General features: G+C 41.1%; 1 long non-coding RNA gene and 1 pseudogene across 1 annotated transcript; both read left to right on the top strand.

Annotated features, from left to right (window-relative positions):
- Nucleotides 1–33799: 33799 nt before the first annotated feature.
- On the top strand, nucleotides 33800–40526 carry LOC125307536. Its single transcript, XR_007195738.1, has 3 exons — nucleotides 33800–33950; nucleotides 39515–39619; nucleotides 39846–40526. It is a non-coding gene; the product is annotated as an uncharacterized LOC125307536 (long non-coding RNA).
- A 210-nt stretch (nucleotides 40527–40736) lies between these two features.
- Nucleotides 40737–45770, top strand: LOC125307592 (annotated as a pseudogene).
- The last annotated feature ends 26319 nt before the right edge of the window (nucleotides 45771–72089 follow it).

The raw sequence follows: 72089 nt of genomic DNA, 5'->3' as shown, positions 1-72089 counted from the left end.
AGGTTTCTGTTGGTGAGGACCGTTTAAGTTCCTGGAGGTGAAGGGATTTCTGCCCCTTTGACATTTCTGCCCCTTTGGCATGATGCCGTTTTCTGCAATGGCCGGTGATAACAGATATGGAGGAACGGCACATTTTGCCTTTGTCGGTGGCTGTGCTCGGTGAACTTGCACAGGTAAACTTGCTTGTCTTGACCGTGTCTGTCTTACACGAGGCTGGCTGAAACGAGGGCTGCCGCTTATGATGCCGCTTCAGCAGCTGCCACTATTTTTATTCTGCTAGGAATTGCATGCAGCTGTCCTCCTGTCTCACTAATGATGCATCAGCGTAGACCGCCCTCTGACGTTCGCACAGCTTAGATTGTTCAAAAGGGTGTTAATTACTGTCAACTGAAAGTCCGCCACACACCGACCGAAACTCACAGTTTCAAGTAGCCTCCTCCCTCAGCTGTTCCCAACGCCCAGAGTCCAATTCTAACAATTGGAGAGGATTTGGCCAGTAGTAGCCTATGTGTTCTTGCTTTCTCTCTCCCAACTCACTGCAGTTGTTGTCTGATTACCTGAGAGGTGCTCCGATATTATAAGGAGCTAGTCACGTCTGATCCCGCCCTCTGACGTTCGCACAGCTTAGATTGTTCAAAAGGGTGTTAATTACTGTCAACTGAAAGTCCGCTCGCTCACACCGACCGAAACTCACAGTTTCAAGTAGCCTCCTCCCTCAGCTGTTCCCGAATTCAGAAAGGTTTTGGCACTAATACCTCTTCTGATGAATTTTCTGCTGGAAAAGTTGTATTTTATTTTTATAATCGTTGTTCAGTGAATACATTTAACCGTCAGTTTGTTAGTTAACAGCAATCTCGTTGGTGCAAATAGCATACATTATTTGTACCAGGGTGACAATAGTCTTTGCCCATCAATACTTACATCAATACAACACAAGGGTGTGCACACATTGCTATACACCAGGGTGCGAAAATCATCCACTTCTAATTATACACTGGTACAAATAGCATACTTTGATATTTTTACTGGGGTGAAAATAGCCTTTGCCGATACATTATTTCAAGGGGAAAAAAAACATAATTAAAAATGATATGCAATTATGATTTAACCACGTGCTGACAACATGACAATATTATACTGAAAACCAGACTGATTTTCAAAAGACGATATGAATATGAGTTCAAACATGTAAAATGATCAAATACTTTTGCATTCAACCTATAACTTGACACAAAACCTGTAGGGTATTTTGGGCCCATCTAGTTTCCATGATTTGTGCATAGTTGTATAGATAGATAGATGGATAGATAGATAGATACTTTATTCATCTCAAGGGAAATGTTAATAATTTAAACATTTTAGCTAGCTGGCTGAGTTTGTGTAATTTCCTAAAGTGGAAAGAGATTTTGTTCAGGTCTTAGCAGATTTCCTTTCACGAAATTCACGACTGTAACAAAACAGTCCTCCGAACTGCAACTCTCTCTTGCCCTCGAACTAGTCCATCTTCCTGTTTTTTTTGGTGCACTGTAAAAAATAGTGGTGCACGACCTGGCCAAAATCCTGGCGTGCCAGCGAGATCACATTGTCGCGCTACAGGTCGGGAACGTCAAGTATGTAACACGCATTAGTCACCCACCTCCACCCTTGAAGTCCAACTTCCAAAGTACTGTAGTGGAAGAGTTGATTAGACTCTTTTTCATTCTTTTTAACTACCTGAAAGTGCACGACTGCTGAGTCCCAATGGTTGCACCTTGTGGTGGACTTCATGTGTGTGTGTCATACTGGGCTTTGGACTTATTGTGATGCTAGCCACTTCAGTAAGCAAAGTCCGGCGGCGCTTCATTAGAGTACCTGTGGAGGCTCCATTGTCTCCTGAACACCACACATTTGAATCACTAAAATTACCCAAATGCAGACACATGAATATAATTTTTTTTTTTTTTTTTTTTTCGCTTGACACATAGTCTTCTTTTAACCTAAGCTGTTTGACTTTCAAGTAGCGGCTGTCTGCAGAGTATTGGTAGAAAGCAGCCATCCTTTTGCCTTTCCTCGTGCTCGGCGAGATCTGGTTTATCCTGTAAATCCCTTTGTGGAGAGACATGAATATGGAGAGAGTATGCGGGCTGTGCATAATCGGGAGAATATGCCTCTCCTCTGGTGTCCCTATTTCATCATAAAAACACATACATGCCCCCCACACACACACACACACACAACAGCACTGCGTGACTGTGTTCAACTCGATCTTCCTGTCACCGGGAATGTGGCTGCATGTTCCTCAGAGTATTATCTATGGGTTTCAGTTCCCACTGCAGATTTTCATCATATCACAGGTGGTGGATTTCAAGAGTGCTAATATGTACCATGTGCTAAGGCAGAGCCACTGCTTCACACACCAGTAATGGCTACAAGGGAAATCCAATAAACATGGAGTAGGTGTGAGTAACTCTAACTATTCAACTCGGTTGCGTATTGCAAACGAGACACTAACATCCTAAAGTCCGCCTTAACAGTCCACTCATTTAAAAGTCAAACACTATGTTTTTTTTATTTTTTTTTTGTCAAAGCCTACCACAGAAAATCTGTCTACAGTAGGGCAAAGGCTCCCAGAAGGGGAGGGGGGCCAGGCAGTGTTGGGGTGTTGATCTCACCCTGCCAACCATTAGCGGGGCCCAACAAATCATGGGACGCTAGCCAGGGCAGCAAAACGCAAGCTGAGAGCAACTCCACCAAGTTGTAAATCCCCCTCATTAGCTATTAGTCGGCTGTATCTGTGCTTTAAAAACGGTCAGAACAGTAAAGAGGGCAGAGGCGCCGAGTGAAATGAACATGAGGGGATCATCGCTGGCCATCAGAGGCGCCGAGTGAAATGAACATGAGTGGATCATCGCTGGCCATCAGAGGCGCCGAGTGAAATGAACATGAGGGGATCATCGCTGGCCATCAGAGGCGCCGAGTGAAATGAACATGAGGGGATCATCGCTGGCCATCAGAGGCGCCGAGTGAAATGAACATGAGGGGATCATCGCTGGCCATCAGAGGCGCCGAGTGAAATGAACATGAGGGGATCATCGCTGGCCATCAGAGGCGCCGAGTGAAATGAACATGAGTGGATCATCGCTGGCCATCAGAGGCGCCGAGTGAAATGAACATGAGTGGATCATCGCTGTCCATCAGAGGCTTTTCGGAAACACATGTTCATTTCATGATAATCCTTTTGGTTGCTCATTTATTTTCCAAGGGAAAAAAAACACACAGAAGTCTATCTAGTGGTCCACTTGAGCTAGGCAATTGAGTTGAATTATTTGCTACTCAGGCACACTTTTAAACCATTTGGTTGTAAACACTGGAATAGTCCACAGGCATATTCAGCATCATATTAGTTCAGTTTATAACACAATTTTGATTATCACCACGGTACACTAAGTAGTTCTGAGAAAAACTTCCTGAATCAATGAAGGCCAAAAACCAAACAAACTTGTTGTCCAAAGAAAAGAGAAACTCACACACACTGTAGCCTCAAGAAATGACATGAAATGGAGGACAGCTGGCGCCCATAGCTAGGGAACAGAAAGACAGCACTGCCCATTGGAATGCAGATTTCCAACCAGTGGGACTCTCCCCCAGCCTACCCCCCATTCTTTCAGTCTCCTCTAGTCTCTTTTACCCTCAACGCGTCTGCCAAAGGCAAGCGTCTTCAATTGTAGCATGAGCTAATGACCTTTTTGTGTGTGTGAGTGTGTGTATCTTGTGCCGCTAAAGCACTTGTTTGCGCTCGTGTGCGGCTCTGCTGACTTTGATAAACAGTCTCTCTCTCTGTCTCTGTCTCTCTTTCTGTCTCTCTCAACCTCCTTGCATGTGGGAGCCATTTCAAGGTTGTAATCATTGGCCTGCTTCTTCTTCTGCCTCTTCTTTTTCCCCCTCGCTGCCCCTATTAAGAGCCATAGCAGCGGGCTGTTGACATGTATTGTGTGGCACTCCAAATGCAGACAGTGATTATGCAGAGATTGCCTGCTCTGAATACAATTCAGGCCTCAAGCCTCTTCCACCATCGCCTATGATTCTCTCTCTCCCTCTCTCTCTCCCTCCCTCTCTCTCTCCCTCTCTCTCTCCCTCCCTCCATCCCTCCTTCCATCGCACTCTCCACAGTCCAATAGTTCCATCTGCTGTTATACATTAGAGAGCTACCTCATCATTTCACAGAGTTCTTGCCAAATTTTCAGGATGCTCCCCACACGAGAAACACTTCATTACTCTATGAGATGATTAAATGTTTTGGCAGCACTGCCATGACACATTTGTCAGGGTTGCCAACTCTCACGCATCTGGCGTGACACTCACGCTTTCAGCACCAATCTCACGCTCTCACGCACACGCAAGAAATGTCACGTCAAATCCATTCTTTTTTTTTTTGCAATCCGTTCATTTTTTGTTGATGACTAGACTAGACCACAGCATTGTTTCTAAATGACAGGATACGAGTTTAAGGCATACATATGTCTAGACCAACAGCAGGTAGGTCTAATATCCGCCTACAACGTTCTCAGCACAGTTTTCTCTGATTGTTGATTCGCTGACTAGGCTATTTTAATCCGGTCCGCGACACCTTCACGGAACACGCTGCTATAGACATGAGGCAGGCCGACACAAAGTGTGGCCTATGGAGTAAAACTTGTGTCACCTTAAACCGAATTTGAATATGAATTTGAGCAATTGTATTGGAAAAACGAATTTGAATAGTATATGTTGAAACTGAATTCATTAGATTGGAACTGAATCCCAGCCAACTTGAAATTGAATATAATATGTTGAAATTGAACTCATTTGCTCTGATACATAGATTATCCTGACTGAAAATTTCGCTCTTGGAATTTTCACATTCAGTTCTCACAATTCAGTTTCAAAACGTGAAATTCAATTTCAGTCTACCGAGACAAAAACAGCTGGTAGCTAAGGAAGCGCAATCGAGTGCAGAGCTATTGTGATCGCGTGACTAGTGCCGAGCGTGAAGCAAAGAGCATAGTGTGGGCACCTGGTTTGCACGGTTATTAGATCTGCACGATTCATCTTACCTACCGTTTGTAATTTTAAACAAATAAAACATTTGTTGCAGTATTATTTCAAACGTCTAGCTTGTCAATCCTTGAAATACAGAACTAGCCTAGGCTACCCAGCCATCAAACATCGATGTAGCCTACTTACCTACCGTTTTTGTAATTTTAAACAAATAAAAAATGTTTTGCAGTATTACATCTAAAACTTCTAGCCTGTCAACTACCCAGCTAGCAATCAAACATCGATGTACTATCTTACCTACCGTTTTTTGTAATTTTAAACAAATAGGCTAAAACATTTTTTGCAGTATTACATTTCAAACTTCCAGCCTGTCAGTCCTTGAAATACAGAATTACCCAGCTAGCCATCAAACATCAATGTACTGTCTACCAATTGCAGTAGGCTACTAATGCAAACTTCTAGCCTGTCATTCTTTAAAATGTCATGGGCATAACTTTCTCTCATTTTCGTGTTTCCTACTCAACTACTGATCTATTTCTTATCCTGGACTGCCACCTACTGGATAGAAAAGGCAACAACCTAGTATGGGAATACAAATCTACATGTTTGAATGACCACAAAGGACAAATCATTACCCTTTTCTTACGTTTAAAGCCACTCTTGTAATACTATGATGTGTAGGCTACCTTTATTTGCTTCCAATTACATATGGTTATGGTTACGCTATTGTCCAAAGCAACATACAAATACAAAACAATATAATACTTAAAATTTAACAGGGAACAAATTAAGATGTTGGTCAGACTATAATAAAGAGAATAGCAATAATAAACAACCATGTCAATCAATAGCCTAATGACACAAACAATGAGAAAAAAGGGAAAATAGCAATAATAAACAATAATTTACATTCAGTCAATAATATAATAAAAATAACAATAGCATGATAAGATTATGGAGAATATCAATAATAAACAACAATGTCAAATTAATTAACAGCCTAAATGAAAATAAAACAATACTATATAAACCATAAGTTTTAATGAACTAAGTGCATGTTGAACAGATATGTCTTTAGACCCCTGTTAAAAGACCCAAAACTATCACGGGAACAGAGCACTGGGCAACTCATTCCACCAACATGGAACCAATGAGGAAAAGTCTTGAATTTGACCTATGACTGGTCGACAAAACAGACGCTCTTCAGAAGGCCGCAGTGGGCAGTTGGGGATGTACGTCTTGATCATTGAATTAAAATAACAAGGAGCAGATCCGGTCAGTGTCCTATAGGCCAAAGTGAGAGGTTTAAATGTAATTCTACTATAGGGAGCCAATGGAGAGTAACTAGGAGAGGAGTTACATATGTCCTCTTTGGCCGATTAAAGACCAGGCATGCTGCAGCATTCTGAATCAGCTGTAACAATCTTACTACACAAGCAGGTAAGCCAGCTAATAGTAAATTACAATAGTCCAGCTTGGAGATGACCATGGCCTGAACAAGAAGTTGTGTGGAATCCTGTGTCAGATAAGGTCTGATCTTCCTTATGTTGCAAAGGATAAACCTACATGATTTTGCAATTGCATCATATCTAATATCAGCTGATTACACACATAAACTGTAAAATTTAGATTGCCCATACATTTGGAAATCCATTTGGAAATCCATCACCACCAATGGCAAACAAATAAATTCCAGAGAAAGCAACAGTGGACATGTTTATTAGTGTGTAAAGTGTTTTACAATATGTGTTTCATGTATATTCATATAGAGAAATCAAGTTTCGGTGTCCATGTCTGGTCGATGCCAGTCCAAAGGTCCATTGTCCTCAGTCTATCTCACTGTCCACTGTTCACTGAGGCCTGTCAACCTATGAAAATAAAACCAACAAACAATCAGTGTTTAGCTTAAAGGTCTACTGTGAGTCTCTCGTTAATAGTTTATTCATCTCTGCGCAAAGAAGTCTTATAAGCATCAGGCAATCAGGATACAGAGACAAGTCTGTGCACCTAAGAGACAATCAGTTGTTTCTCACACACACATTCATACCTTGCATCGTATACATCATAATATATCATTACACCTTCTCTGCACACACACATGACTTGGTCAATACAATGAGTTATTAAGAACCAAGGACATTTCTATCGTCATACAACACATGATTTGCAATCTACACACAAATGACTGAAACAGAAGTATCAAGACAACACACGGTTAAAGTATTACTAGTTAGGTTGTTGTAATATACTGTGTCTATTTCTCAATAAATTTTACAAAATCTGCATGGAGTCGATGAAGAAGCATAAATCAGCCTGTAGAAATACTGTTAAACTAGGGTCTCTTGAGTCTTGATCATATTATCGAAAAACATACAGTTTGAAACTATTAGAAGCTAGCTACCACTTGCTAACAAAGTTGTCGCAATCCAGTTGCCTAGCAACATCACGGCACGGCAGCATTGCCCAAAAAATGGCCCCACGTAGCATCAGCTAACAGACAACACAACTATGAAAAAAGCTTAACTAGGGGGACAACACAACAATGAAAAAAGCTTAACTAGGGGGACCCAGAGCCTAGTATATCTCTATATACGGCTCTGGGGGGACATATCCAGTTTTTGCTCCATGAATGATACAGTTTAACCAGAGATTGTAACGTGTTCTTACATGCCTAAAAGGCACAATGATATGACAATGACCAATCATATTGTTCTATCAAAGAGTAACGTTATAGTAGCCTAACTGGTTCTGAACTACAAGCTATAGAAAAAACTTTAACTTAGTCGATGAAACTATGCTGGCTAGCCAGCCAGCGTTAGCATATAATGTACATTATATTCACGTACATAAAAAGTAACGTTAACAGACATGCCATATGATATCAACTTACTTGGAGGTTTTCAGATGTGCCAGTCGCCATCTCTTCTTTCTCTGTTCGACACTGTAAGGAGGTTCAGGCACTGATCTATAAAGATCAGTGGGTTCAGGAGACAGCTCGCTAAGAGGATGCTATGCTCTTTGCTTCGCGCTCGGCACTAGTCACGCGATCACAATAGCTCTGCACTCGATTGCTCTTCCTTAGCTACCAGCTGTTTTTGTCTCGGTAGACTGAAATTGAATTTCACGTTTTGAAACTGAATTGTGAGAACTGAATGTGAAAATTCCAAGAGCGAAATTTTCAGTCAGGATAATTTATGTATCAGAGCAATTTCAAAATATTATATTCAATTTCAAGTTGACTGGGATTCAGTTCCAATCTAATATATTCAGTTTCAACATATACTATTCAAATTCGTTTTTCCAATACAATTGCTCAAATTCATATTCAAATTCATATTTTAAGGTGACACAAGTTTTACTCCATAGTGGTCGCCCATTCTTCTCTAGGAACTACTCGCGAAGTAGCCTCACAGACATCACATGAAATAACTTTTTCTCATCTTTTATAAGGTGCTATAGCCGCTGTTTGCTGCGATAAACGGTTCGCGAGAAAATTTAACTTTCAAGAAATAATCATATTAGGCTACTATAGCTCTGCGTTCATTTCAATTCATATAGGTGGAATATCTCACAAACTTTTCGTTCCACACATGACAAACCATAAACCAGAATAAACAGCAGACCTTACCGAACACAAAGGTGTAATGCAATCCCCTGTACAATAAGCCGTTCCAGAGTCATCCGGTTTTGAAATTGTAGCAAATTTCTATATGGTCTCCAATTTTGGGCTTTAAGTGTCTTAAAACTGAGCTGTGCTTAAATACCTACATATGTGTAAATATTAAAATAGAGTTTGTGATGTAGCGATAATGATTTGTTTTCACAAAATGCTAAGCATGCATGTATTTAAGTGTCTTAAAAAAGTGTGCTTATATTGGTCAATGCATAATTTCATAACAGGTCAAATAGAAAATAAATGTTAAATGTTAAATATAACCTAGACATAATATTAAAATCAGATGATGTTGGCTAGTATAGAGTTAGATAAAGTTGGATGGCTTCAGAACTCACACCAGTGGATTGGGTCTTAAAGGAGCCACACCACTTTTATGACACTATAGCTGTTCTGTTGACCTTTAGATTTGTTGCTACTGGGCATGAAGGGCAGGCCAATTATGAGTTCTGTCCAACATTGATGGTAGGTTTAGAAAAAAAGTCAGCACATTTTAATCATATCGCAATAATACCAATAACCGTGATCATTTTGGTCATGATTTTTCATCAAATGTTCATACTGTATCTCTAGTGGCTGGTAGACTTTGGAATCCACCAGCCACAATGGTAGGTGGAAAAAAATATTTTAGGCTATTTCCATCCCTGATACATACGTACACTCATACACACATTCATAAGTCTCAATCTGTCCATTTCTTTCCACAAAACTCGCCAGAAGTCATCATTTAAGGGGTTATTTTTCATTTTTTTCTACTGAGCTACTACCTTTTTCAGGTGGGCAGGGGGGCCCTTTTCATGTCTGTGCCCAGGGGCCCAGTGGCTCATAATCCTTCCATGCCACGGGGTTAAAACACTGGTCTTGTTTTCAAGTGCAATCAATAATTTAATTGTACATTTTGAAGAAACTTTTCCATTCTATTATTTTTTTTTTTAGGTTTAGGGAAAAATTTAACGCACACGCACTATGACTTCACAAAATCTCACTCCAGCCAAACACCCAAAGTTGGCAACTCTGCATTTGTGTCGTTTCTCTTGGTTGGCTTCATAGACTCTCAGAGGTCCACCATGTTTTTTCAGCCCAGGGTCTTTGGTGAGAGAGAAGGTGTCCCTTTCATCCAACGCGATGTGATTATCATGACGGAGTGGAGCCATGTCATGACCCTGTATTTATCACACCGCGCCACCGTCAGGTCAGTGTGTCCTACACAGAGGTCATCTTCTCTCGGTCCTCATGGTCTTCTTTTCAGTTTGTCTTGTGTGTAAATCTAGACTCAGCACATCTACCTGTATAATACAAAAGAGCAGTTTAATGTGACTAATGAGTCAACTGATCCAAGCAGCAGCAAGCACTCATCTTTCTGAGAAATTGCATGTTTGCTTATCAATGCAGTCTTACTCTTGCAACCTCAAAATGTTACACAGAATAACATTGTATTTTATTGAGGTTTCAAATTTACAATGATGCTGAAGATTATGAAGATTATGATTTTAACTTGAATTTAGCAAAATGACCGTTTTACTGCATGCTTTTTTAATGCTAAAAGTGTTACATATACACAATATATTATCCAGAGAAAACAATCTAGAGATGGCAATGCTATGGTCAAGAAGGTTGAAATCCATTGTCCTTCAATATCAGATATGTGCAAGTTATTCCTTCAATACACACAGAAAGCTAATATTGCTATAATAGACAAAGGATAGCATTAGGGTCCTCTTTACTTGTTTGTCAATGAAGGCCTATCAATGTATGCCTATGATTCCCTTTTTGGGAAATGTACCTCTTTCCCCTCCTGCAAAAAAAAAATGTACCTCTTTCCCCTTCTGCTTCAGCAACAGAGGATCCGTACTCCTTATGTCAAGCTTTTAGAAATGTCTGTGTTAAGTGAGCGGCATTGCCTACTGGCAACAATATAGCATCAAGATGACAAATGAAAATAGAAGGAAATATGGGAACTAAATGTGGCATAACAGTGTCAGCATTTTTATATTTTTTAACATCTTTATAACTACAAGCACCAATTACTTTGCGTACACTCTTTGAGACACTGACAAAAAAAAAAGCTTTTAATAATCCATATTATTTCCATGTGTGTCATGATGATGTTCCTGTTGCTCAGATTAGAAACAGTGCAGTTATCTTGCAGTCAGAGCTTATGTTCCCTGTTTTATATTGGTACAGATGAGATGTGATACTTCTTTACTGTGACTCCAAGCATTATTTCTATGATCATACGTTTAACAGGTAATATACCTCTATTCACCAAAAGGCTCCTTTAAATTCCATCCTCTTCTGTTTGACCCAGGGGACACAAAGTCAACACTCAGCCATGCTCTGTGAGCTGTTGGTCCCTTTGACAGTGTATATTTCCCTTGATCAAGATTAAAGGAATCCGTGTGAAGGTACCTAGCGCTCCCGAGAATGTCAGCCTCGTTCAGGATCAAACATTCGCCAGCCGCAGTCCCACAACCCCCCTTAACACAGTAGCAAGCCTAAACCCTCTCCTCAAGATCAACATGGAGGTTCTCTCCAAGGTTAATGAGCATGAGGCCTACAAGTGTCCTAAGGGAAAGGGGTGGGATTGAGGAGGACCATGTTAGATTCCTCCAACACACGTCAGGATTACAGAAGCTTTGGATTCACTCAAACAACATATGGGGAGTTCAATTTGACATGCTGTTTGCATGACACAGTTATGGCAACGCTGTTCTACATATTTTTACATTGAGTTTCTTAGAGATCTACATTGCATTTAGTGTTGTTCCTTCAACAGATGGCTTTCCTCCAAAGTGTCTATCAAAATAAACAAGGTGTGCATTTATGTCTGTTTACTGTATATGGTCTCGCACCACCAAACATCTGATTTAAGTGCTATTAGCACCTTGTTACAGGGACTCACAAATGAGAAACAAGGATGTGGTTTAATGCAATAAAGGTGTTTCAACAGCTATGGTACAGTATGTGCATTTGCACTGATGTCTTTTTTGTTGTATCATATTTTTCTACTAACAAACTCTAACTCAAAGTGAACAAATGCAGACACCTGGCACCAAGAAACGTGTAGCAAGTCAGTTGATCTATAAATAATCTATAAGAATAATGCTAGGATTTATGTTTTTCATGATGATCTTTTCCTGATCCGTGTGAAATGATTGGGCATTGGGGCTCGCAAGTAAACTGTCAGTTCCGTGTAAAAAATATTAATTTAAAATACTGTATACAACAGGTTTCTTTTTTTTCTTTTAACCTTGTTGATCCATCATGTATGGCCAATTCACAGCCTATATTACTGAACAATCTGTAGAACATCACCAGTTTTTCAACAGATATAAGGCTGGGTGTGGATCAGGAAGCATTGTGTATTTAGTGTGACATGAAGGGGAAATAGATGAAAAAGAACTAAGATGACTGTCTTACATATAAATACTCCGTGCGGTTTAGCCTGTGCATGCTTGGCACACAAAATGAGATGTTTGGTGGATTAGGTATTCTAAGCAAGGCTAATCCATGGATTTGCATTGTTACTCCCGATATTATAACAATATTCCCATCAGAGGGAGACGACAGCCACATTTCAAGATGACATACTAAATGTGCTGAAAGCAGAAATGCAGTGAGATGTAGGCAATCTGAATACACAAACCGAAGGACAACACATGCATGCATAATGAAAAACAAAAAACAAAACAAATCTTGCTCCTTGAAAATTGGCCAACATTTTATATCCAAATCCCATTACTGGGCATTTAGGTTGACAGCACAGTGCGGTAAGAGAGAATAAAGTCAGCCATAATGCAATCTGTTCCGGAGGTTTGATGTCCGGCGTAGGTCAGGAGTTCATGTTAGCATCTGGATCAAAAAATGGCTTGGCGCCCTTCGCTGTTTTCATCGCCTCGTTCCTGTCAGGAACTAGCTGTACCTGAGGAATACATATAACACCACCGCCAGTCATTGTCCACCACTTTGGCTTTCAAGCAGCACCCCGCCATGCCAGGCACAATTGTTTGAGTTCAAAGGCCACTTTCAAAGGCACCAGTCTCCTGGGTCGACAGGCCTTGACCACAGCCTCTCCTGTCATATGTAATTAAGAGCAAGCCGACCAGACAAGTCCACTCCATAGTAGCGGTCCACAACCCCATTACTAAAGAGGGGGAGCGTAACCCCTCCATCTGCTGCGCTTGCTGAGGGATGTCACCACCTGTCCTCTCCAGGGTGAACCGGGCCTAGTGTTTCTCATCCCCAGCTTCGCCTCCCTCACGCTCTCTCCACCGCCTCGCGGTCCAGTTCTCTGTGGCACCGTGGAAATCAAATGAAACGACATGAAAACAATTGGACTCCATGGGCGAGGTGGACAAGCCATCGAATGTTCAAAGGGATTCGGAGCCACTCCAAACTGTGCAGAAAGTCAGTTCTAAACTGATGAGGCACAGTGACATTATGCAGATGTTCTGCCGTTCCAAACAAAATTACTGTAACCCCCAAAAGCTCAGAGCATTTCAAACAGATCATCCATTCCAAATGAAGAATGCAGCAGTGCAGTACAGCACACAATTTCCCAATGGCTCGACCAAACAGCAATAATTCTTATACCCACACATGGTCACTGGCAGTAAGTCAGATCACCCAGTGAAACGTAAGGGCACCCAAGGCCACCTCCCATTACCCAGCCACACAATGGAAGTAACAGGTAGGCAGGTATACATCAAAATGATATCCGTATGCATGACTAACAAGTCACATGACTTCTTTATAATGGCTCTGTGCCTGACAAGTTCCCACAGATTAGACCCTGGAGCTGCCATAGAACTGAAGCAGGCCGAGACAGCTGGCCTTCTCCTCACTCCGGCAGTGGTAGTTATAGAAATCCCTCGCTCCCTGGCAAATAGCTCTCTTTTCTGATTGAATTGCATTGAATATGGCCTCTAGCATCAGGGTCCTTGATTCAAATAGCTGACCCAGAAGCATTGTTCTCCTGCAGCATATGCATTTTAATGGAAGGATGACATGGCATCTTATTCTATTCTTTACCAAAGCACTCACAGAGTTCTGTGACCTTCTTTAATGATTGTGTATGTGCTTTAATAACATGACAAGGTGACGCCATGTTAACTACACTCACAGTGAAATATGTGACGATAATACAGGGGAAATATATTTTTCACAGTCCTCTCAGAGACAATGTTTGATGCATGATGTGATTTTGACACGAAAGTCTAATGGATGTAGAAACATGAAAATATTCTAATTATTATACAAAAATACATTTACCATCAGAGACCGCCAAATTAGGTTATGTATTTCTTGTATTCACCAATCGACCACAATGTGAAAACAGGTTAAAGAGATTTCAGGATGAAAGATTTCATCCTGCTGTATCTGCTGATGACAGAGAGTTGAGTTAACCCACACCCCTTCCCCTTTGGTTATCTATTAATAATCATCACAGATAATAGGGTGTTAATCATTTATATTCCTTTTTAGTTCTTCAGAGAATTGTCAGAGAAATGGTATATGTCTCAATCTAATTAATTCAAAATAAAAGTGGGAGGATGACTGCCTAGTGAGAACTAGAGTGTGTGTGTGTGGAGGGGGAGGGGGGCATAAAGAGAAGGATCGACACGAAGATGACACAAATATATTTTGCCTTTAAGCACTGCAGCTGCATTGCAATCTGAGTATTCCACAGTGTAAAGTGTGTGTGGGGGGCTTGTTTAGCAGATCTAGCCAACTCTCACCCCGTCTAAGGAACATGCAGGCACACAATTAGAAGAGCTGCTGTGAAGATACCATATTGTTTCATTAGCTGCATCCCACATGCAGCTTCTTCATTGTAAACCAAAATAGTTCACTGTCAACACTTCTAACTAACCCGGCAACTTTGGCACCAGAAATGGGATGAAAACAATCTCAGATGGGGCAAAGTTCCTCTTTTGTTTTGCTTTTGATTCAGCCTGCAGAGGCTACAGTGTTTCTCGCATGAGATCGGCCTTAAGGATTACTTACCGCACATCCTCCTACATCTCCTCAGCTGTCCGAGGCAGAGCACGGCATCATTTCCTGTCTCCTCCGTCCACACGCGAAGGTGGATTGTCACCAGAAACCCATTAACATGCCAAAGAGGATGCAGGATGCCACGTTTTTCTCTGATGGAAGCAAATTTCAGACGGGGAAATTACTCTTCGGGAAGCAAAGTGGCCATCACGCGGCGCCGCATAGCGAGAGGAGAATAGGCAGAGGGGCCTAGCCGAGAGTGACAGATTGCAGAAATGGCCCATGATTGACAGGCTGATTGAACGCAGGGGCACCCTGTGGATCCAGAGGCAAGGGCTGACTCCATGACTGGCCTGACATGGTGTGTTGCTATTTTTAATGCACCCGGCAGCTGTTGCAAAAGGAATTTCAGTACTTTATAGTTAGAGCCGACGAAGGACCTCTGCACTGCACATGGCAATACATAAAGCTAAATAGTTCACTTCAGTACTAGGTGTGTTACATCCTTCATGTTCATGACTGGTGTTATGGTTGTGATAGTGTCATTTCTGTCTTATGCACATCCCTTTACACATCAGACAGGAAATATATGTTTTTTTCTGAGTTTGTCTTTTGTTGCATAATAAACGTCATATAACAGCCTTTGAGTATACCCCAATATATCATAATATTTCATTTGGCCTCCACCGCTTCCAGTGCTTTTGCATATGGGGACACTTCAGTGCTTTATGGCAATGTGGCTTTTAATGTCATGATGAGACTTGACACACATAATGTTTAGTTGCAGTTGCTGATGAGAAAAGATGACACTTCCCTCCAGCAAAATTGTTGACACTGACGACTGCACGGCACACTTGCTGTGTAATCATGATAAATAAGTAGTTTATGGCTTTATTCAACTGCAAAAATAAAATAGAAATAAAATGCCGGCATCATCTTGATATTCTTTCAAACTAACAGCTCCGATCCCTGGTCTGAGATTCACTGACCCGACACCCTGTCTTTTATGTTCAACATTTCTGGATTATCACTTCTTATTTGATCGTTTCCTGGGTAGTTTCACAAAGAAAATGGTAAAGACCCTATAGTCTTTGTATACTGTTGGTTCCATGAAAATGTCATTATTAGTTGAAATGAACAGAGCTGGGGGAGTACTGAGCACAGTGTCAGTACCTACACTCTGTATGCATTTCATAGCATGGTCCTTTGACAGTGCCATTACTGCTGTTCTGATTTTAGGATAATAGCCTCATAAATGTCAAGCGTTTTATCCTACAATGCTGATGGATAGAAAGGCCTCTCTGTATCCTTGTGCCTGACCCCTCCCCCCACACACACACACACACACACACCTCAAATGGATATTTTTGATTCAAAAGCTGCTAGCCTCAGATAAACTATGCAAATGATACAGTTTGTGGATCATGATCACCCATGGCAGTCAAATGGAGAAACACATTGTCTGTGTTCTTATAACAGGTGTGAGTGTGTGTTTGGTGGGGGTGATGTCTGTGTTCTTATAACAGGTGTGAGTGTGTGTTTGGGGGTAATGTCTGTGTTCTTATAACAGGTGTGAGTGTGTGTTTGGTGGGGGTAATGTTGTTTTCTGTTCATTTTATTCCTCTTGATTTCAGGCATGCATAAGCTGATATCTCTGCTTCAGACTGGTCTTTTTAGAGGAACCTTAAGCACTTACGCAGACCTCTGATTTGACCTTTTCCCTTTGTTTATCTGTGACCTTGACAGGTTTGCCTGTGTGACTGATTCTCAGAGGCATCCTGCAAATGTTATGAGGCCATAGCACTCTGATCTGTGTGAATGCCTCTACACTCTTCAGTGACCCCTCCTGTTACAGTCTCCTGATTACTGGTAGTGGTATATTATTGGGAAATTACCACAGGTAACTTAAATATTCTTATTCTTACTAGGTGTTAGGTGATTTATTCTGTGTAAATCCTTAATAAGCAACTAGGCCTACAGTAGTTGGTCTTGATCTAAGGTTATTGATCAATATAGAAACACTATAGCCTTCTAATTCAATATCTTAATATAATATTCTGTCACAATAAAGCATGTGTTCAGACAGCGTATTAGGAGGCAATAAACTATATTTTGATCCATATTATATACAAATTATTACAAACACTGTACCAGTAACTGTACATCAAAACCAACTATGTGCTTATTAAGGATCTGCTAAGAATGAAATACCCATTGTGTAAGAATAGGAAATCATTCAAAAAAGACCTAATTAATATGTAATGATGCTTACAGTAATACAGACCTTGTTGAGCGCTAATACCTACTAGTATTGTATTAATGGTTAATATGTGTTCCCTTTGATTTAGATTTCATAATGATTTTTTAGCTCCACTTTCAACTTCCACAACTTCTACCAAAGATATTGAAAAAAAAAAGTTATTCACAGTTACCTTTCAAATGTGTCATATGTCAGAGTGGGTATGCTTTCTAAAGGCTTTTTACGATGTCAACCTTGAATCAGGTCACAATAAAATCTTTCATAAATGACAGAGTGCATGATCCATGTGTGACTGTCAGATGACAGATCCTTTATTTAATGTCATGGAAATCGAATTCATGTTGGGTGGAAAGAACAATCTGTTCCTCTTGAGGTGAAGCTGAAATGCTCACTCACTGTGTGTTCTCAATGTACTCATCTTCATCTCCGGCTGTCAGAGGTTTATGAGTCCATTTATTTACAAACACATTCACTGCAAGAGTGCATGGGAAACTAGGAGATTTCTCAATACATTTTCATTGTCATCATAATCATTATCACAAAGCACCTTGTGTGAATACATCAAGTATGAAGCACAAGCCACTCTTTTACTGGATTGTAAATGTAAGAATATATAAGTAACTGTGGGAATGGAGTGCAACAATATTTCCCAGTATATTAAATATTTAGCAAAGTGTAGACTTTGCATTGACTGTATCTAGCTTCATCAGGCTCATTAGTGTGCTTGGTTCACACGAACATTATCACCCAGAGAGAATAAATACTCTTTTCTAATTGGCTGGTGGGGTGGCTATTAATTCTGAATAACGGGACACCTATGAAGTAGATCTGGTAAAAAAGTTTAAACACCGTTCCATATCAATGCTTATGAATGGTAACTACAACAACCACAGTAGGATGACGGTTGAGCCTGGAAGCTTCTTCTCTACTTTTGTGTTGTGAACATTAGCTTCTTTTCTGAAAAGGAAAGAATATACAGTCTGTAAAAACAACTCTACATAATTATTTCAACACTTTAACTGATCTGGGGCCCAGATGCCTCCACTGTGTTTTTGATACCATGAAACTTTGAAATATGAAAAATTGAATTGTTATATTCTGTTAAACACAGGCTATGCTTGGTGAGCAAACAAAAAGGTTAGGCAACAGTCATCTCACTTCCTTTCAGAAGGCACGTATTGCAGCTTGGCAAAGTCAAAGAAACATGGATATTGAAGACACTCGCTAAGACGCTAAAGTTTTAGTTTTTTATTTATTTAGTCTGTTTAGTCGAACGGAAATATTGCTAATTCAGAAACAAAAAGTGGAAAAAATGGTTACTGTTGCAAAAATCCAAACCCAGGTGGGTGGAAATGGGGAAAATCCTTTATTTGTATACAGGAATATTACAGACCACATAACCAACACCAACGCATATTGGCTATAGCATATATGTGACTCCTTCATTTGTGATCATTTCTCCATTTGTTTTTCTTACTGTCCATTTTCCCTTCCATAAGTATCAATGGATACAGGGATCCATGAACCTTTCAGTTTAGAAATGCTGCAAATTTCATGTAATTCTGCAATGGCCTTATTTAATCTCTAGAGCCCATGATATCTACTTGACTGGGCTGAGCCTGGCACCTGTCAATGGGGTCCAGTATCTGAAAATGGCTTGCCAATGAAGACATCAAACTGGCTGAAGTCTTAATTAGTTTTGCCCCAATAGACAAAATGTATTTTACATGAATAGTGTTTGCCACTGACTCCTAATTTAGTGTCATCCTATATTACATCCTATATATCCTGTATACATATATGCATCCCAAAAATGTGCATTGTGTATTTCAACAGCTTGATCATTTCTTTGATTCCTGGACATCAACTGGCTGACTTGGACTATTTTGTTAATCAGTCAGTGTCTTCAGACACTTTCATTTAAAGCATAATTAAAATAACTTATTTTAGGTAAAACAAACAAGCACAAGTTTGGAAAAAAGGCTGCAAGTTGCCAAACAACAATCTTTTTGATCAGTAAAATACCTTAAGGAAGCTTTTTTACAAAAAATAGGGATGTGAGTGTGTGTGTGTGTGTGTGTGTGTATGTGTGTGTATGTGTGAGCGTGCATAGTATGTCTGGGTCTGTGCATTCATTATAGCTAACTACAAAGCTTCCAAATGCAAATACAGCTCTAACAGTGCTCACACACAGCCCTCACACCCATATGTGTAGTGATCTTGGACTTTGGACTGCTTTGTTGAAGTTTTAATATCAGCATTGCTGCTGCAAGGTATCACCTGTCCCAAAATGGCTGGATTGTTTCAACCTTGATTCACTTTTATGCTTCCCCCTGTGGTATAACCAGAGGGTGCTTTAGAAAGTTCAGCTTCTCAGCGGATTTGAGACTACACCTCTGAACATGATGAAGGTAGAATGAGGTTCAGGGAATGTCCACAGAGGAAAGACAGCCTTGATATCTTTTAGACCAGCATGTACAAAAACATTTGAATAAGCAGTGCACTGGGCTAGTGATGACAGGATTTAAACAGTGATGTCGGGTTTGGTCTTATATGGTGGTTGCATCATGTCTGCATAGATATCTTTTGCATTTTAATGCTACCTGAACGTTCTTTTTGCACAAACACACCACCCCCTACACAAATATACCGACAAACCATTTGAGCAAAATGTTGAGTTGAGCTTCATCAATTTCAAAATCAGATAGACAGTGATAGAATATTGTACTGATTGTCATTCTTTGGGTACCTTTCAGAGGATTAAGTTCATGTTGTTTCAAGGACTTATTTTCAAGGACTTATGGTATTAGTGCCATTGCCCTCTTTCTTCAGAATTCAAATACATATCATTGTGCTTTTTCAACAAGGCTCTTTAGAGAGCTGACCTGATGACCCATTGTTGTTCTTAAATATGAGGTATGGTTGATATTTAGAAGCCATTTGCACTTTTCAAAATCAATTGTTTTTTACAAGCACTGTGAATTGTGAATTGCCGATTGATTACACATATGAGAGGAAGCACTGAAATTATATATATATATATATATATAGAGAGAGAGAGAGAGAGAGAGAGATACCAATGGTGAAGAGAGATGTGAATAGAAATGAAAAGAGGAGAGAGAAAAAGATGAAAATAGAGGGAGAGTTATTAAGAGTTGAACAGGGACCGAGAGAGAAAGCAACAGAGAGACAGCTGCAACGGTCATTTCTGGTGAGGTTAATGGCCGCTGATGTCACTGCCAAGCTTCAAGCCTCGCGTGGCTGCCTCCGTCTCTCCCATGTCTCTGGCCCTCTGCTCCTGAAAGTGTCCCAGCATGGCTGAAGCTCCCCATGCACGCCTCTCCCAGGCTCAGAGCAAGCGCTCGTGAGGGGAGGAGAGCGCCAGGGCCAGGGCACCTCCAGCCTATTCCAACAGTCTTATTCATTTTCTTATGGGAAACCAGAGAGAGGAGTGAGAGGGGAGCTGTTGCTATGACAAAGCTTTTTAATCAAGTGGCACACAATGAAGCACTCACTGGAGACTGAAGCCCAGGCATATTTGATTAGTTTCATAGACGGGAAGGAATTGTATATTTCACAGCGTATAGGTTCTCTCATTCTTGGCTAAAAATTCCTGAAAGGTCTACTGGTCGGTAAAAAAGTAAAAACTAATATACATAAATGTACTGTATATACAACTAGGGAACAAAAGTTTGACTGAGAAAATATGCTGCCATGCAATCTCATGGTCTCATTATCCTTGTAACATGTTGTGCACATAATACCATTAGATATTCCCTGTGTGTGTGTGTGTGTGCGTGTGTCTTGTAACATGTTGTGCTCACAATACCATTAGAGATTCCCTGTGTGTGTGTGTGTGTGTGTGTGTGTGTGTGCATGTGTCTTGTAACATGTTGTGCACACAATACCATTAGAGATTCCCTGTAACTGGCCATGAAAGCTGCCACATCTTGTCTAGTACATGCAGATTCGTTTTTCTATTAAAATACCCATTAAAATGACCAAACCATCCCTAATATGACAGATGTAGTTATTTCCTCAACTTATCAAGGAGAAGCAGCGTTAGTTATCGCCCATCGTCTCAGCAATACCCTCTCCATCACTGTTCATTACGGGAGAGGGAGGAGAAATGGCAGAGAGGAGATGGGCTTGGGGTTTTCACATGGACCCTTCCCCTGATTACCATGGCTCTCATTCAATCCTGGTGCAAAACCTTTCCTCTCTGATGAATGGGCCGGCTGCTCAAGTTTGTTTAATTGATAGCTTTTCCCCCATTTTATTCTCTCTTTCAAAAGTTCAATTACACTCATACAAAGTAATCCATCATTGAAATGAAGCTGACCGCAGAAACAAATTAAATGTGCCAATTTGAATTAGCAAAGTTCACACAGTTGAGGACGACGTGTTAGCCATGGGAAAGATGACTTAAAACAAGGGAATGTCCAACGCAGATGCAAGTAAACTGGTGATTGGAATTTGCACAAACAAAATCACATCAGCTAAATAAAAACACATTGAGAAATTCCATCACTTTGACTCCAGTAAAAAAAGAAAATAGCATTAGAATATTATTTAATGAAGAATAGGAAGATGGCAATAACCTATAATTGAAGTATAACTCATAGTAAGACATTAGACTTTACTAAATATTATTATATTAATATTCATGGAATGAAACGTGAGTATATTGACTGTAAAAAATATATTCAATATTCTCGGTCCATAATATTCAGATTTTAATTTAATATTCTCACGTTTGGTTCCATATACTCAGACTTTCATTCAATATTCTCACGTTTGGTTCCATATATTCAGATTTTAATTTAATATTCTCACGTTTGGTTCCATATTAAAATTTTTCATGTGACGTATTCTAGGTTCTATAGCTTTGTTTACATCCAGCTGGTAGGCAAGGGACAAGTTGAACCCATTGAACATCGTTGTCTGCAGCTGCCTCTCGGTAGGCTACATCTCTGTATTTCAGCAATGTCAACATTTCAGGCATCAATAAAGGTGATGATGAAACGTTATCCCATTGATCAATATTTGATAGCCTGTCACAGGAACGTTGTTTCGCTAAAATCGCCCTGATTTGGTGCATTGATCTGTATCGATAACGTTATGGGAGAACCTGCATATAGCCTAATGGTAGCCTAACTTTTTTTCTCTGTTCAAAACTCGGTTTACACGAAGACAATAGCCTTTCTTAGAAGCTGTGACATTTGACCAGTAAGGAACATGTCTTCCTTCTGAAAGCTGACACAAAATCTAACAATATTTGATCATTTAACTTCAACTGAACAGAGACAGGTCTTGGTAGGCAGACTCAGCAGACGTTAAAACGGTAGCCTACTGTTATAGCCAGAGTCAGTCAGCATCATGTAACAATAATGGCGTTAGTCATGAATCCTGTAACATATTATATCATATAACAGCGATGGCTTATTCGAAGACGATCTGCATGGATATATAACCACCCAGAATAACTCAGAATGTGAGTGATAAAGTTCATTAATTGTATGAAACTTTTTATTAGTTATCCATTACAGCATCGCCTATATTAGGCTGTTATGCTAGCTCAGCCTTTAAATATGTTGTTATTTTGGTCATGTGGACTTGATTAAACGGGTAAAGATAATTCATAAACTGCTTATTTCTTACATGACTGAAGCAGTAGCCTAGGTTCAACAGTGGTTGAGGTTGCTGTGTTAAGTTGTGTGTGATCGCTAAACAATTAGGATCAAATCAGTTTATTTTGACATACGGGAGTTAGCCTGACCTTAGCCTATAGCACATAAGCCTATTCTGTTTTCATTTATTAGCATTTGTTGTGATTATATAATCAAATGACACTCATGATAACTTGAAATAGAAGGACAGAAGATAGGTGATTGATGTCCACAAGCACGAATTTCACGAGACAAATTAGAACAAACTGTTCCGGTAAAAATAATCTTGCCGGTAAAAATAATCTTGCCATGTTTAAAATGCTGCACTTTTTCCCTTCATAGCCTATCTCTGGCAATTCATTTTTGGATGACTGTAGATAGGAGTATTTTAGCCTACGTCTTTGTAGACAGTAGGCTACACCATTAGGCTATCTTGAGAATAAAAGACTTCACAGCTGCTAACGATCATCCTCCACAACCACGAGGATAGGTAGGCTAAACGGTCGTTCGTCGCCTTTTTGCTTCTTATTGTAAAACCAACTGTTAGGGCCTACACAAGTGGTCGGCATCCCGGTCAATATTTGATATTAAAATTTAAATTTTGAAGCTATTTGTAACTATGTGTAGCCTATGCAACCCGACTGTTGCAGGCTTGCCTACCACTCTCTGCAGTGCCTTGCCTACCATTCTTGCCTACCACTCCAGTTGTAAACAAACGGTCACATGACATTATGATGTAGGTGCAAAACCTTAATACTCAGACTTTCATTCATTATACAACAATTGGGTTCTATGGAACTATTTATTTGTTTCTGATTGGCTGAGAGACGTTCCATGAGTTGGAATATCCCTGGACATTTCAACTCAGACTCAGCACAGCTAATAATAAATCACTCCGCGACACAATGCGAAGATTTGACACCCAGCTCTCCACTATTTCAAGCAATGGTTTACTCCTTAGCAAACCATAACGAAACAGTGCTTCACCACATCTGTGGATTAAGCCACACAGTCAACTCAATGTAAGTAAGATAAACGAGGATGCTAATTGTTCTCAGCATTTCCAGCATTGTGTAGGGCCTATAATATGATTGTCACTTGGAGGAGACTTGTAGATAACTAACGTTAGCATAATTAGCTAACCGCTGCTAACGTGCTAGCATCGCCACGTCAGGCTGTGCACAGTAGTGTAACATTTATTCACTATACATTAATAAAGTTGAGTGGTTCTGCAATGTAGACTGTTTCCGTTTTTTTGCAGTACCATGTCCCTTACATGACATGGCCCAGTGTCCTTGTAACATGCATGCAGCAAACCTAGATATTAATGTGATTTCCACATTTCTTTCAAGAAGACATGTAAACCACAAAGACCCGTAACGAGGGGTCTGGAATGTTGGTTACCTAGCAACCAAGACGCTGTCTATTGAAAAGGGAACTATTTTTTGTTGCGTAAGAACGATGTCGAAATTAACATTTTTAAACAATAATGGGGTGTTTTCAGATTATTTAGTTTGTGGCTGTTGCTGCCTGCGCCACTCGGCCTCGTGGCTACGGCCGAACAACACCCGTGGGAATATCCATGACCAACCCCACTCTCACTCGTGCTATATTGCTTAAATATTCTCACGTTTGGTTCCATATATTCAGATTTTGTTTCAATATTCTTGTGTTAGGTTCCATATATTCAGACTTTCCTTCAATGCTCTCAATATTAAATATACTGTGTGTGTGTATGTGTGTGTGTGGGTGTGTGTGCGTATTTTCTCTGTGTACATCCGAGTGCCTATCATCAACAGAACGCACACTGTCAGAACTTAGTGAAAGTAAACTCATTTATATATTTACTCTGTCAACATCTTATCTGTACCTACACTCTCCAGAACCCATTGCTTGGTAGAATGGCTCTTCAATTGATCTAAATGCAGATCAGAAGTGCAGACTGAGCTCTCCTTGCTGTATGCTGTCAGTTATGACCTGGGATGGGCCTTGATCACAAAGCACTCTTGAACAGTTTATTTAGAGTAATGGTCTGACTTTTACACATTTTCACCATTTAAAAATAAACTATAGTGTGAAGTGCTTGTTGATGCCAAGCTGATTGTATCGGTGCACGATGCATGTGCCTTTCCATATTCATTGATACCCCGGTAAAATTTAGTAAACAAAAGGGATAAAGAATCATATTTAATTGTAACAAACTTTTCTAGATATGGAGCCATGTTTATCTTGGCCTCAGACATAGTGAGGTCTATGGTAAGAAAGGCAAAAAAATCCATTAGGGCCACTTTGAAGAGCTACAGAAAATAGTAGCATCATGTCTCAGCAGTGACCTCCATGTTAATAGATTGGGCAAAAGGCATGTCAGGAAAAAAGGCTTTCTTATCATTTAGTTACTAATGAAAAAGTTAGGGGTTGTTAAATACTACTAAGGATTTTGTCTGGAATTGTGTTCTATAGTCAGGTGGAATGGAAATTGAACTTTTGGCAAAAAACACTGATGGGGTTTGTGATCAATTGCTACATTTCGATTAAAGCTTCTCCTCTGTCATATTGAAAGGCTTTCTTAGTATACAAACTAAACTGTAACTTTGTCACACACTTTTAGTAATTTTCTGTGGAGATCTTCCAGATTAATTTCATTAATTTATCTTTTTTAAGCCAGGAAGGGCTGAAATACTGAGATACAGTGTCTCTTCAGCCAGGGAGTTCTGGTCAAGAGAATATGAGATTTGCAACGTTCCGTACATAGCTATAGAGACAGATCATTCCTGTCATTGGAATAATCTTTTTAGCAAAGCTGCTGTGGTTATAGATCAGAAATGGTGCCATGGAAGAGCTTTGTCTCTTCTTTAAGGGGCCATTACAATCCGCTGCACCCCCTGCTGACATTAGAGCTATCCACGATATTCTCGATCCAACAATTTATTTATTGGGTGTTGAGGAGCCTGATTAGTTAACAGCTTTGTCGAAGCGTTCAGATCAGCAGTTTTCACTTGGACTTGACCATGACTCTTGAGCCAGGTAAAGGTGTGATTATACTTCTTACTTCTACTTCTAATGTTACTATATTTACTTTACTATACTTTCACTTCTAATGTTATATTAGGCTGTGCAGGCCTTTAAGATGATAATAGGACGTATAATAATGGTACATTTGTATATTTTGTCAGACTGTGATAGCCAAACTTGCTAGCAGCTAGCTGCTGTAGTTTGCTCCAAACCTGTCGGGACTCAGGTAAAAGTACCATTTTTTTACTCTTCAGACTAATGTTATATTAGACTTCTATCAGTATATAACGCAGGGGTGTGATTGGCAAAGGTAAAAAAATAGGAAAATATTCGAAGCACGGAGTGACCCAACCCCCCCGGGAGAAGATTTTGACAAATAACCCTTTAAATGATGACATTTGATGACTTTTACGGGAAGTATTGATACATTGATATAAATATATTTCAAACATTATAGCATATTACAATACAGCCTATAAGGCCTAAAGAAAACTAATTTATAATAGAGCAAAGTAGCCTAGGCCTACACAAGATTAAACCAAATATGGCTGAAATATATAGGCCATCATAATTATTTTGCCAACAGTGACGCAGAACCATGGATTTTTCCCCATTTATAACATGTTTTGTTTATAACTTAAACCAACATTGAGAAAATTATTTACTATAGGCCTACTTGATGATAATATATAGCCTGCCCCCTAACAGTCCTCTGGGCCTACGTACAAAATAGTGAATCATGTGATAGGCCTACTGATATTGATGCTGATTGAAGAGTTTGCAACTTGAAGGTTGTTGATATTTCAGTTCCAAAGAGAATCAAATTACATCGATTCCTCTCCTCCCAAAGTAACACTGTAGGTCCTACACCTCTCTTCCTAAAATAAATGTTAGGCTCTGTTTTAAGCTACTGCACCAGGATTGTGTAGGCTAACCGGCTACAACACTAGTTTTACAAGCGTACACACTAAATGGATAGCTAGGGTTAAAATGCGGACTGCGCCTTAAAATTGGCGACTTTTTATCTATCAGCACAGTAGGCTATTTCCACTAAATATTCAGCTCAATATTATGTGCAAGACATTTACTAAGTATGCCAAAGCTTTGATATCTTAGCACCGTCACCATAACGTTACATTTTCTCATGGTGAGATGGCTTCCTGAAATATGTTTGAGACAAGGGGTGCAAGGTTCACGGAGGTGAACGGCTGGACAAACGCCAAATGACAAGGTGTTAACTAAACAATGTAGTAGGCCTAAGGTAGACAGGCTTTGTGGTTAAAATTATGAAAACCTGTAAGGTTAGGCTAGTCTGTCACAGCTAACTTCAAGCACAGCTTACACGTGCTGAAATTAAAATTCAATATCAGCATCACACAATTCATTATCGGAAAATCCTGACAGCGAACCCGATGCAAAGCTAAAACACCATCCTTCAGTAAAGAAAAAAAAAAGAAAAAAAAAAACTTCATACATGATGTCTTTTTAAATCAATTTGTTGACCTTTACCGTTTCATGGCTTCTGCTGAGAAACTAGTTTGCCACACACACTGAACTTGAATCAAGCATTCTTCAGAACGCAGCTGATCAACCCGTCCCGTCCCGTCTCCTTTCACTTTCAATTAAATCCACTAGTAAATGGAATACACTACTTGCGGCGTGATATTTGGAAAGATGTGAAGCACAGAACCCGTCGTTATTGTCAGCGGCCTGTTATAACAATGGCTTGTGTTTTACAGAAATATAGCCTACCTCTGACCGACAGACCCCAAAAAAAAAACTCATCGGATCTATCGGATCTATCTGGGTGTCAAAAAAAAAAACGTAATTCCGTTTAAAAACAGAAGAATCACACCCCTGATAACGGCACATTTTTATGTTTTGTTGAAGACTGATTTTTGCAAGGCCAAACTCGCTAGCTGCTGAACTTTTTTGTTAGTAACAGTAGCTAACGTTGTTGTTTCCTTAGTTGACCCGGCAGGGCTGGACCGGAACGGACGCGAGAAGGGGACCTGTGAACGGTCAATTACGACATGGTAAGGATTTATTTATTTTGCTTAAGAGAACAGTCGGACAGCTTGCACCACTGTCTGTCTTACGTGAGAGGCTGTTATAACGTAAATGGCGGAAACACAGTCGCCTTAGTTGCTAAACCTAACTTTTCCCTAGCTAACAAGCAGTAACGTTAGTGTTGTTTGAAACTGTTCTTTTCTGTCACGTTTGGTCATGTGTTGTGATGTTATCTGTCACTGTATGAAACTGAGTCTTTCTGGATGTGAGTGAACGTGTTAGATAGAGTTTGACTTTTTGTAAGGATTTTCATTGAAAAGACATGACTATGACCACTGAATATTATGCTAAACATGCTATAGATTGAATAACACTGACTCTTTTGTAAGAGTGACAGTCCACATGTTGCATTTATCTATCTATAAAGCAAGAAGCATCTGTCTGTCTGTCTGTCTGTGGCACGCATATCTCGCCGACCGTTTGTCAGACTGATTTCAAACTTGGCAGGTGTCTTGCTATGGGCATGAGTAAGTGCAGTGCCAAATATGACGTTGTTTGAATAAGAAATGCAAAAGATATTGTTAAATATATTGGTAAAAGAAGCACATTGGCTTTCGCCGCTAGCCACTCCCCCTCCCACACCACTGTACTGTAAGCTACCAGTGAGGATAGAAGCAGGGCTTTGACAGAACTGGATCAGTGTAGGTTACACGGGTAAAAACTTAACATGTCTGACCTCAACAATAAAGTGAACTCCGCGGATTTTGCAACAACACGCCAAGGCACACAGGTATGCAGTGGCTCTTCAAAATGACGTAAAAAATGATGTGCTATAAACGAATGATGTGCAATAAATCGAATAGCCCAGGCTACTTTGGACTGTCTTTAAACTTTGAATAAGCAAACGACAATTCCAACGGCAAGGTCCTAAATTGAAACGAGCGATAATGATCCCGAATTAAAGAACGTCTCAGAATGCCACACATGCAACGTATAACCAGCGACAAGCAACGAGTGGCAGACAGAGTGTGATGCTATATGAATAGCCCAGGGCCCACTTCCCCGATAACGACGGAGACACGCTCTTAAGAGGGTTTTCTACGATTCATCTTACGATCGTTCGTTTGGTTTTTCCGACTGTTTCCCGAACATGCTCGTAGCGTGAACGCGCGTGCACTGCTCTTAAGATGCTCTTAAGGGGAGCTGTCCACGTTAATAGTTCTGAAATATCCTCTGATTTGACGGTGATGTCAGGTGACTGCACGTCACAGCTATAGGCCTACCATTTAAACTTCGGATCTACACATTAATTCACATCAATACGAAAATAGAAACACTTTGACATCTGCATGTAAGCATCCCAAGTAGGTTATATACCACACAGAGACATAAATAATTGTAATTATTTTAAGATTAGATTGTTGCACCATGCAATAATTTTTCGCAGTGTCAAGAACACGTTTGAAGATAAGAAAGAAGTCGAGTAAGAAAGAGAGGAAATGTGTAGGCTTAGATTTTGATGCAGTAGGCCACATGTTGCTTTCTCTGCTTTTTACCTCATAGGCCTAATAAAATATAGCCTTCACTTAGCAAAGATAATGTCAAACTATTCTGGCAACGTCTCGTTTAATAACTTGATTGCATTTTTGTCCGCTTTTCATCACATTATTATGACCATTAAATGTAGGCTATTTTGCACGCTAAAATCTGATTCATCACAGGTAAACAATAAGTTGGATTATGTATTCTAAGTTGTAATTCCTCTGTATGTCCTGTTGGTGACCTCAGTGAGAAGTACTGTTAAGACGCTCTTAGCCGGTAACGAGTACTCTGGCGCACTCGTAGATTTACGAGTGTTTTCACGACGCTCTTAAGCTACGATGGTTTCGGGAAACAGTTGGCAAATCTTAAGACGTTCGTAAGAGGGACTTTACGACGCTCTTAGGCTTAAGATGCTTTCGGGGAACTGGGCCCAGGCTACTTTGGACTGTCTTTAGACTTTGAATATGCAAATCACAGTTCCAACCACAAGGTCCTAAATTGAAACAAGCGATGATGGTCCCGAATTAAAGAACGTCTCAGAATGCCACACTTTGCATGTGCATAAAAAAAAAATGTTTGCATAACCAGCAACAAGAAATGAGTGGCAGACAGAGTGTGATGCCACTTAAAGGCCACCAGAAACTGTCTTTGAGTCACACCGTTGCAAATTTCATATGATGCATCATTCCACAAAATGGTTTGTTTTCTCTATCATCAAGTTATTCAATAGGCTAAGCATATAGCCTTGATTCAAAACAGCTGTTAGGATTATGTCATTTTGATTTGTAAAAAATGTCACATGTAGCCATGCTTAAATTCTGCTCACTTCACATGTATTATATTATTATATTGTAGGCCTATTCATTATTGAATGCTTACCTGGAATTATGTTTTTCCCTATTCTATTTTCAAACCAGGCCTACCTGCAGGCATGCAATTGGGCTACAGGAATACCGTGTTTGAACGGGCACTGCACTAGTTACTTGTAAAATTATTCTTTTTCCCTCCAGTGGTCAAGATGTTGAAGGAACATGAAAGGACAAATAAATATGTAAAACTAGAAGAGGTCAGCTTCTCAGATTCAGATTTTATCAATGCAGGTAGGTGATCTACCTATGTGTTGTCTGATGTCATTAAAGGGCAAATAATAATTTAATAACGTGTTGAATGTTGTGCTTCAGTGATGCAGAAGTTTCTCATACCAGAAGATAAAGTGCTAATAGTACAGCGGCTACAGGAAAAATCGTGCAAATTATGAGACAAGCGTGGAATTCGGCAGGTATGTGCTCAAGACCAATAAAATCAAATCTACCTGATTGGCCACTTGAAATGGCGGCCATTTTCCAAAATGGCCACCATGAAAAACTCTAAAAATTGATTTGTTGTACAGAATTGACGAAGGAAAATATGATACAGCCATGAAATTTGGCAGGTATGTGCTTAAGACCAACACACTGTAACAAGATTCTGTGATTTTCACAGCATCACTGCTGTTTTTGAGAAAAATGTGCACTGTATTTGTGAATACAGTATGTTGCTGTGGTTTCGCTATGAATTATGGTCAAAAATGGTCAAACTACAGTAATAAAAATTTGCTGCAAATCACACAGTAATAAATCTGACTCCTCCCTCACTTGACAGCTTTTTGAAAATTTTGAAAAAACATGGCGGAAAATCAGTTGGGGTTTTCTGTTATCTTTTTGCACATAAATACAAAGTTAAGCTCCCAGATAGCAAGGTGACATTGATATTATGTTGATTTTCCATCCAAATCATCATTTTGAAAAGATATTGAAAAGTCATGGATTTATAGTTTACTAAGAAATGTTGACGTGGTGATTGAAACGTGACGTTTGAACTGTACGGCGGGAGATCATTTTTGAGCAACAGTTCAGTCAGAGTCTGACCAACGGTGTTCAGCAGCTCCACCTTAATGGTAAGCAAGCATTTATTTATGTACCGTTAATGTTTCATTGTGAAATTGCACTACATTAAATTCGGGCATGTGTACAGTCTATGTACGTTGTACTGTCTAACTTACAAACTCATCCATGCTTGTTGGATCAACTAAGTAACGTTAGGCTAGCTATCATAGTTGCTGTGACGGTGGCATTAACGTTAGCTAATGTTTTATGTTACGTTAACGTTATGGCAGTCTCATTTATATTAGGCCTACCTTGGTTCTCAGTAAGTTACAGTTTATTATATTCATATAATTTATATAAAACATTCGCTAGTAGTGCTAGGCCTAGTATGTTACTGTCACAATGTTAGGCTGAAGATGATGTGCTGCTGGTTAACGTTAACGTGGAGGTTTAGCTGCTACCAGCTAACTTATGTAACGTTAACTCCTCATAAGTTAACTTTAAGTCACATCTGACTATCATTAACCGTTGTTCGGACAAACAGCGCGTATGGCTGTTGCTGCAAGCAAACATCATCAATGAGCTCACCCAGCTGGCTAATGTTAAATATACCTTGCGAAACTGAGTTATGCTAACACCTGGCCACCACAGCCTGGCATTTTGACAGTAAACTCAAAAAACATACAGTATATATATAAATGATTATTCTAAAGTTTCACTTGTAAGTAGCCTTCAGTTTCAGTTGAAAATTGTTATCTAACACTGTTTAGCTTTTTTTCTTCTATTTCTGCTAGGTGCTGCTTCACTCTGCTACTGGTGGTGGATCAGGCTGACGGCAACCATTGGTCTAACATTAGGATGCAGCACACGATAATTTCTAAACGGAAAAAAGTGAATAAATGTACTTGCTTTTCAAACTAATAACAAGTTGTCAATGGTTATTTATGCAAGTTTGTGTAGCCTAAACCATACCTAGGCCTAGCCAAATTTATCCTGGCTGTAGATAAAGCAGGATATGAATTTCCCAAATTACTGTATATAATATTACAGCACTGGTATTACTACTGTACTTAGTTACAGTATGATCCATAAGTACTGTGATTAAAAATACGGTAGACAATTCAATACTGTATACATTACAGCACTGGTAGTACTACTGTAGTTTGCATTTACAGTATCAGACATATGTACTGTGATTTCATATACAGTAGGTGTACTGTAGAGTGAAATACAGCAACTTGCTGGCAGCAAATAACCAAAATAACCAGTAAATTTTACGTTAAACTTTTTACAGTGCACAATACATTCTAACTGATTTTCCAGTTTAAATGATGGCCATTTTCCAAGATGGCCGCCAAAAAATACCATAGAAATGGATTTGTTGCACAGAATTGATCAAGCAAGTTATTATACAAGTGTAGGATGAGGCTTTAGCATGCTTGCTGCTCTTAGACGTGGATGACAGAGGGAACTACGATGCACTGGTATGGGCTCTCCAACGACGGTTCGGGAACTTTACAGGAGCAGAGCTCCTCCGCAATGAACTAAATAACAAATCCAGAAGACATGGCGAACCGCTATGACAACTAGCCAACGACATTGAGAGCCTTACCCGCAGAGCATATAGCAGCATGCGACCGGTTCATGCAAGCCCTCTCACCACCTGAACTGCGTGTGGAGGTGCAGCTGACACACCCACGGTCCCTGCACGAGACGTTGGAGAGGGCGTCAGAGAGAGAGACGGCCCGCGCCTACATCACAAGGCCCACACAGGAACACGACAGCCCCCAGGTCAGAGCAACAGCAGAGGTTCCGCAAACACCAACATGGGCAGCGGAGCTGACGGGAGCTAGTGTGGGCAGCCTCCCTGGGCACTTAATGGCGCCCGGACCGCACTACTAGACTGTGCTGGGGCTGTGGGAAACCCGGTCACCTGGTACGCGCATGCCCAAAAGCACCCAGGCACCAGGGAAACGACCCCGGGTCCGCATAGAGGGGGCAAAGCGGACCACGAACCACAAGCCCCCACATACACCCTCAGGCGCAGCTGGCCCGAGGGCGGTTGCGGTAGTGGGCCGGACTTCAATTGGGGACCTCTGCCACATTCCAGTCACTGTGGAGGGAGTAATGTGTGTGGCGCTGGTTGACACCGGCTCTACAGTGACATTAGTGCGGCCCGATGTGCTCCCCAGGCGAACTGTGTTGGAGCCAACAGCAGTCCACCTGCGGACGGTGACGGGGGAATTGTCACCCATGAAAGGCAAAGGGACACTGACATTTGTGGTGGGCGGTAAAACAGTGCGCCACCCCTGCATTCTCAGACTGGACTTTTTGAAGAACACAGGCTGTCGGCTGGATCTTGCAGAGGCCACCCTGTGCTTTCCGGGGGAACGGCCTGTCAACATGGCTCCACCAGTGGCGGAGCTAGGGGGTGGCTTAGGGGGCTTAAGCCCCGAATCTTTTTTCAAAAGCCCCGAATCTTTTTTTAGTGTTTTAAATTCCCGGCAACTCTTATTTCCAATATAACTTCCCCTCGGTTTCTCTATAAATGTCACAAAATGCTCTATTACTGAGGAATTATATCCCTTATTTTCAAAGCCCAATATTGAAAAATAATTTGACTTGCTACACGATCTATGGCAGGTCTCTGGGCTATCCGCTATGGTGATTTCAATGGTTTGATTGATTTGTTTAGATCCAGTGAAAATGCTGCCTTGACAACGCTACGTCATGGCTTCGGTGTTCCAAACAGCCTCTGTCAGAAGTCTGTCACTTTTACAGTCTGTGATAAAACACTTTTTGTACATGTTGTTGAAACGTTATGGATATTAGAAAGTTTTTCAAAAGACCACTCAGCTCCGTTCAAGCAACAGCATCGCCCAGTGAACTGACGGATGGTGTTGTTTCAGGTTGGTGATTTCACGTTAAGAGCTTTCAGTCAGTTAGGCAGGCTAACGTTAGGCTACTTGGCTAGCTCCCTAAATGCTTAACGTTAACGTTAAGTGTCCTCGTTCGTCGGCGGAAAAGGCAAATTCAGTACTCTCATAGGCTAGCTAAGCCTACTGCAGAATAAGAAATTCCAGCTCCCAAAACAAAGTGATCCTCGTCTTGTAATAAATTAGGCTACACTGTTTTGAAATGTCAGAAAAACCCATTAACAGTTATCTGCCCATGTCAACTTTTCAGTGTCATATGTTGCACAAAAGAATGTTAACTGTTAGCCTACCTTAAAACCTTGTTGATATCCTATCCACCACCACAGATCTTATAATCCAAGACTCCACATACATATAAAAGTCATGTTATGTTGTTTTGGCTGCCTAACTAATTATTAACTAAAAAAAAAAAAACATTACAATAATATATTGAGAGGAAAGGGCCCTTCCCATAAGTGTGTTAATCAAGCACCATGCAGTCTGCATTCATAATCTAGGTGCTTGATTTTATGCACCTGTGTAAAGGGACCTGATGAAACCTATGAATAATCTTGCTAAATTACAAAATTAATATAATTTAGAAACGCCTATGTCAAGATGATAATGCATTCCTTCTTAAATACCCTTGTATCATGATGACTGGCCATACTGTAATTATATCATAATATTATGTATATTATAGTATAAGATATTCTATTTATTTGTCACACAGATGAGATCAGGGAAGAGGAAGAAGGAGAATAGCAATAAACAATAATGTCATATCAAACAATAGCCTAATGAAAATAAACAAATACTATAATATACAAACCATAAGAAACGCTTAATTAACTAAGTACATGCTAAATAGATATGAACAGATATTGCCTCTTGAAAGACCCAAAACTATAATTTTACACAGTGTAGTGCCAGTCAGATACCTTGAATCTGTTGAATGTTAGTTTCACATTTTTTAAGTCTCAATGTGTCCAATAGTTTACACAAAATTCACTAGAAGTCATTATTTAAGGGGTTATTTAAAAAAAATAAATAAATGGGCTAAGCCCCGAATGTTTACAATGTCTGGCTCCGCCCCTGGGCTCCACCCTCCCTGGGCTTCAACCCTACAACTCCCCAGGTAACCACTGTGTCAGCAAACACTGCTGCAGCCAACAATGACCCTGTTGTAGGGACCGGGAGGCCCACTCGTCGAGACCCCTGTAGCCCCCCACCCCCACTTACAGCTGAGCAGAGGCATTTACATCCACCGCTGCTCGGAACACACCTGCCGCCTCCCCCACTACCCCCCTCACCTCACCTAGCCGCCTCACCTGCGCCACAGCCTGCACACACTATACAGACCCCTAAGAGCCGGGCACCTGAACCATTGGCAGCCCAGCTCCCCCAAACGGAGGAGGGAAGTGTCGTGTCGGCAGTACGGGGTGTATGGCGACGGAACTGTTCTCATCTAGACCCCCAACAGGGTGAAGAACTGTGGCAACTATTGTCTCATTTCAAGGACATTTTTGCATTCAAAGAAGGTGACGTGGGGCGCACACACCTAATACAGCACGACATAGATACGGGCGACAGCCCGCCTATCAAGTTACGCCCACGTTGCCTCCCACTGGCACGCCAGGAAGCAGCAGACAAGGTGTTATGGGAGACGCAGCAGGCGGGCATTGTGGAGCCGTCTGACAGCCCGTGGGCCGCCCCTGTCGTCATGGTCCCAAAGAAGAACGGTCAGTGGAGGTTCTGTGTGGACTACAGACGGCTCAATGGGGTGACAAAGAAGGACTCCTACCCCCTGCCACGGGTGGACGAGGCTCTGGAACAGGTAGCGGGTTCGGCCTGGTTCACGTCACTGGACCTGAGATCTGGATACTGGCAGGTGCCCCTCTCCCCCTCTGCCAAACTAAAGACTGCTTTTCTGCACAAGGTTTAGCCTCTTATTACAGGAGGTTCGTGAGGGGGTTCTCCTGTGTGGCTGCACCGCTGTTCAGGCTACTGCGCAAAGACCAAAGCTTTGTGTGGACCGGCGAGTGTCAAACAGCATTCACCTCGCTACAGAAGGCGCTGGGGGAGGCTCCCGTGTTGGCTCCGGCTGACCCCTCCCTCCCGTTCATCCTGGACTGTGACGCGAGTGGCCAGGGAGTGGGCGGGGTGCTGGCACAGCTAAGCCCAGAGGGAGAGAGAGTGCTGCAAAGCGCAGGAAACTGGAATCCATGCATTTCCACTGAATTATTTTTGGAATCTGATCCCTTATCATACCTGTTCATTCTTACTCGTTGCTCGACTTATCATGACTAAATTCAAGATGGCTGCAAACACTAAACTTCGTGAAGATACTGTCTGTATAAATCGTCTTGTAAGTAAACTACCAGTGCTTTTTCAAAGTTCTCAATGTCTCGTTTTAAATGTCAGGGGCCCTCGAAGTCTACCAATGAAGTGTGGAGATACATTGAGCCTCGTAAATGGGTGTAAAACAGTGATTTATTTGCATCGCTAGCCCGATGCCAAGCACCACTATTGAAAAAAGCTGTTGGTAGCATCGGCTAACTAGCCAGATTTTTGGAGTGCAGGGGACAAGCCGAGATGGGCTATGAGACATACGTTCACACTCGGTATCATGTTTCAATACACTTTAGGTCAATATCACACCGGAATTCTCCTTTAACATTCACTACATTTCTGTTTCCTTCTATGATGAAGTCATTGGAAATTCAATCAAGCAAAAAGGCCCATAACTGAGATTCAGTGTTTCACAAATTAACTATGTACAAAGACTACAAACCCTGGAAGGGCTAAATTAATCTTAGAAATCTCACTAAGGGACAATAGAAGAGAGCGTAGTTGGTAACTGTAACAAGGCAAAGAACTCGGATGCCAAGAAGAACAATATGGCAGTGAGTATCTCAGCATGGAAAAATAACAGTCCATTTCACAGCAAATGTGAGCAATTTTTCAATTGTGTTTCTAAGAAAACACCATCAACATTTCACCCTTTGGAATTAATTGAGTCACTGTAACTGTGCTCTACATCTACTATTCACATGTGCAACTACATAGTGCTGTGCACAAAAGCCCCAAACGGAAGCACTTGCATCTATGGGTGCAACCTTTTTTCACGTCCGGTTGCTGTGGAGCCCAGAAAGCCTCTGCACACTCAGGGGACCAGTCCTGAGGGCAGAGCTTCCTCCTCTGCACAGGTCAACTCACACCTTTACCCCTGCATGGTCGCTTAGACCCACCTGTAAGTGCAAAAGTGACCTCGCAATCACAGAACAGTTTTCAATGAAATGCTGGTAGTGAACCACCATGCCTAAAAAGGAGCGGATCTTGCTTGCAGATGGTGTGACGCCATCAGCCTCCATCAAATCTGACTGTGAAACATTCACAATAGCCTCAACCGTATCTAGATTACTAGCCACGGCATCCTGAGAAATTATATGCCCTAAAAACTTAACAGATCTCCTAAGAAAATTGCACTTAGCAGGCGACAGCTTCAAGTTGTGCAATTTCAGCCGTTCAAACACCATGCGTAAGTATGCCAAAGACAGAGAGCATCATCCTCATAAATGTAGCTGGGCTATTGCAAAGGCCCTGAGGGAGCCGGTTATATTCATGCAACCCTAATGGTGATGAAAAGGCTGTATATTTCTTGTCATCTTCATGTAACGGCACATTGTAATAACCGGACGTGAGATCCATGGTGGAGAAAAACACATTGCCACCTAAAGCTGCAAGGACATCAGCCTGGTGGGGGAGTGGGTGGGCGTCTTTCACAGTGCGTGCATTAAGCCACCTAAAGTCAGTGCATATCCGCAGGTCTCCGTTCTTCTTCCACACCAGCACCAGTGGAGAAGCGTACTCACTACTAGACTTTCTACTAATTTCCTTCTCCTCCATCTCATTCAAAGTCTCTTTCAACCTCTGGTAGTGGGCCGGGGACAATCTGCGATTTGGCAATCTGAATGGACGGTCATTAGTCAACCTAAACATGTGGCAGAACCCATGCGCCTCACCACAGTCAAGATGGTGACGAGAAAAGACAGACTCATTTTATTAGGTCAACTAACTTATCCTTCCAATAAGAGGAGACCTAACAACTGTCAATGGGTATAGCACCCAGTCCAAGACCCTGCAGAGAAGAGTCACCATTAGCAACACTGCTGCCAAGATCAATCTTGACAAATAAGCTGCCATGAGAGCCACCTGCACTCACTTTAGCTGCATGCTGCGAAACAAGTCCTGATCAAAATCCTCCAGTGCAACGCATGGATATACATCAGCTACCTTTGCATTTTTGCGTAAGGTTACTGCAGCTGACGTGGGATTAAAAACCTTGACTGGAAGCCACCCATCTCCCCACATAGGAGAGACAACACGCCCTACTAGCATCTGCCTATTAATACAGCGCGAAGTGCTGGGCTCCACAGCAACCGTCACGTCCAGAGCAAAAAAAGCAAATTCATGACAAAGCTTCTTCAACGACCTTGGCTACTTGGTAGCTGACGTTGTTTCTGGTGTACACGCATCTTTTGTTTAACAGCAACATCGAGAAAACCATGAATTGCTGTTATTAGCATATTAGTGTCATTGTATTATTAGCATGTCATAACCATTTTATTTGTTTGGGGGGGTGGGGGGTGGCATCACGCAACGCCCTCCAAGAACTGGCATTATTAGCATGTTATCACCATGCTATTTGTGTGTCATAAGTGGCTTATTTGTCATTGTGGAACATTTTTAATATCTGTATCACTTCATCATCTATGGAAACATATTTAAGGAGAGTGAACAATTATTTACACCACATTTGCAATTTGCACATTTGAAATTTGCAAATTTCTCGCGTCTTTTTGGACGCCATCTTGGAAAATGGCCAGCATTTTAAATGGCAAATCAAGTGGATTTGATTGTATTGGTCTTGATCACATCCATGCCAAATTTCATGCGTCCATCATAATTTGCTTTGACAATTCTGTGCAATAAATCATTTTCTAGGGTCTTTTTTTGGCAGCCATCTTGGAAAATGGCAACCATTTCAAGTGGCCAATCAGGTAAATTTCATTGTATTGCTCTTGAGCACATACATGTTGAGTTTCGTGCTTGTAACATAATTTGCTAGGTCAATTCTATGCTATAAAACAATTTCTGGAGTCTTTTTTGGCGGCCATCTTGGAAAATGGCCACCATTTCAAGTGGCCAATCAGGTAGATTTGATTGTATTGGTCATAAGAACATACCTACCAAGTTTCATGCTTGGTACGATTGCCACGATTCTTGCCAAATTGGCCTTGTAGCCGCTCTACTATAAAAGTCGCAGATGAACAGGGCGGATGAGGATGTCTTTCCAGAACTTGCAACCGAAGCAATGTGTTTTGCCATCTCTACTGATAATAGTAAGGGGATTGAACATTTCCTAGTTTGTTTTTTGCAGAAACGGTTTTAAAGATTTGTTAATGTTTGTCAAAAAAAAATGTCAGCTGCTTGCAGATGACATCCTGAGCAATCAAAAAATGTATGTTAACTCTCCTCTATCATGTGCATTTCAGTCATCCTACTTGCAGAATCGTCCAAGAACATAGCTGACTGCTCACACCCAACAGAATTTGCAGACTACTCCAACCTGATAGAATTTGTGACACTCGCACCTTGTGGTAGGCAGGCTTATAGTGAATGTTTATTATGAAATACAAAATGGCTCTCTCATCTAATGGGGCAAGTTGTGATTTAAGTAAACTAAACCTTGGTGTTCTTTGGTGTCAAGAGATCTTTTGGATCAGTTCTTGATCTTTCTTGGCACCCGACTGTATATGGCAGTTTTGTGTTTGTTAATTTATGATTGTGTGTGCCCTGTAACCTAATGTTATTTGTGGTCCTCAGATTTTATACTACTGCAGCTACAGTAGATGGTGAAGGGTCTTCCTGCCCAAGTCTTACAGATACGTTGTCCCTCTCAAGCAGTCTAAGCAGTCCTCAAAGCGATGCTGGATCTCAAATGACTTGGACATGGACATCACCCGCGCAAAAAATGTAATCTTATAACTTCCATACTTTGTTGTGTTGGCCTTTCTTTGTTCTTGTTAGCCTTTCTTCAAAATTAATGTCTTAATTTTGTTGTTAATTGTTGTTTTGTATTTTAAGTGAAAACATCCCTAGAAAGATACTGGTTCTAGAAATGGATAGATTAAGACATTTCAAATCTTTTAATGCTCAAATGTCCTATGGGTGTGATTGTATGTTGTGTCAGAGGGTTGTATTTTTTAATGTATCAACATTGCTGACTTAATATAAGCTATATGGAATTCACTCTTGTTCTTATGTACATGTTTATGTACTTAAATTACAACTTTAAAGTCTACCTCATGTTAATACATTACTGCATCACAGAAAAGTTCTTTGTTATCTTGGCAGCAATGCTTTTATACAATGTTTGCACTTTCTGCATACAGAGATGTGGTGCTGACATGATTTTTTTAAATATATAACTGCTTGTCAATTAAGCAGTTAGTTTTAAATATGAAATTGGGTCCACACTAATCACAATATGTTTGGTTGGTTGGCTGTAACATGTTTAAACAGTTTGTCATTCAAAATGTCAAACATGAATTTAAAATAAAAATGTGTGGTAATGAATGTTGTCTGTAGTCATTTTCACCTAAAATATTCTTTGTGTTTTTAATTAAATAATGAAGTAATTATAAATAAATAAGTTAATATTAACTCCAAAAAGTGTTAAATAAAACAAATTTTTAAGTGTTAACTGTTAACACCATGAAAGAGTTCACATTAAAATTAACTCCAGGTGAGAGTTGTATTTTACCCCCCTTTGGATTAGTATTTTAACTCCCACAAGTGTCCCACAGTTTTAATTCCTGAAAAGAGTTTCAAAATCAACTCCCGGAAAAGAGTTACTTTAACTTTTCCCTGGAGTACAGTCGATGGTCTCACATGCACACTCAAATGTAGTTGATATAAACTCCCAGCGAGTTTATTCCAAAGGCCAGAATTTGCTGTGTACAGTACTTTAAACTTTCAAAGTTTCTTTCTTCTTTCCTTTGATTCATAAATTACTTTAGTTAAAAACAGATTTCTCGGACCTCTTCTTTTGATGTAAAGGTCAACAAGGGACAGGGACAAACCGGTTTCACTGGCTGACCAAAAGAGACCGTACTCTCTTCACAATGTCCAGCTTTTCCAAAACCCACTCCAACACATTTGCATTGGCCAACTATGGACAACACTATCTTCTCATCTCAGGCCATGTTTGTCATGCTTGTTTTGTTATTCAAATACATTGGGCAAAGGTGGCAATAATGTGAAAGCACAATAGCACAATGTCCCTGTATACTCACTCAGAGAGGCCTGGAGGCCCTGTATACTCACTCAGAGAGGCCTGGAGGCCCAGTCCAAAAAGGGAAACAGTAGGCAAACAGGATTTCCTCGAAGGGATGTGGCGTCGATGCTGGGGTTGATGGGAGATGTGCCCCAAGTTGGCCTGACTCCTATTTTTAGTGAGGAAATCCAGGGTTACTTAAAACATGTTGCTGCACTAATCTAAAATCTTGAGTAGTCTGTACCATCCGCATCTTATAACCTGCATGTCAGGTCATCGTAGTTGTCACCATGACCATGTTATTAGCAGCACTGTGGGTAGTGCAAGAGAGGATCTGCAATTGCACAGTCGAGGCTGCTGCAAGGCCCTCAAACAACTTATACACACAGTAATATCTACAGTATACCCTTTTTTAAGCTCACATTAATCAATATGTTACTGGCAGGAATTCTCTGGATTCTCTCGATTACCACTAGCCTGGGAACACCCAGACCTTCACAAGTGTACAAGTGGGAAGTGTACAAGTGGGAGTGGGTCTGGAAAAGGTTCACTGACTTTACGACTTCCAGCAGGGGCGTAATTAGCAGTGAAATTAAACTCTAATTGGTGCATTAAACTCTTACCCTATTGTTTCAAAAGTGTAGCAATCTTGTAAACGAAGGTTTTACAATCAGTTTTTTATTCAAATCCAAAGAAATACGTGTACATGCCGGATTAGCGATTGTATTTGTGTGCCGAGGTTTTAGGGACATTGGAAATGAGCTTCAATGGCCTCTTGGCCAGACGGACCTTCAGAGCAAATCCCAAATTTGCCGAATGGTCATATGGGTATTCCTAGGCTGGAATACTACTCCACTACTGCTCCATCCTCTGGAGTCTGTGTGAATGCATCAGGTCTGGGACACACTGGAAGGGAACTAAAGCGAGGGGTACACGGGGCCATGCAAAGGGCTAGGGCCACATACAAAAAAGATGCATATAGAAGAGTGTTTTTTTCTATTTTGAATGTCTAGGCATCCAGGGATACGCACCATTACCTTAATTATAGTCCACTGATTATATGCCACTGAGTTTCATGATCAGCCTCTGTGGGATGATTGGGTTGAACGCTGAGCTGAAGTCAATGACCAGCAATACATAATATTCTCATTGTCTATGTGAGACATTTTTTTTGTCATTTGGCAAACTGGACTGGGTTTAAGTGAGCTGGAGGGCTTGGCCTTGATATGTGACAGGGCGGGACTATTCCAAACACTTAATCATGACAATGATGATGTGTGTGAGTGCAATGGGACGATAGTCATTTAGGCAGGTCACTGTCTGCTTATTGGGAATTGGGATGATGGTGGTGGACTTCAAACACAGCGTGACAGTCTTAGACTCTTGGCTGCTGCAACCTTTTACAAAAAAGACTTACTTGCCAATCATCTTGGCAAGAATCCTTGCTCAAGAAGTTTATCTTCTGTTCTTCTCAGCATACAGCAATTTCTCCTACAGAGCTGCTCACATTATCGATCGGCTGAACTGAACTCTACTCTATAGAACTCTATGCTTCCTCTGCTGGCGCATAGGTTATCAGAAACTGTATCAAAATAAAAGTCCTTGCACCTTGTCAGTGCTAGTACATTAGTTTAGTTCAGACTCATTTACTCTGAATACAGGCAGCAACAGTTTGTTACACTCTCACTACTTCAATCTGTAAGGCTGTGCTGATTCTGAGTTAACCATGACATATGCATTGCCACAGGGCGAGACTCCACCAAGTCCTATGTGGAGGTTACTGAAGTGAAGAACTGGGCAGATGCTCAGAGATACTACAAAGAGAAACACACAGACCTGGCCAGTCTGAGGAATCAGGTAGAGCATGACCAGATAGAGAAAATTAGAACATATACATATATATGGGTCTGGATCGCCTGTTCAGAGATACCTGGGAGTGGTCAGATGGCTGCAGCTCCACATTCACCCAGTTATGGCGGTGGTGTGGATGGGCTGTGCACTGCAATTACACCCAGTTGTCAGTGGAATGATGAACAATGTAGCCATCATCTGAACTTCATCTGCTATGAAGGCGAGCGAGTCTCTTCACCTGACGCTTAGTGGTGTTGCCATCTCCTTTGTTTTAGTTGTCCCCTTACTGTACAGTAGTACCCTCCCCCCTTACTGTACAGTAGTACTCTCCCCTTACTGTACAGTAGTACTCTCTCCCCTTACTGTACAGTAGTACTCTCCCCCTTACTGTACAGTAGTACTCTCCCCTTACTGTACAGTAGTACTCTCTCCCCCTTACTGTACAGTAGCACTCTCTCCCCCTCTCCCCTTACTGTACAGTAGTACTCTCTCCCCTTACTGTACAGTAGCACTCTCTCCCCCCTTACTGTACAGTAGTACTCTCTCTCCCCTTACTGTACAGTAGCACTCTCCCCTCCCCCTACTGTACAGTAGCACTCTCTCCTCCCCCTTACTGTACAGTAGCACTCTCTCCCCCTTACTGTACAGTAGTACTCTCTCCCCTTACTGTACAGTAGTACTCTCCCCCCTTACTGTACAGTAGTACTCTCCCCCCTCCCCCCTTACTGTACAGTAGCACTCTCTCCCCTTACTGTACTGTACAGTAGCACTCTCTCTCCCCTTACTGTACAGTAGTACTCTCTCTCCCCTTACTGTACAGTAGCACTCCCCCTTACTGTACAGTAGTACTCTCCCCCCTCTCCCCTTACTGTACAGTAGCTCTCTCTCCCCTTACTGTACAGTAGTACTCTCTCTCCCCTTACTGTACAGTAGTACTCTCTCTCCCCTTACTGTACAGTAGCACTCTCTCTCCCCCACTGTACAGTAGTACTCCCCCCACTGTACAGTAGTACTCCCCCCCACTGTACAGTAGTACTCTCTCCCCTTACTGTACAGTAGTACTCTCCCCCCCCCCTTACTGTACAGTAGTACTCTCTCTCCCTCTCTCCCCTTACTGTACAGTAGTACTCTCTCCCCCTCTCCCCTTACTGTACAGTAGTACTCTCTCCCCCCTTACTGTACAGTAGCACTCTCTCCCCTTACTGTACAGTAGTACTCTCTCTCCCCTTACTGTACAGTAGTACTCTCCCCCCTCTCTCCCCTTACTGTACAGTAGTACTCTCTCCCCTTACTGTACAGTAGTACTCTCTCTCCCCTCTCTCCCCTTACTGTACAGTAGCACTCTCTCTCCCCCTTACTGTACAGTAGTACTCTCCCCTTACTGTACAGTAGTAGTACTCTCTCCCCTTACTGTACAGTAGCACTCTCCCCTTACTGTACAGTAGCTCTCTCCCTTACTGTACAGTAGCTCTCTCTCCCCTTACTGTACAGTAGTACTCTCCCCTTACTGTACAGTAGCTCTCTCTCCTTACTGTACAGTAGTACTCTCTCTCCTTACTGTACAGTAGCACTCTCTCCCCCCCTTACTGTACAGTAGTCTCTCTCTCCCCTTACTGTACAGTAGTACTCTCTCCCCTTACTGTACAGTAGTACTCTCTCCCCTTACTGTACAGTAGTACTCTCTCTCAATGGTGTTTTGATTTCTTACTTGAGTTCCTATCTGTTAGTGATACCGTCTCTCTGTGGATGGTCCATCTGCTCACCCTACACATTTAGCTACTGAAGATAAAAAGAGTAGCTCAGAGTGACTTAAAAACTGAACACATGCACCTTGCTTACCCCTATTTTACTTCCAGAGAAACTAGTTCTGGTCCATGAGAATAAGACCTGGAAAGAGGCGCTGCAGTACTGCCGAGAGCACCATGTGGACCTGGTGTCTGTGACGTCCGAGCGGGTCCAGCACTGGGTGAGCGAGCTGGTTAACGGAGCCTCCACTGCTCACGTGTGGCTGGGCCTGCTTCACTCCTACGGCCTGGGCTGGTTCTGGGTCTGTGGAGAGACCGTCTGCTACAGAAACTGGACCCAAGGGCATGAACAAGTGGAGTCCTTCAAATACAGAGTGGGGGCAGTGGAGTCTGGAGGGGCATGTGGGTCAGCAACTTGACTGAGACCGACCAACTCAACTTCATCTTCACCACTGAAGGTGAGTCCATCTCTGCTCAATATGGACATGAATGTGTGTGTGTGTGTCTGTGGGTAGTTGGATGGTGGTGTTTGTGGTTGGGGGGGGGGCAGGTCTTCTGATTAAAAAAATTAAGATTATTAATGGAAGAAAACATTAGAAAACATTAATGGAGGAAATAGGTATATTACAAAGTTGGTTTAACTTCAGTTTAAGTGTGTGTGTGTGTGTGTGCGTGTGTTGTGTGTGTGTGTTTGTATGCATGTTTGTGTGTGTGTGTGTGTGTGTGTTTGTATGCATGTTTGTATGTGTGTGTGCGTGTGTGTGTGTGTGTGTTTGTATGCATGTATGTGTTTGTGTGTGTGTGCGTGCATGCATGAGTGTATGTGTATGTATTGTACGTGCTTTTGTGTGTTCACATTCTCTTACAGAGCAGTAGGACTGGATCACCAGCTCAACGTTAACAACCCCAATTCAAAAAAGTTGGGACATGTGTAAAATGCAAATAAAAACAGTATGTGATCATTTGAAAATCTCATAAACCAATATTTAGCTGCAAAAAGGACATAGACAACATATCAAATGTGACCCGATCTGACAAAATCAGTCACAAGTCGCACATTCTAATTTTGAGATACAGGCCGATTACTTCAAAAATCACTGCAAATATTGATTTTTCTTTTTTGGTGTTATATGAAAGAAGAGGCATTCAAAATGAAAGTTTCATAGTCAAGACAAAAATGTAAAGTTACAAAAAATATTATTCCAGGTGGCAAAAACTACCTGTAGACCTACTTGCCTGTAACCTGTAACTTCAAACGCAATTTTTTCAGTTTTTTAATTGGAAAAAGATAGTGGGAGGCCATTATTCAAATTGACCTGGTCCCAATCCAAAGGACTTCAGGACATATGAACGGAAATGTACTTTCCTTCGTACGCAGTGTGGACGGCCATGACAGCATTGGCAGCCAGGTAATAGAGTGAACTGTCTCATCTTCCTCATCTGTCTACAACACGTAATAATTATCTGACAGTCTCTGGGGACGTCCAGTCCTTTGGATTGGAGGTGTACAGCAGGGCGTGAACACACATAGATGGCCATATATTGGCATTACCACCACAAAGACGTCTTGAAATGTGTTGGTACTCCAAAACCACCTCCAGTGCATCTTAAAGTAAAAGAGTGTATTCACACACACACATTCTGCAGCACATGGGCTTTTGTTTCTTTTGATTTCAAACTCGACCTTCACATGTTCTGTACAGATGTCATTTTAAAGCATGTAGACTTTACAAGAATGCATACAGTCTTTGTGTTTATCACTGTGTGCTGTGGTCTGTTCATCTATTGAGTTAAGTGTATTCGGTGCAGTATTTTTCCCCCTCAAGGTCCAATGGGATGTCACATGAATGGCATCTCAATCAAACTGCATCTTCAGAACTTTTACTAATGCAGAGCTCAAAACAGTCATTGAGTTAGCTCAAGTTTAGTACCATAGCCCATACATCCCTGCTATAAAAACAGCCTGACCAGCTTAAGGTGGTTTGCTCGTTAACCGTTGACCAGCTTGTTAACCAGCTTGTTTAGCCACCCTAAAATGGTTGATCAGCTAGACCAGCAAAACTCTTGTGAAAACACTTTAAACTGGTTTACCCAGTTTACAATGGTCACCAGCAATACCATCTTACACCAGCTGTATCCCACATGATAGGCTGGTCACACTAGCATGACCAGCTTCCTCAGATGGTCATTCCAGCATGTCCACATATTGGCCCAACCAGCTACACCAGCAAGAGCTGGAAGAAAACCAGCAAAGACCAGGTAAAACCAGCTATCAGCATAAGCTGGTTTCTAGCTGTTTTTTTTTCAGCAGGGATCCCACTTTTAATTCACTGAAGGTGCACACACTTCTGGCTTCTCTGCATTGGCAGAGAAACTTTACAGGTTAGCAGACAGTGCTAAACAGTCTATGTTGTGTATTATCCACTCAACTCTGTGATTGAACCTGTCTCAAAAAACAGTTGGACCTTTTCAAACTGAATTAGAAAACATTAAAACATGTTGATCAATAATTTGAGGATGTCCCTTTATTGTAGATTACCACAGTTCTATTTGTGGGTTGATTTCCCATGTACATTTTCACATAAAAAACATTTTATGTTGCATGTTTGTGTTTATAGTTAGTTAGACACTTTAAGACACTTTAAACATCAAAATTAAAATTAAGAGTTTAAAGTAGTATAGCCTACATTAAAACAAAAAATACCAATCTTTAGTAATAGAATAAATATAATTTAACAGAAGACTAATCATAAACAAATACAAACATATTATATGCAAACCGTGACAAAGGATAGATAGTTGAGGGGCAGCCGTGGCCTACTGGTTAGGGATTCGGGCCGGTTCAATCCCTGACCCAGTAGGAAAAATGTGGGCGGGGGAAGTGGTCGAGCACTGCTCTCCACATCCACGGCTGAAGTGCCCTTGAGCAAGGCACCCAACCCCTCACTGCTCCCCGAGCGCCGCTATAGCAGGCAGCTCACTGCTCCAGATTAGTGTGTACACTGTGTGCTGTGTGTTTCACTAATTCACAGATAAATGGGATAAATGCAGAGACTAAATTTTCCTCACAGGATCAAAAGAGCATATATACTTATATAAGGTAAACAGACGAGTGTTTAGACTATCACAAGAAGGACGAGCGTTAGGTAAATCATTCCACCAACAAGAAATCACAGAGGAAAAGAGTTGTGATTGTGACCTCACAGTGTTGATGGAGGGCAGATACAGCAGGTGCTCATCAGAGGACTGCAGTGGACGAGATGGGACAAGGAGCATGATCATGACAGGAGAACAGGAAGGTGCATATCCAGTAAGTGTCCTATAGGCAAGAGTGAGGGCTACAGCGCTACACTCTGGGGGCATGAACCTGGGAGGTCAGGAACATGCCCCCAGCCCAGAGTATAGCTGTAGCTTCCATTTTTTTTCCGTAGCGACAGTACTTGGTGACCTCAAGAAACGCAGGATTTCCCCTTTCAATTCTGCTAGCTATAGGAGGCCAATAAAGAGTCATTAACAAAGGAATTACATAATCTGCTTTGACTGATTAAAGACCAGACATCCCACTGCACTCTCTCTCTGTATTGTCACCAAAATGCATGAACCATTGAATGCACACAGCGAGACATGATGGTGCCTTTGCATGATGGTGCCTTTGCATATTAATTCCAACTCCATGTGTATTTGTCACAGTTTGAAACAGTAATAACATACTTATTTGAACCCTGATAAAACCAATTACAAACCTTTCAGATTTAATAGGCCCCAGGGGAGGGACAGAGTCTAAGTTAATATCAGCATCCCATCATCCTCTATCATCATCTAATTTGGACCAGGTTATTATCTCAGATAATACAGCACATATCACAAAACACGTCGAGGGCTGCAATAGATATGGCCCTCGTGCTCAACTGCATAGGTATGTGTTCTCGCCAAAGTGCTATATATGCTAATGCTAAACGCAAATAAAAAAAAATCATTTTTATTCATTTTCTTTATGGTTATGTTTGAGATTAAAGTGAAGTGAAAATAAACTACACATGCTCACTGATGCTGAAATATTATAATACTTCACAGACAGTCATGCGAACCGAGATTTTCTTGATATTATTTCTGAAATTAGAAACAGCTAATGCAATTGGGTCCCCATGAAATTGTGAATGATGTTTGGATGTGGACATCAGGACAGTGGGTGATACAAGTCCCTCAGGTCATTAGGCACAACAAGGCCATCTGGGAAGAGTAATCAGGGAAGTACTTGTAGTAGCCAGGCATTGCTTGGGATTTATAACATATGAAATTAGCTCAAGATTCGCCATGAAAGATCAGTTCATTAAAAATGCATTACATGTGTAAAGGATCAGTTGATGCTAAATGTAAAAGCTGAAAGTCATTAATCTCGGCCCCTGCTTCTTCTGTCCGAGAGTAGCCGTGTTAAAACCCTTCCAATGAGCACTGCGCATAAGCAAGCCATGCATATATGTCACGGGAACAGCCGAAGGGGAACACAAGGGGCAATGAATCAAATCTCAAATCCCAACTTCTGGCCAGCATTCCCTCTCTAATTAACAAATGGCAACAAGCCTTTGTTCCAAAACAAGGTATATCACATGGTTGCAGTTGGGCACGTATCACATGGTTGCATCACTATTCCCTGAATGTCACCGGCATCAAGGCCATGATCCCAAATCATGCTCATTATCATTCAAATGGCCTGTCAAATGAAAGGAAACAGTCGTTTGTCATTGCATTCTCTCTTCTTTTAATCATTTATCTCTCTTTTCCTTTGTGATTCATTAAAGGCACTCGTCTGTCACGCGTGTGGGCCCCCCTGGCTGAATCTGCTCAAATCAGCGTGTTGGATTACACTCGAGAGGGAGCAGGGACAGGTACCTGATGCTTCAGCATCTGCGGGGAACGGCACTGATGCGTAGACGCCATTAGCTAGGTAATGAGCCTGGGTTCTCCGGAAGGCTCGGGCCCTGAAAAGAGGAGTTTCAAGAGGAGGAGGAGGCATTTGGAAAGAGGACGAAGAAGAGGCGGAAGGCCAACAGCGTTGGGTGCTGCCAGGAAGCCCTGGTCCGGCGAGGTTTTCTGAGCCTGTTCTGACTGGCAGCTGCCGGCGCGGCGTGGAGCCGCGGGTCCGACCCACGGAGAGGTGGGAGCAAGCCGTTATGCAAATGAGCCGGCCCCCGCTTACCCCCAGACTAAAAAGCCAACTGATTGCTCTCCGAGAACGCTCCAGTGTGGCAGAGACAGCTGTTTTACCCCTCTCTCCCACCCCCCACCCCCACACACACATCACACACACACCCGCCAACCTTTCCCTCCACCCCCTACACACCCACATCTGTTGTGCCCACTCTAACTGGCCTTCCATTGCCTTTCTGGCCCTAATGCCCTCTCTCTGGCATGCCTGACTGACCCCCATCTGCCTCCTTCATTCTCCATTCCACTGTGTGATTTGGCAGCCGTGCAGGTCTGAAGGCTGTCTCTGAAGGGGTTAACTCGCTCACACATTCCAGCTTTGGCTAATGAGAATGTTTTCTCTCTTTTCGTTTTTGTTCTCTTGGGATAAAATTATTTCACCAATGTGTCGCTTTTCTAAAGGCCTGTGTCTTTAATGATGTCTAATTAGGTGTCATTTCAACCTGCTTCATCAATGCAGTATTAATAGACAATGTGCTACTTTTCACAATCAAATTGCATATTCAAAATGCCACTCTGTGCAGATTAATGTTTATATACACAATTTTGGATTGGACACAAACTATCCACTCATAATGAATGGAGGTTTAATTTGATACCCTTGACACATTCCAGTTAGACAAATTGACATGAAACATATCTGCCAGCTATAGTTGTCCACTGTCATTCTACTCAAGTCTGCCATAATTCCATTCCCTTGAACATGAAACATGAAAACATGGCGATACTCAACATCCTTGATGTTATTCTGCTTACTTTTATAAAGCTGATATTACAATGTTTGAGCCAAGGTGTTTTTCAAAAAGTGGATCTATGAACACCCGTAGAATATGTGTAGCATGAAATTGAAGGCTGGAATTCTGATATCTGTGTTTCTGCTCGGAACTGGAGTTTGGTCTCAGCAACTTCTCCTCCTCCTCATCAAACACATGTACACACACACACACACACACACACTGTTTGGTCTCAGCAACTTCACCTCCTCCTCATCAAACACATATACACACACACACACACACACACTGTTTGGTCTCAGCAACTCCTCCTCGTCAAGCCGAGCTACTTGTTCAAACAAGCACAGAAACTAACAGTAATGCAGACTTATATTCAAAGGCACTGAAAGCATAGCTGCATGAGACATTTCCCTCAGCCTCATGAATACAAGTGTGGGTTGTTGTGTGAATGTAAACAGACAGAAAGAAAGAAAGAAAGAAAGCTAAGGAAGGAGAGAGAGTGAAAGTAAACACATTGCTGATCCTTGGAGCCAATTGATTGTTTTTTGCCAAGCTAGAAACTGATGAATAATCATGTAGCATTCTCCTGCTTGGTTTCATAACGTTCTCTGATTTAATGAACTCGTTATCTGCCCCTTGTCACATCTATAATTTCTGCTCAGATGGTTTTGTAACTCCTTCTTACTCTGATAACTCATGTTTCTCTTAGTCTAATATTTTTTTTTATTCAGTGCCAAACAACTGAAAAATGACTTGGTAAAAATATTGTTTGTTGTTTTAATGCTAATTCCATTCTCTTCCCAGATGGATATACCACCATACCTGCCCCCGAATGTGAATTATTTCTCACCGTAAGCTATAAACAACAATCATTTCACAGAGTGTAACCTTAAAGGCAATCTTCAAGGATCATAAAATGTCTTCACTAAGTGACGGGAGTTTTCTTTGAGTCTGTAAACCTTATTAAATAATACACAGAGGTTGAGCTATTTATTTCCCCTGGGCTGCTCTTCAGCCGTAAATGGAGTCCTCAGGTTGGGCTTGTCCTTAATACATCACATTTTGACAAGGCAAACTACTAATGTGTGAGTTGCTGTCAGAAGATAATGAAATGCAAACAATACAGATGGCGCCATAAACACTGACAGATAGTTTGTAGTCTAGATGAGATGGTGCAAGGTTCAGGGACAGGTTGATGACAGCTGCCATTCACTTCTCTGGCTGAAATGTCAGGTATGTTCTCCCAATACAACTTGGTGTGGCTGGATCAGATTTGATTTGGGGTAAAGTTGTACGAAGTAAACACACACACACACACACACACACATTCTAACACTGGTATCTTACTTGACTTACCTGTGTTTACAGAATAAGCATGTAGAGAATAATGCATGTAGAAAATATATTGATAGTAATCCTCTATATGAAACAATGGAAACTATTTTACTACTCAACATTATGAAAACATATAGTCTATTTCACAGACTGGGTGACATGTTGTTTCCATTTCATTACAAAATGAATAAAAAGTAAACATGTCTTTACTGTAATTCAATTAGTGGAATGACATTGAGGAGAGTGTCAGTGCATGCCGTTACAGAAGTCTTCCTTATCATGCTAACAGCGTGAGTAAGTGGATTGTTCGACACAGGGTCTGGCTAGTACTTTGCAGATGTTTTAGCCACAATGATGTTAAGTATGAATTAACAATATAAAAAAAACCCATCAAACAGTAAATACAAAAATATATTTAAAAAAGATATATATTTTAGAAAATACCTGCATTTGTATAAATGGTTAAACGTTTTACACAGTACTGTGTGCACATACACAAACATGTAGGTTCCTATGCATTCCATTGTGTACATTTTTATTATTTTTTGTGGGCTGACCTTGGAATATGTGTTCTCAGTATGGCATGGCTTGGCTAAACCCATCAACCTACTCACATAGATAACCATCAGGTGCACAACATAATGTACATAAATGTTGAGTGTAATTGTCATAAGTCCAAATGCAGTTTGGACATTTGAGTTTGACTTGCATGTGAATCTGAGTAAGTGATGATCCTTCCATCTGAACATTGAAAGAGTGTGTGTTTGCTGCTGAACCCCTGGTGGGAGATGTACAGTTTGGATCATGTACAGTACAGTATGGATCATGGACAAATAAATGGGCAAAATAGTGGTATTTGCAGCATGTGTCACTTGTAGGACCAGCAGAGTTCAAATCATGTGGCCTGTCCGTGGTAATGAACCAACGAGATGGAAAATCATTATAACCCAAGTCCTAATTATGCTCACTCAAGCAAATTTGATGGCTTCAGCTCAACCATCTCCATCTGGAGAGAGAGAGAGAGAGAGAATAAGTCCCATCAAATCAGGGAGGATGATCTGGTATTGTTTGGTGATATCATTAAACACTACACAAAGCAATAGATACATGAGCTTTTGTAGGTTTGGTAGTCTCAGGTATCAGATCATTTTTGCTCTGTTTAACCCTTAAGACAACATAATTAGTTATTTTGTCTACAAACAATGGCTCAAACTCTATTTGTAGACAAAATAACTAATTATGAATCGGATATAATGGGAAAATAAGTCCCGACAGGGTAAACAGGACTCCAATGCGAAATGGACCTCTGAACATTGGAAAGGCCTGTTCATGTTAAAGGAACTTTCTGTCACATTCTGAAGAGCCGTAAAATAAGTGGACCTTTAATAGGCAGAATTGGGTCTCTGCCAGTAGCGATGCCATGAATGCCTGATATTGCTCTATGTAACTTGTTCCGGACAGAACATGAACCCTTTCATCAGTTCTCCAGCACTGAGGACCCCCTTTGCTCTAAATTTGTTCTCAATGTGTGAGGAAAAGTCGGAATACTACATGGTCTTACTTTTATGGAAGAGGGTACTTTTAATCAGAGAGGACCACCGAATATGGCCTGCGCAGACACAGAGACATCAAAAACGAAGCATATGCACACTACTGCTGTTGTGAGCCCAGTTTTGACATAAACAAACTTATGTCAGCAACCCAGTAGCTTCAAGTAAAGCATCAGCAAAAAAAGTCCTAACATTATTTCAGGTTTGTATTTAATTAATGGTAAACATAGCATTTCTGATATTATTTAAAAATAACCATTTTATGGCAGTAGATTTTTTACAATGTATGTATCTCACTTCTAAATGTTCGGAATGGCCCCTCATGCTATATAGTCCACTTGCCTAAAAAAAACATTTGATTATGTGTTCAGCTCTCTGAGGTCTAATACTGAGATGTTATAGCACCTTTTTTGATGAATGTATAAGAGACTTGAAGTGGCCTCATTTGGACTTTCAAACCTATTGTCACTATGCTCTGTCTTTCTTTCCCCTTCAATGACTAAAAGCACCTGAAAGATCAATGTGACATTTACAGTGAAAACCCACTCAAGTAGAGGGCTGTTGGGTCTGAGACGTTGACTAGATGAATTACCGTCCCCTATTTGATTGCTCTTCTCTGGGGTGTGCACAGAATTTTTAGTGCCCATTGAAGTGTCACTTTATGATTAAAATCAATCATAGAGTTCTGCATTATTAGAATCCCAATTGTCTCTTTAAACTTCAGTAATGAAATTCAAACAGAGATAGGTGTGCTTATTTCATTAAATGTTAAATCAGTGATAGGTAAACAGATGCGTTTTTTGTTGGGTGAATCACAACATAATTAGAAAAGTGTCCTCATCACTGCACATTACGTTTTCATTAAGAAGAGTAGAAATGTGCCTATACATAGAGCGCCCCGATTACTCGGTGTCACCAAATGCACCCTGTCTGGTTGAAACAATTTCACACTTAGAGTCCAATACATATTACAGACACAGGCACACACGCACACACACACACACACACACACACACACACACACACACTTAGCTGTAGAAGGCCATATTGCTATGCCATTAACGCTGAGTGAGTATGGGGATATTTTGCCTGTGCACAATGCCGAATTGGATTTGCTGTCTTCATTATTACAGTACTTCCCATATGCTTCAAACTGTCACTTTTTGAAGACTTCCTTATTGTCTGTTTGCATGCATGTGGGATTGTATGGTGATTATGTGTGTGTGTGCGTGTGTGTGTGATTGTGTTGCGTCTCTTTAGCTTTGTGTGCTTGTGTGCTTGTTTATCATCCACATTGTTTACTTCCATCCATTCATCTCGATGAACTGCTTCTGTCAAATAGTAAAGAAAAAATACATTTGATTATATTATTGATGTGACAATATATTACAGTTAGCTTGCAGGACATCTCTGTGGATTCATTCTAGCTTATTGATTTTTTGTATGAGCGTATATGGCTTGGAAATGATGTTTGGGATGCAGGGATGGCATGTGCAATGAACAGATGAAACCACCAAAAGTCTTTATCTAGGTGATAGCAAGTACAACATTCCTTAAAGCACAATTGTGATGTGATCTGGGAAAACCCTTCCAATTTATGATTCTGATACCATCCTAGCAACATCCAAGATTATGGGAGTTTCATATCCAGGATATTGCTAGGGGATAGTGTCCAGAATGTTGCTAGGATGGTATCACAATCTTAAGGTGGAATTTCACCAGAGAGGGTTGAAACAGAGCAAAAATCTAAGAATTTTAAGCGCACCATATGCAGGGTTTTCCTAGATCGCATCAGAATTTATTTACTGATGATATATGTCAAGAACTGTAATATAGCAAAGGTCTGTGTACAATATTGACAGTGCTGTGTATAAAATCCAGACTAAAACTGTAAAACCACATGTTTGCATGTGTATAAATATGTCTTTGTATCTGTGTGTGCATGTATACATGTGAGTTATATTTGCATATGTGTCTCTGTGTGTATATAACTGTGTGTGTGTTTGTATGGTGTGTTCAAGGTGACTGACAGGTTGTTCTACTGTATGTTTGCGGGGGTAAGTGAACCCTTGGAAAACCCTCAGCAGGAAGAATCCTTCCGGAATAACTGGATTCCATGGTTTTAGCTTCTTAAACGTTCTGCACGCCTCAACATTGGCTCCGGTATGTGAACTTTGCTGACCTCTAGAAAACACATAATGACTGAGTTGGCCCCCTCGGAAAAACCTGTGCGAAACTTTACCCTACACATTTTAAGTGACCGAAGCGCTGGCCTGGGGCCAGCTGAAATGGCTACACTGTGCTTTTAAAAGGGGATGATGGTGCACTGAGTGACTCAAGGTCAGAGGATGACTTTACCCTTTTGGCCAGGATCCAAACAGCGGCAGTTTTTTTTTAAAAAGAACAATAACAAAAAAACAGTTGCATTAAGTTTGGAAGCTTCTTTGCTCTCAGTCTTATTACTGTGATTTGTTGAACTATTATGCATGTTTGTTGCTACAGTTGTGGCTTCTCTGTGCACAATAAGTAAACATTCCAAACTACTATTTGATTTGCAGCTAAGGCAAAGAAAACTGATTATAAAAGAAACAGTGTTTACCAAGAAATATCTCATCTGACTTCTGGACCATAACATTCGACAAATAGGGAAGACTGACATGGAAAAATGGCTGCCATGACATCCCTGGTCTGTTCTGCAAAGCATCATTGTCACCTACATATAGTTCCAGCTCTGGAAGCTATACCAGGAAGGGTAAATCAGTGTGAGTCATGCAGAGTGGTAAAACAGCTTTACTTTATCATAGCACACATTTAAGCAACATTTTCTTCTGGACATACCCCCCATGGTTGAATGCTTAGTGTAGGAGCTGCTTTTTTGATGAATTATGGCATTCACTCATAACACTGTTGACCCTCTGTTGTAGCAGTCTGTCTTTTTCAATAAAATGCATTTAATAGATATCCGTTCCACACTGTTGGGCTTGCACAGTAGAATTTGAATATTAGAGCTTCTCTCTCTCTCTCTCTCTGTGTGTGTGTGTGTGTGTGTGTGTGTGTGTGTGTGTGTGTGTGTGTGTGTGTGCTTTTCCATGATTAGAGCAGAGTACACACTGACACCTTGTGGTCACTGGGCAAAACACCACCCTGCATTTCTCAGCCCATTGTAACCATAGAAACAAGACATGCATCATCAAGTTATCATTGTCTTACATTTTAAATAACATTTTAAATAAAGAAAGAAATCTCTACACAGATCAATAGATACATCTAGAAATGAAGCGTCAGTCATGGGCTAGTTAAGCTTTCAAAGGGCCACTCATAATGCAATGGTAAGTGCAACAGTCGTGGATTGGATTTTATTGACAAAAGAAATAACTTAAAGGAGAAATCCTGCGAGTTTTCACATAGATGTTTCTCACAACGTAGTAAAAATTCGGAGTAGCACAGATGTAGTATTAGCTATGGCAAGGACTCCCTTTTGTGCACCTTAATTAAAGTTTATAGCTAATTCTACATCTGTGCTGCTCCGAATTTTTACTTTTAGTAAATAAAATAATCAGTTTTACATGCAGCCAGGCAGCTACAGCACTACACCCTGGGGGCATGTACATGGGGGCTCACGCTAGGTAAAACTGATTTTTTTTTTTTTTCCATACCGACAGTACTCAGTGACCTCGAGAAACAGAGATCTATGTGAAAACTCGCTGGATTTCTCCTTTAACTCATATAAACTTTTGGATTTTGAGAGTCAATTTCTGGATGATGGAGTGATAGAAGGAGGTGGTAATAAGGTTTACTTATTTAACCATGACAGTGTGCATTGTACAAAGCATCTGAATATAAAACCAAATTACATATTACGTTATTCTTATGTGATGCTTACAAACATATCAAGTACAGGACCTCATTGTGATATCTGTGCAGATAGTCTTTTTATGAGTGCAGGAATGTATCAGCATGTCACGATACATATGGCTCATTTCACTCAGTGATTTAAAATGATAAGGGACTGAATTCCATCACATGGACGTGTCTCTGAGGGCTGTAGTGTTGAGCTTTCTACTAAAAGTGCATTTAGCACACTTTAAGTGGATTTGCAATCAGGAGCACTTAATGAGAATAAATGAGTCACTCTCTTTGGCCACTAATGAAGACTCAGTCGGCTGTCTCCCAAAGCATGTCGGTCAAATGTGTGTGTATATCCATATTTCCCAGAGTTCCTTTCATGTTTCTTAAAAAATCATTGCGCAATGTGAAGGAGGCATGAAACATCCCTGTCGGTGTTTAGAAATTGTCCTTGCAAAAGGACACTGTGTCCTTATTTGGATTCATCGTGGTCATGCTCTATGCTCGTGTGCCAGTGCACATTTCAGGGTTGAGTGTTCCATAGCTGGTGGAAAACAACCAGCCTTGTTTACACACTGAATCGCATGCAAGATAATTGACAAAGCACTGGAACTCGCTTTGCGTGCTCTTCTCATGCAATATGCATTGTTTTTACAAAGCTTTCACAAAAGCAGGGAAACATGAATTAAATGGAATTTTGAGTACCAAAATGAAAACATGTGAGTGTGTGCTGACTTATAAAATAAATCAAAATAGTTGGCTTACTAAATGGGGTCTACGTGCATGCCCCAGTGTTGTGGATCTCATACAGCACAGCCTTGTCAGAGATAAGTACTGCTTTGCTGGCGATAAACAGTGTGTCTGTGTTGGAAAAAAAGGGTTGGAGGCCTGATGTGCTGGCTCTCCCTGTTTTCCTCTTTGTCCCACTGTGCTGTCACTCCCCCCATCGCTTGCCTTGTTGGGGGGTGCAGGACGTTTGAAAAGCCCAAAGCTACTGGACGTGCCTCGACAAACACTCTGGCATCCCTCCAATCCAATTTAAAAAGGTTTTGTTAAATCAGCGCTTGCATTGGTGAAACAGTAAGAGGCAATTCAACTATATCTTGGATCTCATCCACGTTTGCGAAAAGGGGTTAAATAACAATTGTTCGGTCTGGACAGCACGGAATGTGATACCTAATAATTTCAGGTGATGTGGAAGGGTATATGGTAACATCAGATGTCATCAACTGCAAGGACATATACAGACTCAAGGTCCATAGAAGAGCAAACAAACCTACCCTGCATAAAGAACAAACAAGCACAGACACACATTATTATAAAATCAATGATCAAATGTACAAGGGCTGACAAGACATAAGCTTGGAAGGTATTCTGGGTCTATGCCAAGAATATGTATTTAAGTGGTAAATTATATTAAATCTACATTGTACTTTTGACTAATCGTCATCTTTTGTAATGTAGCCTATGGAAGTTCAACCACATAGGACACAAATGAGTTGGGATTCTTTCTTTAATTTTATTAACCAGTGTGTAGGTAGTAACCAAAAATAGTCTCTGGCATTCAACGCCTAAAATACGTTAGCATGAATTGGTAATGTTGAAGCTTTGTTCTCTCCAACGAAAATACGGCAGTGGGCTTATTTTCTAAAACCAAACAAACATACACACACACTTAGAAATGGATAACAACACTTAACATGTCTCATATCAAAATAAAAAAGTAGTTTCAAGATCTCACTCACATCTTTAGCAGTTAGAGCAAATTATAGTAGTTACAGCAAATGTGGACGAATTATCCTCAAACTTCATTAGCACCTATAGCACAAACATATCACGTTTCTAACAGCATATTAAACACTCACTTTGAGTTATAACTACTGTGTGGAAAAGCTATTTACCAGGAAATATTCTGAATATCGGTACACAACAGCTTAACTTGCTTCCTCTCATAGCCTCCTCAGGAAGAAAAACGGGCGGTTCCAACTCACACAGGACTAATGAAGTAGGTTAACTACAACTCGTCTTGAGCAAAGTGCCTAACCCCTCACTGCTCTCCGAGCGCTGCTGTTGTTGCAGGCAGTTCACTGCCCGGGATTAGTGTGTGCTTCACCTCACTGTGTGCTGTGTGTGTTTTACTAATTCACGGATTGGGATAAATGCAGGGACCAAATTTCCCTCACGGGATCAAAAGAGCATATGAGGGGTTCAGATGCAAAAGCCTCTAAATGCCACCTATGTCAAAAATGAGATAAAGATGGTGAGGGGATGCTCTCCACACATAGTATACGCTAATCAAATAATTTAAATTCTAAACCCACTAAATACCACTCTCTTCCTGGTCTGAAATATCGATTTATAGGCAAAAACCTATGAGCCTGAATTTAAATGCTCATTTAAAAGAAAAGTGGTCAGACGGATTTAGAGGGTTTTGCATCTGAACTCTTCATATATATTGCATTCAACTACAAATAGTAAACAACCAATTTTTTAAGGTTAAGTATATGGCAATGTGGACCTCTGAACTCAATAGAAAACAATAAAAGAAAACAAATGACAAATCTCACAATATCAAAGATGAACCATAAATGTAGTGATTTAATCCCTTCTTTTTACCACCTGGTTACTGTAAGATCACTGAGACCAGTTCACCTGACTGCATTAGATACAATTCAAATTCATTTCTATCATGGTGTGTCACATAATAGTCACAGAATAAAGTAACCGCACCTAGCAATACAACAATAAAACTGAATTATGGAAAGATCTGCTGATGAACTTACTGTAGACCTGCCCCTTTTGTCCTTGATATATCAGGCTGGGAAAGTAATCCACTGTAGTGGCAGTATATCACAGAAGCCTTGCATACTTTCACCATGTCTATATGCATAAATGTCAAAACCCATGTAAACAAGTGCATACACATTTCAATACACATAAGCATTTCAATACACCTTAAAACAGTTGCATTCTTTTGGCACCATTTCCTGGGAGTAGTCGTCAAAAAAATCTCAGGTGCCAGGTAGACCCCTCTGGCAAATTGAGGTGTCATAATTGGGAACAAAATTGGTTGTTAGATCTTGAAAAAGACCATCTCACTCCCACATGAGATCCCAAAGTATACGCAAGGAAAAGTAGGGCAAAGTTAAAAAAAAGACATGTAGGTCACATGTGTGGAATTCTGTGTCGGTTTTGCATGTTCAATCAAAGTACAACTAGACATTGTATAATCTTTTTTTTTTTACATCTACTATATACAGACAATTGTCAGTGCTTATAACAAATTTTGAGATTCTAACAAGAGCATGTGATAAAGTAATATAACTCATTTGTATTTTCAGTTTATCTATATGAATGGCTGAATTTAACCCAAATGATCCTTACTAATGAGGATTTTAGTCTTTTAGCCTGCAATGCTTTCATTTTCCAAATGTAATTCCTGGAACCTAATTGCAAATACTCTCTCATAACCACATCTTACTGGCAATAAAGAGTGTTGATCTGAGAGATCACAGGGAATGAAGGGGGGTGGGTCTCAGGTCTCATTTCGTTTGAGGATCCTCTAAAGCTCAATGGCTGAAATCATTCACTGATTCAAAGTTAGTGCTTTAAAAAGATTGTCCATTGAAAAGAGAAAATCTTCAAACACAGGTAATGTCTGGCTTGTTCTTAGTCCAGATGTATAAGAAATTTGGTTTAATGGATATCAAGGCCTTCTATGAACTAATAGCCCCCGACACACACACACACACCACCAACACTTAGCCATGAACAGTACCTACATGTGGGTGGAAATCAAATGCATTGTGTACATTTCATATGAATTCCCTCCATGAGTGATCTGGGAGACATCTACTGCCATCTACAGCGCTGGAAAGCCCCAGGCAGAGCAGAGCAGGATTGAAGATCTCATTTCAAGTCTTTACAAGGAAACGGCTTAATCTGTGGAACTGTGTGTGTGTGTGTGTGTGTGTGTGTGTGAGATGAGAGTGGGGGGTTGAGGTGGTCTGTGGATTTACACACTTCAAAGGGGATATTTTCAAGAGGTTGCCCCGATCTCTGGATGATATCCTGCTTAACCTTCAGCGCTCGCTCAGCTCGTCCACTCTCATCTCTGAAACTCTATTTCTCCCCTTTCCCTGATGGTGGAGATCATCAGTCTTCATGAGGAGGTTTGATCTCTAAGACAAAGATAGGAACCAACAGAATGGAAAGAGTACGACACACATGGCCATGGCACTAAAGTTACTCTTGAAGTAGGATCACATATCTATTTAGGTTCTAATTATTTAACTCTACAATCTATCTGGGGTTTGGATTAAGGTTTGAAGAATTAGTAGTAGTAACCATGTAGTGACAGGTAAGTGTATACGATGTCTACTATATAATGGATGACTTTATTACTATGTAAGTACACTGTAATAAGGATAGTTAATTTAAATAGACACTAGGCAATGTGTCACTTTGTGAAATATTGTATAAATTAAAACTAGTTCTTAAGGGAGCGAGGCAATATCCAGGCCAAATATTTAATTAAGCTGTAAAATCCATGTAAGTGATTGATTCAAACAAGGAACATTATAAAGTAATTTGCTATTTGAAAAACAACTTTCATTTGTAAATTAAACACAAATGTTTTCATGGCTGGCACTGCAGCCTACAATGAGAAGCCAAAAGTGCAATTCATTGATCAAACAGAAGGATTCACGAGAGTATTGGATCAGGTGATGGATTACTCATCTGCATTGTGAGCCAATCAATATATTGGTAACTGATAAAGACTCCCTTGAAGCAGAACCTGATTTGTTGGCCTTAGTTTTAATAGTTATTACCTGGAAGGGTGAGCTGAATGTGACTTCATTTTGACTTATCATTTCAAACTTAGAGAAATGGCTGCAGACAAATATTACTGCTGAGCATATCTTTTCTGGGGTTTTTCACCTTGCAAGAAACCTATTTTGCGACTGAACGCTTCACTGAGGACAAAATAGCCTAAGGACACGCTGAACAAAACGGAAAAAAATAGCCACCGCTGCAAAATGCAAGTTCATTGTTACATTTGTGTGTTTATGTGTCTGACGTGGGTCAAAAGATCTTTTCTCATTAGTGGTTCCTCGCTGTTAATGTTTGCACGGGGAGAATCCTGGGAGACAACATTCTCCTTGACCGCCTTTTTTCTCCCCCTCGCCCCTGGGCATGGGCTTCTGTTTCCATTTGCTCTCTGACACATGCCCGTTCGCTCAACAGCCGTGTGATCGCTGCAGCGAGCCCATCCACAGGAGGCCCCAGCTGAGGCGCGCCACTGTGGCAGGGCCACGGGCATCATTCTCAAAGGCCACCAGCAGATGGCAGTGTTGATGCATATCAGCTTTGACACATCTCAAAGGAGCTGTAAAAGTGAAGGTATTATTTAGATACATGTCCAGGCACATATCCACATATGCATCCATAACTAGAGAGGCCTGGGTTTTGCTATCTCAATGTCTTCCTAAGTACAAAGACGACCCAATTTCTTCTCCAGGATAAGATAAGAGTGTAAGAGAAGATAAGAGTGTAAGAGAAGAGGAACATATGAGTGGGACACATGGGGCGATAGTATAATACTCCTTGAGAGTGTCGTCTGCACTGCATGTGCATATAACATGTAAAAAAGGTGTTGAAAAAATCATTGTGTATCAAAAGAAGTGTTGGACCCTGTTGATCAACGTCAAAGCGAAATGGCACCTTATAACACTTTAAGATCTTGAAAAATGTTGTAATTTTAAGTGTGCCACCTCTTTGTCTCTCTCTCTCTCTCTCTCTCTCTCTCTCTCCCTCTTTCTCCTCGTCCTCTCATCTCTCGTTGTGTCTTATGGGACCAAGGCTGAATAGGATACCAAGCTCTGATGGAAGTCCCAGACTTACAAGAGTTTCCATCCGTCTCTGATGGATAGCCTACAGTTAAACAAGGTTCCCTGAAGGGGATGCAAAGCCCAGGGGTGAGTGAGAACGCGAGGAGGTGTAGTTGTTTTTCCTGGTGAGCTCCGTGTGGAGCATCACCCAGGGAGAGGATGCCGACTATGATGAGACGGATATGAGAATAGCAGCACCTACTGTTCCCGTTTTTATGGAAAGTGTTTGATGTTGTCAGTTTTGCAGGATATTATGCCTTTTTTAGCTTTCAGGTGTTAGTTGGTCCCAGAGAGCAATGAGTAAATATCTTGATATCTGACAAAAAAGAGACAAAACAAAAAATCCATCCCATTGAATTCTAAAAGGACGTTTCTCATTGTTTTGTTGTAACCAGGAGGAGAAGACAATGAGGCTATTTATAATCATCATTTTACATGTAAAATGGGTTAATGAAGAAAAGAGAGAATGAAACATTGTCCTTTTAGTTTAGATCCGCAACTCTTTGGAGATTGAATATCACAAAGTATAGAAAAAAAATATTAAGTACAGCAAATTTGATATTTTAGGTGGCTAATTCAACCAGCTTAATCTAAAGACACTTGCATATCTTTATGACTGTTAATTCAATAAATCCTTTCATTTAACACATATTTTCAGACATATTTTCAAAAAGTTTGTCCTTCTGTATAAGAAAGAAAATGATTTGTACTCTGGAGGTGACACACAAAGCCACCTGAGGTGTAACCTACTTCTATCTTGGGTTATTTAGTACCGAGGCTTCACAATTTCATTTTAATAGTGTGTGGAATACTGTGGTGCAACACTCAGATTCACACACTTACATTCTCTCTCTCTCTCTCTCTCACACACACACACACACAGGCAGGCCAGCTGTTTTAGGTGAGTGTGAGTAGCATCTGAATCAGCTGATTGAACTTATTTCCCCGCACACCTTCAGCTCTTGACATGCTCTGTGTCCCGCTCACCTATGTAATCATTCCCCTCCTCTTTCAATTCCATGTCTAGCAATGTATTGCTTCTTCCCTGTTTCCTCATTCTAACTCCTGTGAAAGACTTTGGCAAAGACACACCCTGATGCCCCCTCCCTCTCTACACACCTCCAGCTCAGTGTTTTTCACCCGTTTAAAGCTGCTAATGAAATGTATGGGGCAAGGAGACATCAGCAATTAATCTGAACAGATGTGTATCTAGGTGAGTGCCAACGTGGCGGTGTCTCGGGAGCGTCGGCGCTGCCACACCACGCCAGAGCAGTTTGGAAACCAGCTCCAGGCAGGAAGTTTGAGTGAGCGGCAGGGGCGGGCGGCGGAGCGCCCGGGTGTTGAGTGGCGCGTTCGCACCCCCTCCGCTGTCACCGTGTAGCCCCGACGTCGGACTCGTTAAAATTAATTAGCTGCCGCCGAAAGGTCCTCGCACTTCAAAAGCCATCACATCTGCCTCTGTCCTCAGACAGGCTATATGCTATACGCTTGCTGGCGTGGTAAATCCAGGATGACAGGGACACACCTTTGGGGGGTTGGGTTGAGTTTCAGCTCAGCTGCTCAGGTACAAGTCGGAGAGGGCGTATGGGGGATTCCAGGGCTGGAATCCGGGATTACCATCTGCCGAATGGCAAAAGAGATGCAAATGTTCCTTGGAGACGTACCCTCGTTAAACACGTGAGCTGCCCGCCAGTGAAAGGCCTCGAAGGGTGAGATGCAGGACATCTGCGAGCAACTTCACCAGGTATGCGTGAGAAGAGAACGTTTCACAGTAAGAAACAATAACATCACACACACACACTCTCTCTCTCTCTCTCTCTCTCTCTCTCTCTCTCTCACACACACACTCTCTCTCTCTCTCTCTCTCTCTCTCTCTCTCTCTCTCTGGCACACACACACACACACACAATCACCCCAGGCCTCATATTCTGAGAGCATGAAAAAAAACTGTTTGAAGGTTAGCAGGCCAGACTGCATCATATCAATTTCAGATCAGCACCAAGTCTGGATGGCTGTTTGGGTTCTTGGCATCCCAAGAAAGGAGGCAGGATAGAGCTGGGATGAAAAGCCTATCAAACTGACCTCAACTTTATCTAAATAGAATCAGACAGCAGGTAGCATTTAAACCCTAAACTAGTTGTGCTACAGTACATGACACAACCAGAGCTCAGATGATTTCCCAATCATTTTTATTCTTATTTATGTATTTTTATTATTTTTTGTATTTATTTATTTATTGTTGTATTTATTTATTTCTATGTGTGTTCTCCCCAGCATAACCCCCGGGGATCTCTGGGCTGTGGCCTCTCTGCAATCAAAGGTGATCTCCTGGCCAGGCATGCTTCAAAAGATGGATGGTCCCACGAGTGCGCCTGTCATGAAAGGTAAGATCAAAAACACAATGGCCCTGTCCAGGAGTCCGCCTCACCCCGCGCCACAGCGGGAGAATGGACGACTCATCTCGATATCTGAGTGTGTATGTGTGTGTGGGAGGGGCAGGGGAGTTGACAGGCTTCATTTGTCTGTCCAGCAAGAGCCAGTGTCACATCCTATCTCTTGGCCACTGCTTGCCTAAAAGGTTTCCATTCTGAGAAGAGGCCTGCCTGGAATGGTCTGTTTGTTTGTCAAGACTTGAATATGCTGTCTCAAATGAAATGAAAACAATAAATATGAACACATGAATGTACATAGCTATATGTCACATGAAATGAAGACAATAAATATGAATACATGAATGTACATAGCTATATGTCACAGGCATCTGAATGTACATAGCTATATGTCACAGGCATCTGTTTTATTCTGCACTAGTTTCACTGGTGGCCCACACCTACAGTATGCCACCTCATATTTTGGCAAAGGTGTGATTCCACATTGTATGTTTGTTACAATATGCACCATGCTGAAGTGGGATCTCAAAGAGGTGCAACACATACAATTCCATACAAAATATACATTGAGTAAACAATTCTGGAGAAGTTAGTTACTAAATGATGTATAATATTACAGTGGCAGAAACAAAGAAGAGCTGTTTATTCAAACTTATTTCTTTATTAGAAAGATATCAATCCAGGCAGGCCAAATACAGGGATACAAAGGGATACTGATAAAAACCCTTTATTGTAACTGGCTACTTCATTAAAAAGCCAACATGTTTTGACCTAACCCAGAGGTCTTCATCAGGGCTTAGTATCCTTAGACCTCTGTATTGGCTTTTGAAGGTGGCCTCTTCACCAAATGTAATAGCAGTCAACCCTGAACAATACTGGGCTGTTCTTGTGCCTTTCGAACAAACAATAATGCTTTGAATCAGAAAACAACTTTATCATGACTTCATAAGGAAGCTTTACGTAGCAAATGACTGACATTGTTTGTTAGTCCTCTGTTTCCCTGCCAGTAATCACATTTTTCTTTTTTTGGTGTAACAGAGCACAGCAGCTACTAACTTGGGGAGCAAAAAAAGACAGGAAAAAATAAAAGGAAAAAAAATTGCCACAAACAATCCTTAACTGAAAAGAGGTCAAGGAGGAGTGGAAAGGCCTGTTGTTGTGATTAATAAATATGCATGTGACTGGACCAGGGGGACTGTTTTCCGACACTTTGTTTCCTGACCCCGGCAAAAGGTGTTAATCCATTAAAAAGCCAGTCCTCATTGCTCAAAGGTGCATTGGGAACTCTCTCTCCCTCTCTCTCAAGGTCCAGGAAGGATGAGGAATTAGTGGATGCTAAGCTCCACAGACAGCTCATAGATATTAGGAAGTGAACTAAAAAAACACACCTGCCTCTGAGAGTTTACACAAACAGGCATTTTCACAAATAGAAACTTTGTTGTTACCTTCATAACTCCAGCTGTCTGTCTCTGTGTCACCTCCCTACAACCTTGTGGTGGTCCAGTGTGTGTGTGTGTGTGTGTGTGTGTGTGTGTGTGTGTGTGTGTGTGTGTGTGTGCATATGCATAGATATGTAGGCATGCATGTACAGTATGTCTCTCTCCTTCACTGTCAATATTTGTGTATGTGTGAACACAAACACCACACACACACACACACACACACACACACACACACTGGGTCATAAACTCTGAGTCATACTCGCAGTTCACTGGACTGTGTGGAAAGCTTCTTCTCTCGCAGTCAGAACTAACCAAGCAAGACAGGTTATGAAAAAGGTTATCGAAAACTGTCCACTGCAGTACAATTGCCTGTGCGGCATTCTATGTCACAATGGCCTAGAGAGAGAGAGACAGACAGGGAGAGAGAGAGAGAGGTGCACAAAGGTACACATATTGTTTCTCTCTGCACAAAACCTACCTGGCTCACCTTTGATTGGAGGAGTTTTGTGTGCTCGGAGACAGAAGGTGATTAAAAGCAGCCCTGACTCACTGAGGGGCCGATGTATGAAGACGGTGCAAAGTTTTTTTCTGTCTGCAGAAAGAAAATGCTGTGCCTTGCCATATTGTGTGGAATTTACTAAGCTTTCACTTACTGTAATCAGGTAAACAGCGCTCATCACCGCCCGTCACTGCCGTGATTTGTGGTGCCCCCAACTGAATGGTAGGATTCAATCACAAGCACAGTTGAATGGAATCAACTGATAACAACGTTAAAAGGAATCAAAAGTTTAGCGATCATAAAATAATAAAATGCATGATAATAAGATGTCGACAAGCAGCGAGATAATGCAGAGCAGTAGTTCTACTCCCCTTTACTTTATAATAACTACACACTATTAAGCATGTATTAAGCATTTGTACACTATTACTAAATGCTTTGTTCCTCATTTGTAAATCATTGTTCCTACATTAATTGTCATCAGTAAAACCTTTTGTAAAGGCTTAACAAATGCTTAATAGTGTGTAGCTCCCGCACCACCAGACTCACCAACAGCTTACACCAGGCTGTTAGGATGTTGAACTCTCTCCCCCCTCTCCCCCCTCAGCTACATAACATCCTGGACTTTGGACCCACCATGGCTGCCTTGCACTACTCCACTTGCACTACTCCACTTGTACACTTTGCAACTTGTTGTTGTTGTCCTGTTGTCCTGAAAACACTTCTGAACACACTTCTGCTGCTCTTACTTAACTTGCACCACTATGCCACTTGCATAGTTAGGTCAAACAGTACCACCTCAGCCATTTATTGGCCTGACTTTTGCACTATTATATTGACTGTCCACTGTATGCACAATTGCACAATTTCAACCCAAATTTTGCTGCTCTTATTTCTTCATTGTATGTGCCTTCTTATTTACTTTTTATATTGTTTACTTGAATGTTATGTTTGTCTGTGGACCTAATTGGTAAAATATGTCTTGTCTCCACCGTGGGATAGTGGGAAACGTAATTTTGATCTCTTTGTATGTCTTGACATGTGAAGAAATTGACAATAAAGCAGACTTTGACTTTGATTTTGAGTTGTTATAAAGTGTTACCCACTTTATCAAAACTGGTGTTCTGGTGTTCGGAATACTGATTCTGTTGTCTCTGAATTGAACCACATATAACTGCAAACTGGATTAGCCTACACCTGCTTTTAAAAATTTCATCGCAAAAGGTCTGTTTTTATACATATGGCAGAATACCTAATCGATCAATATTAACACTTCTGTTAACACTATATTTTTGTGCAATACTCCGACTTCTCCCTCAACCTTCCCATAAACGCGTACAGTGTGTGCTGTTAAGTTCACCATGCAGTGCTCCTGTGGCAGCACAACACGTTCATCGATGTGTGGTCTGTTCATGCATCCCGTGCCATGTTTTAAGGCGCACATAACATCTGAAACAGTACCGTAATTTCTCAGTGCATTGTGGAGTTTCTGTAAAGAGTTCTGTTTGGATCCCAACATTTTGGCTATATGTTTCAACTTAATTTTTTCTTTGTCCCAAAAGTTTCTTTTAAATTATCGCTGTATGGCTATATTTGTTTCATTTTTTTAATGTTGTCAAGCCATCTCTTTTTTAAATGAAGCTACATCATCGCTGAATACATACAGTATGTGAATTCAGACTTTTGTTTGATTTTGGATGCTACACGTGTGATCAATTTATTTATTTTTTTAGGTAGATAGGTGTGTAGGTTCATTTGAGGGATCACTCTCAGTCAGTGCACTTTAAGATTGCAGATGTTGGTTGAAATATCACATGTCGAAAGATTTAAATCACATCAGCTTACAGACCTGCACAGGCTGACGATTATAATAGCAAGGCAATAGCAGTCAATAGAGGTCAAAATGAACACCTAACCACAGCTAAACCTCTAGTCAGCAAAGTCTAACAAGCCAGAGCTTACAGAGTGTCCTTTACTAAGCAGTTCTTTCAAAAGCTTTTTTTCCAACAAATACTCCCACCACAGAGGTGTGAGTGAATGATTGTGTATTTTGATGTAAACTAGCCATTCATATCATTGTATGTTTGAGAGATTGGCTCACACAGTCACTTTTGAATTAAACAAAGCACGCTGCATTTTACTTGATACAGCAACCTTGAGTGCACAGAACCTTTATTGAAGCAACCCTGTCTCACAACTTTGATCTGGAAGGGCACCTATTGTGCACTCTCAATTGATGAAAGGTTACTTTGTGGCAGTCTAATTTAATTACAGCTTTTTGCCTTCTGGGAATTTGTCCGTCGTGTATGCTCTGGCGTGGGGCTTAAAGCTCGTCATTCAAGCCTATGTTTCAGAGCCCAAATACATAGACATTTTTATCTAAGTTTTTTTATCAGTAGTTAAAAAAAGACATGCCCTTTTGCCATAGAAAGAGCGAGCAGGACAAATGAGGAAGGTTTTCGGTCTGTCAACATTGATCTTTCTCTCCTTTTTCCCCCACAGGAACAAATGCTTTGTCCTCCCCTACATGACTAGGCACCTACACACCCTCCTTCCTTCTCTCTCTCTCTCTCTCTCTCTCTCTCTCAGAGCTGCAGGCCACCCACGTGTCTGGACTGCATGGCTTGTGCCCTACATCCACCGTGTGTCACCTTTGCTGTCACATCTTGGGCCAGCATCACCTGGAGAGGGCATGTTCGCCCCGGTCAAGAACAATCCCCGACAACCTCGGGACCGTCCCGTCCCGTCCTGCCGAATTTCTGTCACTCCTGGAATTCCATTCACTTACTGGGCTGTCATGTCAGGGCGTGTGGGGCGGGTGGGGTATGGGGTGCGGGCAGGGAGGGGAGAGGAGGCATTGGGGAGTTTGGGCCTTAATATAAAAAACCCAAATCCCATTACATGCAGGCCTGGAGAAATGGCAGCAAAAGGCATTATATGGTCTTAGTGCCAGATGAGACATGAAGGATCCTTTGATAGAGGTCAGGGATGGCGTCCCACATTGCTATCCTCCACACCTCTCTCTTCTGGCTCCTTTCATTGTTTCAGTCCCTTGCTCATATTTTGCCGCTGGCAAAGCATATCAAGCTGAGATCTCAGGCCCATGATGGGACAACCAGGATCATGGGGTGGGGGTAGGAGGGGGGGCTGTGGAGGGGTTGACTGACTTATCCGGCTGTGTCTCTTGTCTGCAGGGTAATACAGTATGCATGAGAACACCCTCCCTTAGCTGGGTAGGTTGCTGTATGTGTGTGTGTGTAAGTGTGTGTATGAGTAGGGGTGACGGGGACTAGTTGTAGCCCGTGGCTACACAGAGACGGCGGACCACCAGAAGCCACCACCAAACGAAGGTGGGCATAATTAGCCTGCTGCCCCTCTCTGAATGTGTTCTAATATAGACTCACAGAGGCTACAGAGCCACTACTAACAGGATAGGGCTTTTTATGGAAGGAATATGAAGCAGTGATATTGGCCCCTCTGTCGCAGCAGGCATTCGGTGGTCCTGAATTTCAGGTGGAAAACCTGGTTAAATATGTATAATGTATTGATTATATTCATAAATGCTACAGTATGCATGCACTGACCTGGGGAGATGGGTTGGCCTCGAAAACAATAATCTACAGTATTACTGAATATCTTTAGGCTAAGTAAAGACAAACTAACAAAATTATAAAAAATTCAAGTGCAAAAATTATTTTTTATTTGAGTTTTTGGGCTCCTGGCTGCTATTCCAGCACTAGAAACAAGAGTTTCCATGTATACACCGAGTTAGTCAGCATAAATTATAGCCCACCAAGTGTGTCAGCATTATGGAAACAGCATTGTGGAAACATGACAAAACCTTGCAAAGTGCTCCAGTCTGCCTTGTTATAGCAAATATTAATTAGCAAAATTAAGCTTTAGCAGGGGACTGTGCCATCATGAAGAATGGAGATTGATGACCTATACGAGGAAAACATTGAAAAGAATCATAATTGTTGCTATAGGCTGATGCAAGGAGAATGATGGTCTCTCAATAACATTTCCCGTTCCGTATAATTAGATTTGAATTACACAAACAAAACAAATGAGACGGAGAACAATAGGCATACACCGGATGTCATTATTTTCTCACGTTGGGCTCTATCATGTCTAATCAAATGCATTTTATGAGTGATTATGTTCCTGCTGCGGCATCATTTTCCATTACATAGTCCCTACACAACTTATTTTCAGAAAATCTCTGGCTAGGCATATGATGTAGACTGCTGATAGATTTATGTACATTAAAATTAACTTGTGATTTATTTAATTCTAATTTGGA

This window comes from Alosa alosa, chromosome 14 (assembly GCF_017589495.1).
Source record: "Alosa alosa isolate M-15738 ecotype Scorff River chromosome 14, AALO_Geno_1.1, whole genome shotgun sequence".
Lineage (NCBI taxonomy): Eukaryota > Metazoa > Chordata > Actinopteri > Clupeiformes > Clupeidae > Alosa > Alosa alosa.
This window is presented reverse-complemented; position numbering and strand designations above follow the sequence as displayed.